The sequence below is a fragment of the Glycine max genome, chromosome 16 (assembly GCF_000004515.6).
Source record: "Glycine max cultivar Williams 82 chromosome 16, Glycine_max_v4.0, whole genome shotgun sequence".
Taxonomy (NCBI): Eukaryota; Viridiplantae; Streptophyta; class Magnoliopsida; order Fabales; family Fabaceae; genus Glycine; species Glycine max.
Genome location: NC_038252.2, coordinates 497,627 through 568,849, shown reverse-complemented (window position 1 = coordinate 568,849; position 71,223 = coordinate 497,627). Strand labels below are relative to the sequence as shown.

General features: G+C 33.4%; 7 protein-coding genes across 15 annotated transcripts in view; 5 read left to right on the top strand and 2 right to left on the bottom strand.

Moving 5' to 3' along the window:
* The window catches only part of LOC102667430 (metallophosphoesterase 1), a 3,219-nt gene extending 2,147 nt beyond the window's left edge, over positions 1-1,072 (bottom strand). Inside the window, exons 1-2 of the mRNA XM_041010816.1 lie at positions 971-1,072; positions 395-927 (exon numbers count right to left, since the gene is read on the bottom strand). Coding sequence (XP_040866750.1) covers positions 395-927; positions 971-1,072 — 635 coding nt within the window. The remainder of the gene's footprint in view (positions 1-394; positions 928-970) is intronic.
* Positions 1,073-11,202: 10,130 nt separating this feature from the next.
* LOC100794516 (uncharacterized) lies at positions 11,203-19,402 on the top strand. Its single transcript, XM_006598760.4, has 8 exons — positions 11,203-11,374; positions 12,349-13,856; positions 15,284-15,472; positions 15,792-15,887; positions 15,978-16,140; positions 16,250-16,379; positions 16,454-18,220; positions 18,329-19,402. Exons 2-8 carry the CDS (start codon positions 12,467-12,469, stop codon positions 18,755-18,757), a joined length of 4,164 nt encoding a protein of 1,387 aa, XP_006598823.1. The 5' UTR covers positions 11,203-11,374; positions 12,349-12,466; the 3' UTR covers positions 18,758-19,402.
* A 4,652-nt stretch (positions 19,403-24,054) lies between these two features.
* On the top strand, positions 24,055-25,939 carry LOC100305734 (uncharacterized). Of its 2 annotated transcripts, none has more exons than NM_001249036.2 (2): positions 24,055-24,352; positions 25,095-25,939. In NM_001249036.2, exon 2 carries the CDS (start codon positions 25,130-25,132, stop codon positions 25,472-25,474), a length of 345 nt encoding a protein of 114 aa, NP_001235965.2. In that variant the 5' UTR covers positions 24,055-24,352; positions 25,095-25,129; the 3' UTR covers positions 25,475-25,939. The 2 variants fall into 2 exon arrangements, with proteins under 2 accessions (NP_001235965.2, XP_006598697.1); XM_006598634.4 differs by lacking the exon at positions 24,055-24,352 and adding an exon at positions 24,424-24,960 and having other exon boundaries at positions 25,095-25,785.
* Positions 25,940-28,558: 2,619 nt separating this feature from the next.
* On the bottom strand, positions 28,559-35,247 carry LOC100305672 (developmentally-regulated G-protein 2). Its single transcript, XM_003547617.5, has 12 exons — positions 35,099-35,247; positions 34,929-35,010; positions 34,662-34,729; positions 33,355-33,431; positions 32,937-33,117; positions 32,036-32,092; positions 31,293-31,367; positions 31,028-31,147; positions 29,721-29,891; positions 29,506-29,619; positions 29,192-29,362; positions 28,559-29,035 (listed from the first exon to the last, which is right to left on the bottom strand). The coding sequence occupies exons 2-12, from the start codon at positions 34,996-34,998 to the stop codon at positions 28,940-28,942; spliced, it is 1,200 nt and encodes a 399-aa protein (XP_003547665.1). The 5' UTR covers positions 34,999-35,010; positions 35,099-35,247; the 3' UTR covers positions 28,559-28,939.
* Positions 35,248-37,336: 2,089 nt separating this feature from the next.
* Positions 37,337-45,495, top strand: LOC100782501 (uncharacterized). 5 transcript variants are annotated; one of them, XM_006598759.4, is made up of 9 exons: positions 37,337-37,627; positions 37,958-38,120; positions 38,920-39,094; positions 39,669-39,703; positions 41,402-42,352; positions 43,276-43,407; positions 44,293-44,583; positions 44,718-44,774; positions 45,131-45,495. In XM_006598759.4, exons 2-9 carry the CDS (start codon positions 37,992-37,994, stop codon positions 45,290-45,292), a joined length of 1,932 nt encoding a protein of 643 aa, XP_006598822.1. In that variant the 5' UTR covers positions 37,337-37,627; positions 37,958-37,991; the 3' UTR covers positions 45,293-45,495. The 5 variants fall into 5 exon arrangements, with proteins under 5 accessions (XP_006598822.1, XP_006598821.1, XP_003547658.1 ...); XM_006598758.4 differs by having other exon boundaries at positions 41,390-42,352; XM_003547610.3 differs by having other exon boundaries at positions 39,660-39,703.
* A 2,646-nt stretch (positions 45,496-48,141) lies between these two features.
* On the top strand, positions 48,142-52,910 carry LOC100778934 (disease resistance protein RPV1). Of its 3 annotated transcripts, XM_006598755.4 has the most exons (6): positions 48,198-48,285; positions 48,459-48,503; positions 48,912-49,505; positions 49,898-50,990; positions 51,091-51,405; positions 51,683-52,910. In XM_006598755.4, exons 3-6 carry the CDS (start codon positions 48,940-48,942, stop codon positions 52,871-52,873), a joined length of 3,165 nt encoding a protein of 1,054 aa, XP_006598818.1. In that variant the 5' UTR covers positions 48,198-48,285; positions 48,459-48,503; positions 48,912-48,939; the 3' UTR covers positions 52,874-52,910. The 3 variants fall into 3 exon arrangements, with proteins under 3 accessions (XP_040866624.1, XP_040866625.1, XP_006598818.1); XM_041010690.1 differs by having other exon boundaries at positions 48,142-48,503; XM_041010691.1 differs by having other exon boundaries at positions 48,170-49,505.
* Positions 52,911-65,217: 12,307 nt separating this feature from the next.
* On the top strand, positions 65,218-66,495 carry LOC100806562 (uncharacterized). 2 transcript variants are annotated; one of them, XM_003548312.5, is made up of 2 exons: positions 65,218-65,281; positions 65,676-66,495. In XM_003548312.5, the coding sequence occupies exon 2, from the start codon at positions 65,699-65,701 to the stop codon at positions 66,308-66,310; it is 612 nt and encodes a 203-aa protein (XP_003548360.1). In that variant the 5' UTR covers positions 65,218-65,281; positions 65,676-65,698; the 3' UTR covers positions 66,311-66,495. The 2 variants fall into 2 exon arrangements, with proteins under 2 accessions (XP_003548360.1, XP_014624030.1); XM_014768544.3 differs by having other exon boundaries at positions 65,241-65,281; positions 65,669-66,495.
* The last annotated feature ends 4,728 nt before the right edge of the window (positions 66,496-71,223 follow it).

The window sequence follows — 71,223 nt, the reverse complement described above, 5'->3', positions numbered from 1 at the left end:
CAATATAGTATATATAAGTGGAGAGCAATCATTATTCCCATGAACTAACTTTTGAGATTAAGTTAAACTTAAATCCAAATTTTAATATACTATCAAGGTCTATCTATCCTAATAGTTGTTGATTTGTTGATGGTCCTACCCATGATTCTTAAGTGAGAACAATTTATAAATGACCGTTTATTATTTTTAATTTTGATTCCATAATTATTATTAAATGACACATCTTTTTTCTAATATACAGCATTATTTTATGACCCAATACATCAAACAATTTATTAAGAGACACCATGAATAAAAATCATTCATATATAAATCCGATTTTTTGAGTCTGAAAGTTATTTAAGCCAAAAAAAAATGTATAAGATGCAATTCATACGAAGGATGTGCCATTAACCTGCTTTCTGGCACGACATTTAACTCATCCATGAAAGAGTTGGAAGATCTCTTAAAATGACCAACCCCAGCGTAGTGTTCATCCCTCGTTTGGTCCAAAGGCAAATGCAGGAGAACCACAGGCCCCAATCCATACAACACATCCTCGTCAGAACCATTCATTCTCGTTCCCACGCTCTCCCTCTCAATCACCTTCTCCACCTCAAACCGCAAGCAACCACCATTCCCACAGAGCAAAGCCACCGCATTCGGCCTCACAAAACTAACATTCCCAATCTCAAGCGCGGCGAAGCCAGCAGAGTCCAACCCGGGCAACTTGTTCGCAATCCAACCAACTCTGTTACCCTCGATGTCCCCACACTCTCCGACATCCCTGTCGCCGACAAAGGGGCCCAACACTTTGTAAAACCTACGCAGAACCGACACCCACTTGCTCCTCGTTAGCTCCGAGCCTCCCGCGGAGACGTCGCCCAGCACCAGAAGCAAATCGGGGCTCAGAACCTCGAACGATTTCTGAATAATGATTCTAAGAAGCTAACATTGTGGATAGATAATAATAATGATAATAGTATAATACCCGAAAGAATTTGGACATGTAGTATTCTCTGAAATAGTGGTTGGCGAAACCGGATTGGGAGAGAAGGAGGTCGGTGACCATGATGACGTTGAGATGCGCCATGGCTTTCTTTGGCTATTTACTTGCGTTGCGCGGATTCCATCATCTGCTTCCCAGGCTCTCACTTTCTGCCGAGTACTACCATTCTTACGTCACCTGCTGTTCAAGGATAAATCATGCAAATTCGTACCATTTTACTTACTACCCACAAAATTTAATATATTAATTAACAAATACAAAAAAATAATTAATACTATTATATTCAATGGTATTTCTTCTTGTCTCAAATAGAATAACAAGAAAAAATATTATTTTCATAATTTTATAAAAAAAAACTCAACTAATTTTATTTATTTAATGTTGTTATCTCTAAAATATTGTTTATTTAACTAAGGTTATTATTTCAATGGTTACTTTTTATTTCTAGTGTAACATATTTTTTATTATCAATTTTTTGATGGCTTATATATTACATCACACGGTGATATTTTATTAAACTTTTTGTTGGTCAAAATCATTTATCGATCAGAATTTTCAAGTTAACATGAGATTTTTCAGTGTATTTTGTCCTCATAAGCATTTTTTGAAAAACTTCTTCAAATGGTACTCATCTCATCATTATTATAACTTAAACACGTTTAACTATAAAATTCTGATGTGATAGGCTACTCAAAAGTAAATGTATTTTGTTAGTATAGTTAGTACTAATTAATTCATTTAAGTCACCATCAACTATACATAGTCTCATACTTACATGGTCTTTGAATTTTTATCATTCCAATGTGATTTAATTGGGGTGTTACACCTAGTACCAAATTCCAATTAAGGGTAAGTTGGAGAAAAACTTAGTTTTTAATTGAGTCTAGTACAATTAAATGTTGCTAACTTTCTTAGTTATCATAAATCCGATTTGTTTTTCTTTTATTTGAGACGGAAGGACATATTATCTAGTACAAACAACAATTAGCACAAGTCATAGCAACTTATGTCCCTTAACCAAGTTGTTCAATCTTCAAAACCTAGTTGACACTTGAGTATGAAATGGATATTGTTGGGGGATATCCACCTTATGTGCACTTCTTCAATGAAAAATTGTTACTACTTTTGATAATGACAACTTTACATCACTGTCATGATAAAAAAAATTAATAATAAAATATACTCTTGAAGAAGAATGAGAAACTTTAAGTGTAAGTAAATCTCAAAATAAAAATTAATCTCATAATTGACTCAAATAATTAAATCTAATAAGAGGATACTTGAAGGTCTCACCACAAGATCAAATTAACAACCAGATACGTCAATTATTGTTAACCTGTTGCCTTCTTGGTACCTATATTCCACTTAATGGATAAAAAAAAATATATTATTTGTGTCAAGAGGAAAGGAGAATCTTTTAATTCTTTCATTTATGTAAAATGGGTAAAACAAAAAGTAATTACTCATTTTTTATGTTTTTCTAAATAATTTGGTTAAATAAATTATTGTTATTTTAAAATAAATAAGTTTAAATCATTTTGTTATATTCTTTAATTAATTAAATTAATATAAAAGTAGGATGACATTTTAACACAAACATCTAATGGGATGGCATAATATAATGATTAAATCTTAATAAATGGCTACGTAAAGGTTTACAATGATAGTATATATAAATAAAATTCAAAATATTAAAATAAAAATCAATTTTATTTAAATTTGAATATAATATAGCTATAACAATAATATTTTTAAAATAATAGAATTTAATGATAATAGCATACTCGTATTAATAATTAATACAGTTTAATTTAAAACTATTAATAATTCTAGTAATCATACTAATTTAATTTAAAATTAAAAATAATAGCATATTTATTATAAAAAATAATTAAAATTTAAAAAAAAACTAATTTTGCTCTTATAAGTTACGTGTAAACATTATATAAAAAGTGAACTAATTAAAAGTATTTGAAAAATAAGAGTTTTACCCTTAAAAAAAATACTCGAATTTATTGTAAATTAAATGGGAGATAATTTTTTAAAAATTGCGTATTTGTTCTACAAACAGCAAGTGCAAAAGCATAAATTGCAAACGTTCGGCTTACAAAAGTTTTATTCCCTTTTATTAGGCTCAACTTTCCACAGCCTTGTTCTTTTCACGTTTTTTTTCTTTCTTCTTTGTGCTTTAATTTCGTGAAGCGACCTACTAAGGGTGTCTTGGAATTTCAGTGAACTCTAAAAATACATTTGAGAGTAAAAAAAAAATTTTAGAATCATACCTGGTTACCCTTTAAAAGTATATTTGAAAATATACTTTTACTTGAAAAATTAATTTGAAAGAAATAGGATAAATGAATAGTTTTACCTTTGTATTTTACTAGCTGTCAATTTAGTCTTTTACGAAAATAATCAATTTAGTCCATAATTATGTAAATATACCAACAATTTAATTTTACCGTTAAGTGATTTTTGTTTTCATTAATGTTTTTAGTGATGTGGAATGTGAAGGACGACGTGACAAATCTAATTGGTGAAAGTGATCTCCACGCATTTGGCTAGGTATTTGTGGACCAAATTGATAGTTTTATCTTAGGTAGAGTAGTATCATGTGTCCTCTACACTAGTTTCCTTCGTCAATTCCCTCTACAACCCTCTTTGTTGACGTCCCACCATGGGTCAACATCGAAGATGATTTCTGACAATAACAAATAATGTTGTTGCCTATGCCTACAATCACATTGCATGTAAACTCCATGAAGAATATGTGTGTTTCAATTTCCCCAATCTCAAGGACCCACAGGGCTACGGTTTAGGAGCCACAAGGTGGTGGTGGCTTGCTATGGTGGGAGAAGGAGAAGAAAGAATAAATAAAAAAACATGTTGTTTGATTTTCCATATCGGACATTTATCATTGCGGTGCCGATGGTGATGTTGGTGGCGACAATCCGGAATCACCTTTAAGTTTTTCTCATAGCCTGAGATGGCAAAGAGAAAGAGAGGGAAATATGAAAAAATGAAGATGTTTTCACTCACATTTAATTAAAAAATTTATGTGCTTATGTGAAAAGTCTCTTACACACGAATTTGACACATTAGCAAAAGCGTGTCACATATACATTCAATGTTAATGAAAATAAAGATTATTTGATGGTAGGACTAAATTGTTGAAACATTTACACAATTATAAACTATATTAATCATATTTATAATATAATGACTAAATTGACTCTAAATGTAAACTATATGGATAAAATTAGTCATTTACCCAAAGAAACAAGACTTAAGATATTTTTGTAAACTCAATTTACAAACTTAAGTTTAAAAAATTCAATTCAAACATGTATTAATGCTTTGGTAATTTGGTCACGTGAGTATGAATCAACGATAAAGAGGTTTAAAAACTTTCCCGAAGCAATAAATTAATTTCTTTTTATAATGAAAACACTTATTTTGTTACATTTCTAATGAGATCGTTTCCTGGATTGCTATTAAGTTTACCTTAGCCTACAAAAGTAAATATATTAAGTCAACGTTATGAAGCCCACAGCCTAAATATTACATACCACTTATATGTAAAAAAATACTACATACCACTTCTACTTAGGAATTTTCAATTCAAACAGGTCAGGTGTCAACTGAACAATTTAACTAATTTTTATTACACAGAAAATTTTACTATAAAATCACAATTTAACTATTTATTGAGAGACACAAAAATGTCTCTTTTTCCAATAGTAGTATAGTTGTTTTTGTTAGTTGTTTTTGTTGGTTGTTGTTGTTATTATGAATAGGTTGAACTTTACTTTTTTCCTAAGAAAAAGTTTAACTTTATTTTATTCAATCAGTTTATTTAAATTTTATTTGTTGAAATAAATACTTATTTTAATAAAAAATAATAATTTTTTTAATGTGTTTGTTTAAACTATTTTTTACTCCAAATAAGTCATTTTTTTTGTTTATTTTAAGAAAAAATATTATCTACTTATAAAAAAACATTTATTTTTTTGATTTTTTTTAAGTTTAACAAACTCACCTGTTATCCCTGTATAAAAAAGCACCAAGTCACAAAATTGTGATTTGTCAATACAAAAACTATAGAAAAAAAAAGGCAATTAATGTAAACATTGACATTGAATATTCTTAAATTGTTTTCAATATATCTTAAAATAAATATCATAACGATGTCAGCCATCAAACTCGTGCTTTTTTTTTTTTTTGTTTATGTCCATGCCATCAACTCGTGCTTTTTTTTTTTTTTTAATGCCCATGTCATCAACTCGTGCTTGAATCTACCAAACTTGCTAGTTGCTATATATGGTTCACTCTCGTACTACCATCTTCACTTGTTTGCTCCCATTTTCTCAGTTTTCACCTATTCAGTTTGCAAAGTTTTTTAAAAAAAAAATCAAAGTAAAAGAATTGTATAACATTGCTTCTAATCATGTTTTTCATTGGTCATGTCGCTAGTCTTACATTGTTTCTAAATCGTGTTTTAACATTGGGTAATGTCAGCTCATACTTCATACTATTAGTATTAGCACAACAATTCACATGGTATGTTTAGTCATTAAATAATCAACATGCATGTGTTCAACGAAGACAATTATTACTGAATTATACTATTGAGGTGAACTTTCACGTACCTTGCCACTAGGATGAGGTGTTACCCAACTTTTTTAATTTGTCATTAATTGTATAAAATCATTGACAAGTTTCTATAAAACATTAATTATCAACCTATTCCATATATATTAACATTATTTTTTAATTTAGATCGAATAAAAAAAATCAATTATAGATATTAAACAAATAAATATTTAAAATTATAGAAATATCAATAATTAACTTGATCAGAATTTATTTAAAATTAAAAATAAATAAACTCATTTTTTTTAATAGAGAGAACAATTGTACGTAAGAGATGGATGAGAGAAAAGTAATCTCATATATATCATTATTAGACAATTAAGATTCTGTAGAAAATAACATATTTAGTGAGTAAACATCTAAAAAAATGGCCGGTTTTTATTAAATCTCACTATCGTGACTAATTAAGAGTATTAAACATACCATTTATTGATATATTAAAATTAGTACATATATATATATATATATATATATATATATATATATATATATATAAGTCACATGTATAACTATTTATTGGGAACAATCTATATACAACCAAACTAACAAGGATGACCCGATAAATTTTTGGAAATGAATCATTCCTTCCGTTTCATAAGCTTTGGAGAAAATAGATAAAATACATATGAATATGATACACATTTTATGGGAATTAACATTTATTTTCTCAAAACCTTAATAATTAAAGAAAAGAAAAAAAAGAGAAAAACAAATGAAGAGGACCCAAACCCATAAATTTTTAGGCCTGAATTAAGTAAACTTTGATCTTAGACTTTTTAAAACTAATAACTATGTTTTGAAAAAAAAAACATAACAATATTTATAGGCTAGATTTGGTAGAAATAGATATATTAAGAGATAACACATTTAATAAAATTAGAGGCTTCACATCAAGATATGTTTAATTATGAGTATGTTTGAGAAGATATTTTAATTAGTTTTTAACTTTCTTTGTTAATTGAAAAACTCATTTGGATGTTTGATATTTTTTTTTTAATAGTTTCTAGTATTTTTTGAAATGTTACTTGAAGTAATATTTTTTTAAACATTAGTTTTAACTTCTAATTTTTTATATTTTTTTATATTTTTATTTTTGATATATTTATTTATTTTCCTTGTTATATTTATTTTTGATATATTTCCTTGTTAAAAATTATTAGGTGGAAAACTTAAAAATATTTGCCATTGTGTAGCCAACTTGAAATGTATTCTTTCAACATCCATGAATCCCTAGTCATATTATGATAATAAGTCTATAATAGTCTTTTAACAAATGAACCAAACCTTTTCTTACTCAACTACTACTATTCTTATTTGGTTTTTGTAGCTTGTTAATTTATTTCCAAATTTTATATCGTTGTTGTTCAATAATTTAAAATGTTTCATTTTTTTTTCGGTCAGAGATCATAGGTGTCCTCTAACCTATTAGGTTAGAGACTAATCTGACTTACTGTGCATAATTGTCATTGATCCAAAGAATTTTTGCATAAGGTGAAAATTAAACAAGAGTTCTCTTACTAAATAAATCATTTTCACTTATGTGAATTCAATGAGACCTTATACCACTATCAACCCTTTGGGTTATTGAAAATGTTCCTTTAATTGTGGGTAGGCAGTTTCATCAACATAATATAAGATAAACATAAGCTTAATTACATTCATGAATCATTTGCTATAACTAATGTGAATATTTGGTCTTTTAATATTCTTGTTAAAAATCACTTGTATTTTTAATTAATGCAAATAAATATTTTAGTTTTATATTTATTACAATAATTTCCTTTATTACTAGGTCATCATATTATTGGTATGAAATAATCAATTTTATCGATGACTAATATTTATTGGAGAATGTAATTAATTACTTTTAGTCATATCTTTCCTTTCAATCATATTTTTCTATCCAGAAATTCAAACTCAAGATTTTGTTTTAGAAATTTAAGATCAATTCTACTTGAATTGACATGTTAATACAATAAGTTCCTTTAGAAGTTATTTTTACTTGAAATATTAAAATTTGTAATTTGTTTCTTAAATTTTTTATAATCAATACAAACAAAAACATTTTTTTTAAAACCGACATAGTTTTTTATTTTTATTTTTTACTTAAAGCTTACCAATCAAAATATTATATTTAAAAGTAATTTATAATAACACTCCCTGGTTTTTCATATTACACATGTTACCCTTCCTATCTTTTATCCCTAGGCCAACCGTTTGAGAACATTAAATTGATACCCTTTATACATTATAATAGTCTCTTTTATTGTTTTAAAAAATATTACATCATATATCTCCATTGTTGTTGTAAACGTTAAAAACTTAGGGAAATTATGTGCAATCACAACAAATCTCAGATAGTATTAGTTTAATTAAATTAGAACATATAATTTAAAAAGTGTGATTCTCACAGTTTTTATTCTCTTGATTATACGTTCTTAATTCTTTCTTTTTTCCCCTCTCTATTGGATATCTATTTCACCTACTACCTTCAAACTAGCTAAATTTGTTCCTTTAATCTCCTCAAACTATCATTATTTTATTTTCACTTATATATTTTATTTTCTTAATTGTGTATCACTTTCAATCTAATATCTTTTACCTGTTATTCTAATTTAAATTTCAATAGTTATTTTATAAGGAATCGTCAATAGTTAATTATATTTTACAACTTTATTTCTTTTTCTATGTATACAAAAACATATATATTCAAAATAAAGGTGAAGATAATTGTATATATATAGTTCTACTATGTTGGTTAGATTAAAAAAACAGTATAGAAAAACAAGACAAACAAGACGTATATTGAAAATATAAAGTGTTTTATGTCATAGAGTCTAACATAATTGATTGAATAAAAGTATGTAAGTTGTTATAAATTTTTTAATATCATTTTCAATTTCCATGTATAAAAATGTATATAAAGTATTTTATATTATCATCCAATAACAAATTATTATATATGATAAATTTATTGATTTTGATAATAACTACATTAAAAGTTATACTAAACATGATTTCTAATTAATTATCATTGTAAAAACTTACATTGACAGTGCATATCCACTAAATTCATAAATATATTGGTGAAACAAAAAAAATATAGATTTTTTTTTATTATTAATAATGTTAGCAATTAGTGTGTTATGTTAGTAAAAAAATTTGAGCCAATGGCATCTTTATCACTCCAATCCTTATACCCTCATCCCAACCATCAAATGACTCCCAAATATATAGAACTTATATGTGAAATGCATATTTATGTGTCTTAAAAAATATTTGTTCAGTTTTGCAAACATTGTAAAAAATTAATTTTATCCGGTCGATCAATATTGGTTTTTTTTTTTTTATTGATTTTCATTTTTTTAAAGTTTGCATTTTTTAATGGAATAGATATGGACCCCTAATTGTAGCTCAAGAAAAAAAATAACAATTAAATAGTTTTTATTAATTTATTTGGTATAAAAAGTATGTAAAATTTAGTTGCCTAAAAAAAAAAATCTTTAAAATGAAGAAATAGAAAGAAAAATCCACGAAAGATACTTGTTTTTTTAATGTTACTATTCTAACTTTTATTTTTGGATTGAATATTGTTGTTGTTATTGATCCGTAGTAGGTGTTACTCATTTCATTTTTTTTTAGAGGAAATAAAGTAATTTTATTTGATCAATGATAACCTCGAGAATACGAGAAGGAATAAAATCATAATCATGAGAGGAAACATATAATCTCGATGCCCTTATTATAGAGTGAGCCACAAAATTTACTTGTCTCTTAGCTAAACTATTGGAGTTTGTGAAAGTAAATTCTTATCATGTTTTATAATAGAGCTAAAATTAGAGCACCATTTCTCTTGCTATGTAAGAATTAGTCACCATTTTATGATCAGTCTTTTTTTTTTCTTTCCCGCAAGCCTCAAATTTGAGATATTATTAAAGAATAAATATTTATTTTACATAAGAAAATTTTTAATAAACATTTTTAAATATGTAAATTATATTTTAATTAAAATTTAAAATAAATAAATATATTTTGAATATATAAAATATATTTTAGATTTATGATAAAAAAATCATATTATGAATGCTATTTTTAATTTTTGAGATTTTTAAAAAATATTAAAATTAAAGTTAATTGAAAATATTAAAAATGATAAATTAAAATAGATAAGAGATTAAGAAAAATTCCAAAAAATACTCACGTAAAAGAAAACCAACTAAAAATGCTATCATTAAATAATGATAGCTAATTCTCGTTCAAGATCATTATTCTAATTTTTTTATTTATAGATAGAGGAAAATTTATGATAAATAATTTATATTATGATTTTTTTGTTACATAAAGGGAAAGAAAACCAAAAAGAAAAAAAAACATGAAGGTTTTATCGAGAAATCCTAAAAAGAATGATACTACTAAAGTAAGAAACCACTTTATATAAGTAGCATAAATTATTGAGAATTTAATTTTCATCCACTGCTGTAAAGACTTTTACATTTGTTTTATCTGAATAGTGAGACATAAACTTAAATATAATTATTATAAAAGTAAAAAATTACTATATATAACAACATGTAATTAAATATTACTATAAAAAGTATTTATATCATTAGTGCATGAAGGTTTCATCTATTAATTAAATTTTATTTAATTGAAGCATTAATGCAAAAAAAAAATATATTTTTGTATTTCAAATAGTCAGGATACTTAATGTAATAATGTTGGTAAAAAATTAATAATGATCATTCATTAGTAAAAATATTAATTAATATTCTAAAAAAATAAAAATGTTAGCAATCTTCTTGAACATAATTTGTGCCATTATACATTGTGATTTTGAATCTTATTAATATTGAGAAAGGAAAGTCTATAAAAGGGAAATCTTAATAAAACATCTATCTTTTTTTTTAAGAGAAGAAAACAACTTTTTTTTGAAAAGGATAAAACCTTTAATTTTTTAAGATATTAAAACATTTAAATTGAAATACTACATTATAAATTAAAATGGGAATGTTTAAATGAATTTCCCCTTTTATAACTTCCTTTTTTAAAAACACATAACAAAAAAGAGATACGAATGGATCAGTACTACGCGAAGAGACATACGAAGGAGTTCAACGGAAGAGTACATCCCTTTTCGAGAGAGAAATTACGATTCATATTTATTAATTATTATCAATAAATTAATTAAAAAACCAACGGATCACAATTCCTCACGCGCTCCATTTCGCGTGGAGTCCACTCGCCGCCGTCCAGAGCCGTGGTGGCACATTTTGAAATCCGCTTAGGTATATCTACTACGCACACTCTAGCACTCTAGTCTCTCAGCATGCGAAATTGAGAAATTACGAAATTACCCCTTGGGTATATTCATTGCTGAATTATCGGAATCACAAAACTGTCCCTGGCGGCACCAAGTTTACGACTTTACCCCAGGCATTAAATAAATATACAAAGTGTCGAAATTACCCTTGGACGGAAATCATTTAACGGTGGCCGGTGAAAACTCCGGCCGGCAAGATGGGATCCATGTTTTCCTATAAAAACCCGTCACCACACCCTCTCTTTCCCTCATCAAATTGAACTCTCATTGTATCTCTCTCTCTCTCTACACTTTCTCTCTCTAACTTGCACCTAATAGAGCGACCCCTCTTCTCTTTCTCTGTCTACCTCGGTCTCTATTTTCCTCTTTCTCTCTCTAAATCGCCCCACCCCCCCTTCTTTGCGGAGTGAGAAGAGGTAAATTCTCTCTCTCCAGGACTAATTAATTTAATTTTCGATTTTATTTTAATTTTTAATTAAAAATTAAAGAATTTGGGTGGTGAGTTTATTGTTGATAATAATTTTCAGTGGTGATGGAAATCTGGGAAGGGTAGAGAGAATCATCAGTGAATTAATGATTGTGATTGTGATAGTGAATGAGGAAATCAGGGTTGAAGTTGACTGTTTAATATTTGTGTGCATTATTTGGTTTGTGATTGGGAGAATGGAGGACAAGTGGTTTGATCTCCTGAACGTGTGAGGATAAGATCTTGCTGAAGAAGGGAAGGGGTGTGTGTCGGAATTTGGAATCTTGGTGGATGGGGTGTTGGTAAAGGTTTTGGTTATTGAAACCCTAAAAATTTGATGGTTAGGTCACTAGGTTGGTTCCAGTGTTCTGATTTGGGGTTTGGGAGGATGAATTAGTGGGTTTTTTGATCTGGGGTGATGGGAGTTCGGGACACTTTTTTGTGCTTGTGGTGTGCTGTGTCTCATTGGCCTCCTTGTCATCTGATTGTTGAAAGGATGAGTTATTTTGCCTGGTGGATTGGTGTGGATGAACATTGGATGGTTGCTTGAATATTGGCTTCGGGAGTTCTCAGTGTTAGTTTTGGTTTCAATTTGTGTTTTTGTGCTTAGTTTTGATTAGGGATTTCTGATTCTCTTTTTGTTTTGTGTTTGGATTTCTTTTTGCTTGTTTAATTTTGATCAGCAATTATACATGCAGTGAATGCTTCTAAGCGAGTTGTCAGTAAATATTGGTAAATTGTGGATTTTCTTCTGTCTGTTTGTAATTGTGTGTTTGGGTTTGGTTTAGTTGAGAGATTCAATTTATTGTCATTGTCTAGGGTTATATTGCATCCAGAATTGCATGTGTTATGACTCATTCTGTAAATTAATATGTTTCTCTGTATTGCCTGACACTATAATTCATACCTCAAACCTACTTGCAGGTCCACTGTCTTTCCCCGTTGTGGGCATGTCATGGATATTGTCTCTTGAAAAGAATAGAAGCAACGTTTCTGCACAACTATTTAATCAGAATTTAGTTTGTATACTTATGCATATGAGATGGGTTCTCGAGGAAGGCCATTATTTGATCTCAACGAGCCACCTGCCGAGGATAATGATGAGAGGGAAGGTATTGTCTGCTTCCAGCCCCAAAAGACACATCCATCAACAAATCCACACACGTCTGACTTATTTGCAACATCATCTGCTGCCCAAGGAATAATAAATAATCATGCTTTTTCACATGCCTCATCTGTCTCTGGATTTCAACCTTTTGTTCGGCCTAAATCCACTGGTGTCCCTGAATTGGATGCTGAATCCAAGACAGCAGGAGATCAGGATGCAAAAGTTTCCTCTAAAGATGAAGTGAGAGTTATGGATTCACGGATATTAAGTTCGGCAAATGCTCAATCTACAGAGAGGGAAGAGGGGGAATGGTCTGATGAGGAGGGCGGCTTTGCTAATGCAAATGGAGGTAATAATGCTATTGCAAATGGAGGTAATAATGCTATTGCAAATGGAGGTAATAATTTGCCACAACGAAGTCAAGCTTCAGAAGAGCCAGCAACTTCTGGAATGGTGGATGGGGGTGTTGCAGTGGCTTCTGACAGTAAGTCTAGAAATATTAAGAGTTCTGATAGTATAAATGATGAAAAGAGTAGCCATGCTTCTATAGGTCTAGAATCAAACTCTAGTGAACAGAAAAGCAATAGTATTCCAAATTTAGAAAGCAATATAAAAAGTGAAGCTTCTATTGATGCACAGGAGGAACCCCCTTTAATCCCCAAGCCAAAAGAAGTGAAAGGTATTGAAGCAAGTCATGCACTTAGGTGTGCTAATAATCCTGGGAAGAGGAGGATTGACCAACGTAAAGAAGAAATGTTGGGAAAGAAACGTAATAGACAGACTATGTTTCTTAACTTGGAAGATGTGAAGCAAGCAGGTCCTATTAAAACCTCAACCCCTAGAAGGCAGACCTTCTCATCACCTGTCATAAGTCGTACCATAAAGGAAGTCCGCACTGTTCCTGCACAAGTTGAGCGTGTTGGAATAGCTAAGGATCAGAAGCTCACCGACACATCTTCTGCTGAAGGTGGCAATCATGCTGAAGCACAAGAGCCTAAATCTGATTGTAATGGTGATACTTCTGGACCACTAGTTAGATCTAGGAGGTTAAACAGTGAGACAGAACCTCCTACAGAGGGCAATTTACCACCCATTCCAAGACAGGGTTCATGGAAACAACTGTCAGATTCAAGGCAGCAGAAGAATGTATTCCATTCTAATAGGAAGTCGGGACTGAGTGGTCAAAGCTCCAATGATGTCAAATTGGTAAACAAGAAACATCTTTCTATCAAGAAGCAGACACCTATCAGCAGCCAGTCCCAGGACACTTCTGTTGAACGCCTTATACGGGAGGTGACCAGTGAAAAGTTTTGGCATCACCCAGGTATCAAGTAATTGTATTATTACCATTAGTGCAGATGTATAATGTTATTGATAAGCTTTATGGTCTCTTTGCATTTTGAATTTTTTTATTCTTTGCACTTGAAGTTGTTCTGATTTCTCATCTTGTTGCTCCCTTCCTCCAGTTATCACACTGTGAGAGTCATAACACTGGAGAGACATGAAAAGGTGATGACAGTTGTGTTTTTGGAATGGAATTTAATATTGATGTGATAGTTTCCCCTGGTTTACATGAATTCTTTATGTAATCCAGTCACCATCATATGCCTCTTTTGTGTTATGGTTCTCAAGTTGGTTTGTTTCTTGAGAAAGATCAAAAGATAACAGGTGGAAGGGTAACCTGGAGCTTTACTTCATTTCAGTATAATAACTATTATCTACCCTCTTTCTCCATGTTCTCTGTGCTAATTGCTGATTTTATTCAATATAATATGTGGGATTGTTTGTTTTGTTTTCTGAGATTTGGATTTTATGAATGCTTTACTTCAATTCAGTATAATAACTATTATCTTCCCTCTTTCTCCATGTTCTCTATGCTAATTGCTGATTTTATTCAATATAATAATATGTGGGATTGTTGGTTTTGTTTTCTGAGATTTGGATTTTATGAATGGTTTTGAATGCAAAATAATATTCATGTCTTCTCTACAAGGATATTAAAAATTATTTGACTGTTACTTTTCAAAACTTAGTTCAAAACTGTTAGTGTTATCCTACAAAGTACAAATTTACAGCACAATTACTCTAGAGAAGCACTCCAATATGTTCTTCATTAGAAAATGCTATCCTTTCATTCAAATGCTGGTTTATTAATTGGAAGGTCATTTCATGGATATTAGAGTCTTTAGCTATTGGCTTTATGTAAGGCGTTACTACTTAACAATTTGATTGTAGTTTAAATAATCTGGCATTTTGTATCCACCTTCTGTTTTCTCTATATAATAAAATTTCCGAAATTTTTTTATCATGTGAATTATTATGATCACAAGGGGTGGTGGGGTTTAAGCACCAAAGAACATACAAATGCAAAAACCTTGTCTAAGAGCTTGAATTCTGTGAATATCATTTGGTAGAGTTGATGACAAAATACATAATTATGAACAGAGGTTAAGTTGCTGTTGATGTGATTACATGGTGAAAACTGAAAATAATCCATTTGGAAAAATCTAATATGTATTAGTCATTGTGTCATATAGCTGGTTCCTAATATTATTTGGTTAAGGCTTTAAGTTGTAGTATGTGCCAGCAGATGTAAGCTTAAATGCATTTGCTTCTAGTAAAAATGAGTTGATGATTACATCTTTGGTCATTTGTCCCTTGAAATACTGTGTTTGTAGGGTAATATCCTTTAGTTTCTTTTGGAAGTTAATTTATTCTTATTGGTAACTAATTGAGGATCCTGTGATTCAGAGGAGACTGAGCTACAGTGTGTTCCTGGACGATTTGAATCAGTAGAAGAGTATGCTAGAGTATTTGAGCCTTTGCTGTTTGAAGAATGCCGTGCTCAACTTTACAGTACCTGGGAAGAATCAACGGAAACAGTTTCAAGGGATACTCATATTATGGTGCGAGTGAAGGCAAATGAGTCAAGAGAAAGAGGTATTCTTGTACCTCTCAGTGCTTGTTTTGTGTTAGATATATATTTTATTTCTTTTGCTCAACAATTTGACTGTGCTGTGGACTGCCACTTATTGCATTAACTTAAATACTCCATCTGTATGACGGAAACTTTGTCTCCCAAGTTCATGGAATTTATTTTTCTCTTGTGCTTGTAATTTTGTTTGTATTCAGCCTTACTTTGACTTTGTTTTGTAGCTTTGTCCCTTCAACTTCAACCAACATATAATCCCTTACTTAGGTATTTATGCATTTTGTTTTTGTCAATTTGTGGGTTTAATTTATCTGAATCTCGTTTTAGGTTGGTATGATGTGAAGGTTCTTCCAGTACATGAGTTCAAGTGGTCATTTAAGGAGGGTGATGTTGCAATCCTTTCATCCCCTAGGCCTGGATCAGGTTTGTTGTCAAATATGTGGTACATGATCAGTTGTTCTAGTAATTTTTTTTGGTAGTTCAATTGGGTTGATATTTTCATTATGCAAGCAGTTAGATCCAAGCAGAATAGTTCTTCTTTAGCTCAGGATGATGGGGAATCAGAAGTCACTGGGCGTGTGGTTGGTACTGTTAGGCGTCACATACCTATTGATACCCGTGATCCTCCTGGTGCAATTTTACATTACTATGTTGGAGACTCTTATGACCCCAGCAGGCAAGTTTTTGTTCAAATTTTCCCATTAAAGGGCTCTTTTGATGATTGTGTTGATATGTACTTTTTTGGTTCCAATGTTAAACTCGGATAAGATTGTTCTTTCCTGTAGGGTTGATGATGATCATATCATAAGAAAACTTCAAGCTGGAAGCATCTGGTATCTCACAGTGCTTGGTTCTCTTGCTACCACACAGAGGGAGTATATTGCCCTACATGCATTTCGTCGCTTAAATTTGCAGGTATATTCTGAAACTTATTCTAGTATCAGGTAGTTCTGTGGGATTTCAATTCTGACTAATTCCTTACTTTACAGATGCAAACTGCAATCCTTCAACCTAGTCCTGAACACTTCCCTAAATATGAGCAACAGACCCCAGCCATGCCTGAATGCTTCACACAGAACTTTGTTGAGTATCTGCGTAGGACCTTCAATGAACCCCAGTTGGCAGCAATCCAATGGGCAGCAATGCATACAGCAGCAGGTACTAGTAGTGGAACGACAAAGAGGCAAGAACCTTGGCCATTTACCCTTGTTCAAGGACCTCCAGGAACAGGAAAAACACATACAGTATGGGGAATGTTGAATGTCATTCACCTTGTGCAGTATCAGCACTACTACACCTCTTTACTTAAGCATGTAGCCCCTGAGAGCTACAAGCAAGTCAATGAGATCAATTCAGATAATGCCCCAACTGGATCTATTGATGAAGTTCTTCAAAACATGGACCAGAATCTCTTGCGAACTTTACCTAAATTGGTCCCAAAACCTAGAATGTTAGTTTGTGCTCCTTCTAATGCTGCCACCGATGAGCTTCTTGCCCGTGTTCTTGATCGTGGATTTATTGATGGAGAGATGAAAGTATATCGACCTGATGTGGCTCGAGTTGGGGTTGATTCTCAGACACGTGCTGCCCAAGCAGTTTCAGTTGAGCGTAGAACTGAACAGCTTCTTGTCAAGAGTCGGGAAGAAATTATGGGATGGATGCACCAGTTAAAGAATCGTGAAGCGCAATTGGTTCAGCAGTTGCATGGTCTTCATAGAGAACTAAATGCTACTGCTGCTGCTGTTCGTTCCCAAGGATCTGTTGGTGTTGATCCTGACCTTCTCATGGCCAGAGATCAGAACAGAGATGCTTTGCTACAGAACCTTGCTGCTGTGGTTGAAAACAGGGATAAGGTTTTGGTTGAGATGTCTCGCCTTGCCCTTTTGGAAAGTAGGTTCCGTCCTGGTAGCGGTTTTAATTTGGAAGAGGCCCGTGCTAGTTTGGAGGCCAGTTTTGCAAATGAAGCAGAGATAGTTTTCACTACAGTTTCTAGTAGTGGTCGCAAGTTGTTTTCTCGTCTTTCCCATGGTTTTGATATGGTGGTCATTGATGAGGCAGCCCAAGCCAGTGAGGTGGCAATTCTGCCCCCACTCTCTCTTGGTGCAGCACGATGTGTTCTTGTTGGAGATCCTCAGCAGCTTCCTGCTACAGTTATAAGCAAGGCTGCTGGAACATTGATGTACAGTAGGAGTCTTTTTGAAAGGTTCCAACAAGCAGGATGCCCGACAATGTTGTTGTCTGTGCAGTATAGAATGCACCCCCAGATTCGGGATTTCCCTTCTAGGTACTTCTATCAGGGACGCCTTACTGATAGTGAAAGTGTGGCTAAATTGCCTGATGAGCCATACTACAAGGACCCTTTACTTAGACCATATATATTCTATGACATCAGACATGGGCGCGAGTCTCACAGAGGTGGATCAGTGTCTTATCAAAACATACATGAAGCACAATTTTGTCTCCGACTGTATGAGCATGTTCAGAAAACAGTGAAGTCTTTGGGTTTAGGAAAGATTACTGTTGGCATAATTACTCCTTATAAGCTGCAGTTGAAATGCCTCCAGCGTGAGTTTGACGAAGTCTTAAATTCAGAAGAAGGGAAGGATCTATATATCAACACAGTAGATGCCTTCCAAGGTCAAGAACGGGATGTCATTATAATGTCTTGTGTGCGTGCATCCAGTCATGGTGTTGGCTTTGTTGCAGATATACGTCGAATGAATGTTGCCCTTACGCGTGCGCGAAGGGCCCTTTGGGTATGACTATCTTTCTTTTGCATTTTTTTTAGTAATTACTTTCTGTGTGTTTATTAAATGGTCAAAGCCATTTTTTGGTTGATATTCATAGTCTGTTATCATTGACAGGTCATGGGAAATGCAAATGCTCTGCTGCAATCTGAAGATTGGGCTGCGTTGATTAATGATGCAAAATCTCGGAATTGCTACATGGACATGGACTCTCTTCCTAAGGACTTTCTGGTATCTAAGGCACCTGTTTACACATCATTGCCTGGTAAGCCTTCCTCAAATATGAGGGGCATGAGATCAGGTGGACCAAGATATAGATCAATGGACATGCATATGGAGTCAAGGTTAGGACCACCATCAGAAGATGATGAGAATATGGGTGCTCCAGTTAGCTCCAGAAATGGGAACCATCGTCAATTGCGGTATTCAATGGAGAATTCTTTAGATGATGTTGAGCATGGGGGTGACAAATCAAGAGATGCCTGGCAGTATGGAATACAAAAGAAGCATAACTCATCTGGAACCATGGGAAAGAGAGACGTATAACCATTCGTTATCTGCAGACCCTTCTGCATAACAGGGAGATTCATGGACTGTTTGATTTCTTCATTCTTGTGATCTCCCACTGTTGAAAGCGCTTCGGCCAGATATTGGGGCTTTCAGCGAAGCTGTATGAGCCCCATGAGATTCTCAGCCTTGGAAGAGGGGGAGAGGAGCATGCAATGTTGGATAAGCCAAACCTACTTTCTTATCTTGCACATATGCTTGTGTTGGTTCTTACAAACTTGGGACACATAGCTGGATGGATGTGTTGGGGGAAGACTGCAGAGATTTGCAAGCCCTATTTTTATATGGAGTGAATGGATTGGAGACAACATGCTGGAAAGCGGGGGGAATACTCAATTTTGTATCTCAGAATGAAAGGAAAACTACATGATAATGATTTAGGGATCTAAGGAAGGCAGTTTGCTGTCAACTACTGACCTTGTACATACAATGGGTTCACAACATTATTTTAGCAAATTGTTTGTTTCATCATTTCATGACAAGCTGATGAAGTGTTTCACTTCCAAAGGAGAAGAAAGGAAAATATAGGGGTTACCCATTTTCTTAAGTTACTTCCAATACACCGAAAATGTGCTTGTATGAAAATTTCTATCATTTATTTATTAATTTATTTATTTTGTTGAAGTTTTTTGTCTGAGTAAAATTTTAAGATACATACAGCCATACCAACATCAACATGTATACTGTTTTTATGCTGAGAGGGTGGCTCAAGTTTTAGCCTTCAACAGCTGATAATGCCTTAATTTTCCGTATATGTTCTTGTCAAACAATGGTCTGTTTTACCTTACAAACTGAGCTTACGCACTTCAATGCAAAAGAAGCTTCTTAACCTACTACGTTCTCAAAGCAGTATTTTTCTTGCTTCCCATGAAACAATAATATAGTTTCCAAATCAAAGGAACATTTGATGCATTCGAAAGGGGTCTAAGCCGCCCTAGAAAGAAAAATAGCTAATAATAGATTGAGGAATGAGGACTAGAAACGAGAAGGACATCGGCAAGCATCATCTGTGACAACTTATTATTTGACTCATAAGTCATAACTAACATTAGCCATAAACATTTGATGCAATTTAGAATTCCTGGTTGATATTGCATAAATGATAAATCATCTCTACCACGGGTTCACTATTTGTAGGGCAGATCCAGGTTGACTTGACTGGATTTGTTTTTGGTTACAGTTACAGACTTGACTGGATTTGGCAAGAAATGCTATTAACATACTTGTACTACTATGAGAGGTGCATTGTTGGCTAATTGTTTCTGAAGAGAAACATTGGCAAACAATTCATCATGTCAAAATATATTATCATTTTAAAAGCATTATTATTATTATTATTATTATAAGTTAAACAAATAAATCTTATAATCTAGAAACCATTAAAATGAAGGTAGCAATCACATTAGTATTTAGTATTTGCTGTCCTACCTAAAGAGTATATGTATGTGTATACAATAAAGTTAGATGATCAAATACCAATGTACTAGTTGAAATACAAAATGGTGGTACAATATACAAGACAAGGGCACGTGTTTGGAATGACTTTATCAGGCGGCATTATCTTATTATTATTCGTTAAATATTAAATATTATTAGGTGGTGTGGTGGAAGTGGCACATGGCTAAGCGCGTGCACCATCTTGAACTCTAATGTCACAAACCGAGATGTCATACTTTTCAACTTGAACGTTAGATTTTGAGATGTCAAATATAATAATAATAATAATAATAATAATTAATAACTTCTCTTTATCTATTTTTTTTAGTAGTGAGTAGGTTTGCTACATAATATGCAGACAATACAGTACACTAGCGTTGGTTGGTATGGTAGACTATAAAACCAAATATTAATTTAATCAACTTCTACATAATACACGCTCAATGATTTCTTTAGGGCCTTTGAGATTTCTTTTTTCATTTTTTATTCTTAATTATTTTATCAGTATTTACGGTAATCAAATCATATTTTATACAACGTTTTTATTTTCTAAATTTTCATACTCTGTTACTTACGAAACTTACGATTTGATACATGATTTTATGTTTTGAATAATTTTTGCTAAATTCATCAAATTAGTATGTTATTTTTGGTAATATATATAGGAAATCTACACAAAATAGAACATTTTTCAATATTTCTCTTTTCACTTAAATCAATTAATTCTATGAATTTGTAAAATTTTGTGAATGACGAGATCATTATTAATACTTTAGTTAACTAGTCAACGTTATTGTACATTTGATTACAACATAATATGACAATAATCTTAATTGAAAATATAAATTAGCAAGTAAATTACCATGATTGAGAATCTTAGACAATTTAGCTTATATGATATTGTTTCAAACTTTCCCCCACTGAAATAGTTATATGTTCATTTCTTTTTTATAAGATCTTCCAAATTACCATTTTTTTATTCCATTACCTCACGTGGTGCCATATCTAAATCTGAAGTCCAACTGAGAAAATTATGCTATGAAGCCACTTCCCAATTTCATGGCAGTCCAAGATTTGGAATCAGAATCCTCATTTGGGGTGTCGACTACTTCCAATCTATGCTCCCATTTTTTTTGGCATCAAGTGGATCAGTTATTCTGTTCTATGGTTTGCATCCAATGAAAACGCCTCACTTTTCTCACCAATATTGCCACCTCAAGGACTAACAAATAACACAAGATTAAAAGGCTGAAGCTTCTATAACTAGCTCAACCTGTGTTAATTGAAATATTTCTACAAACATTGAATTTTTACTAAGTTCACATGTTTTGAAAATACTTGATAGGTCAAACGAATTTTCTATTCTTAACCAAAAGAAGAAGAAAAAATCCAATTGTCCATTACAACACAAAGTTGTCAAAATGTCAATTATACCCAACTAGAATTTTTAAAGTAGGAGTCACTAGTGAATAGTGACTAGTGTAGGGTCCGTAAAAAAAAGTGAGTAGCATTTTTAAGTAGGAATCACTAGTGAATAGTTTAAGAAAACACTTTCATTTTTTTTAAATAAGCTTTTTTAAATCCCTAATTAATGTGGACACTCAACATGTTGTATGAGCTTGAAATTTGAGAAGAGATACATGTGATCACAATTTGACGAGGCCTAACACTATAACTCAATAGAAATTTACTTTTATAAAATAATACCATTGATATTGATTGAATGAAAAAGATATAATGAGAGTGTTTAGATGCTTCATAGATAGAGATTATTGTAATTAATAAATATTTGTAGCAAACTAACTACTTGTGTGTTTGATTTATCGTTAGGAGATTCCCAAACGATCATTGAATCAAAAGCTCCAAATTTTATTTTTTTTCCCCCACAAAATATGTATAAAAATGTGTACTCGTTCAGCCTAATATTAAACTAAACACACCCTTGATACCTTAACTTTCAAACCACGAGGAAAAGGAAAATGACAACATGTAGTATCATTATAATGTTGTCCACCTTATAAAAAAACACTTATCTTATTACTTAATATATTATATAGTATTTGTTTTAGACTCTGTTAAATATACCTAAGCTCACATAAATAAAGCATAAACGTTGACCTAATTTCATCAAGCCTAAGTATTTGATATAGCCTAAAGCATGGCTCGAGAATTTTCCTCCATGAACACAAGACTTCCAGGTGCGAAGCATGAGATAATGAACACAATTTGTTAATAATAAGCAATGCAAGTTAGAAGATTGGTCTCAGCGACACCTCACGCATCATCACACAAGAGACTCTACTTCACATCAATAAGAGCCTTATAAGTAAACATAACAAGACTAAGATTAACAACTCTACACACTTTATTTATTCCTACTGACATTGACTTAAACGTGTAGTTATCCTACTAGAGTTTGCTTGCAAGAGATCATATGATTTTCTCGAATTTGCTTTGAATATTCTTCGCCTTGAATTGATGCTAAAGAGTATTAAAAAGAAAAAAAAATAGTGTCGTTAATGGATACGACTCAAATTTTAAATAATATATCATCTTAAACTTCACTTTTTTTTAAAACAAAATATGAACACGAGTCAACAACGTCAAAGACAATCATTAGTGGATATTCTTAAATTATTTATTAATAAATAAAAATATATTTTTAAATAAAAGTAAAAAACTGTATTGTGTTAAAAAAAAAAAAAGTATTTCATATTTTTTCTGCTTTTAGTACAAAAATATAATGATTTTTTAAAGTAAAATTTATAAATATAATGATTAAATATTAATTTATGAGTTAATGTTTACCTTAAAATTAAAAAAACACGCATTATGAAAAATACCTTAAATATAGATATTTAAAGGTAGATCATGTAGAAAGTGCACCTGAACTGGGCCTTATTTAATAACCTAAATATCAGGGAAGCTAAAAGCCCAATGGGTGCTAAATCCTTATCCTACACATAGGATGCAATCTAACCGCCAGCGTTGTGCCATTTAGTTTCTCCGACGAAATTCCTACTAAGTGAGTATTATTTTTTTTAAAAAATACTCAATTTAGTCATTAATGTGATAAATCTGTATTAAAGTCCCAGTTGTGTGAGCAAAAATTTATTATATATAGTAAATTTATTAATTTTTGAAATAATTACTTTAAAACTTCCATAACATGATTTCTAATTCATTAGAGACGTGGAAGATTTTACTCTTGCTGTACATGCCAATTAAACTCAATATTCAAATGAATGTTGTTTAATAATTTTAGAAATTAAAGAAAAATTCTGATATTATTTTTTTAAGGAAGTAATATTCTGATAATTTAAAAAACTAATTTAATCGATTCTCATAATTTTAAAGACTAATACTACAAATACATTGGTTTAGTTCTAATAAATTCCATAAATTTCTAGGTTAACTGCATTAAATATTGAGATTTGAGAATGAAAAGTTTGTTTTCTGTAATAATTTTATTCAACTCAAGTGGAATTTTCTCATGATAGTATAGCTGTAAAAAAAATTAAAATTAAAAATCCCATAAGGCAAAACAAGATGTCAATTATATGTCTTAGAGTCTATCTTAATTGATTAAACACATGATTTATTGTAAATCTTGAAATTATTTTTTATTCTCATGGATAAAAAAAGACAGTAATTACATGTAAACAAGAACAGCAAGGTCAATGGAGATTTAACTTTAGTAGTTGAATTGATTACATGAGTTATTATAAACTCTCACCACTTCCATACCTACAAATAAAAAAATTAAAAAAAAAAAAGAAGAAGAACAAGGCATCTATGTTACATTACACATGTGTGGTGTTGGCATTGGGGTTCAGTGTGGGGCAACTTGCAAGACCAAACTTGTGTATGTCCTGCGCTGTTTGGTTTGTGCCCGCAACACACACACGCCGTGGTGTAAACGAGGTTTTAACGCTATCATATCATCTGTCCTCTTTCTTCTCTCTGGATTTTTCTCCATCATTTCAGGGCTTTCTTTCTTCTCTTTTGCCTCCCATATTCCATTCTCCTCAAAATATCTCTACATTTTCCTCTCTACCCCAACAAAATTCCAAAAATTTCCCCTCCTATCTCCTTTTCACGTCACTTACCACAACTGGGATGCTCCACTTTCTTAAGGTAAGATCACATTCCTGGGGTCTTCAAAAGTTTGCATCTTTTCGTTTCTGGGTCTGTCTCTTTCATCCTTCAATTGTGGTTAGTTTAATTTTAATTGCAGAATTGAATCAAACTTTTTTTTTTTTTTTTATGTGGGTTTGTGTTATTTTATTGGAAGGGAAGACTTATTGTGGTATTGCCTTGGCTTTTGGGATTCCCACTACTGTGGTTGTTAGGTGCTTGTTTTGTGTTGTGTTGTGTGTGTCGCTGTGTCCTGCTATGTACCATCTTGATTTCATTGGTAACAGTAAAAGGAAAAGGTTCTTTCTTGTGGAAATTAGAAAAGGGTCCTTTGCTTTAGGACAGTGAGGTGAGAGAGAAAAGTATGTGCTGATGATGTCTTTTGATTGGTCTCTGGAATCTTATGCAAACCCATCCTTTCCTTTTGCTTGCTTGCTTGGGAGATAGAGGAAAGAATAGGTAAAAGTATGTGTGTTGTTGATCATTGTGTTTTCCCAAAATTCCTGTTCCAACTGAGTCAACTTTTTCAATTGCTTTTCTCATCTGCAACAATCAGCTCGATTAAGCATCCTATTCCCTACTTGATTGTCTCTTTATATTTAAATTTTGTAAGAATTCTCACACTTTTGTCTCTTTCTTCTACTTCTTCTTCTTCTTCTTCTTCTTCTCCTTCTTCATATTGATCATGGTTTTTCAAGTGTTGGCTTTTCATTCACTTGCTATTGTTTGTTATTTTTTACAGGATTATTTGTTAACTGAGTCCTAAGTGTAATTGAGATGGACGGTGATATATTTGGAGAATTAGGCAATTCAACTCAAGTAGATAGCAGGCTTCTACAGGTATTTCAAAAGAGCTTATTGCAAGCTCAAGATATTTTGAATCAGAATCGGTTGCTGATCAATGAGATAAACCAAAACCATGAGTCCAAGATGCCTGATAATCTGAGTAGAAATGTGGGTTTGATTAGAGAGCTCAATAGCAATATCAGAAGGGTGGTTGATCTCTATGCTGATCTCTCTAATTCCTTTACCAAGTCCAGAGAAGCTTCTTCTGAAGGTGACTCCTCTGGGACTCTGAAGTCTGATGGAAAAGTCAACCAGAAGAGAATTAGATCCAGCTGATTTATTGAATTTGAGCTTTCGGGCACGCAATCAAGAAGTTTATTCTGAATCTGGAAGGAATTTGTTTGGTGAGACTGTGTAACTTCCTCCAAAGTTATTTTTGTGCCAAGTCTTCCATATTGGTGTTTATGTTTAGAGGGCCAGAGATTTAGTTAATCATCTGATCTATAAAAGTAGCTTCAATTTGAGGACTATACAATTGTGATTTTGTGTAACTATGTTTAAATTCATGAAATGGAGCATGTTCACGGACCATTTAGTCAAGTTTTCAAGCTTGACCTTCTTAGATCCAATTGATGTTTGGTGGTTAAGTTCTAGATAGTTATTCATTTGTTCTGCTTGTTTGATCATTTGATTGGTTGTTGTTAGTTGCTTCCCCTTTGGTTCTGTATTTGGATATTTGATGCCTGAGATCCAATAACTAATTTACTGCTTAATAAATGTCATCATATATTGCTGAACTTTTATTATAACTTCAAAATGATTTGCTTATTTGTTTTCCTCAGCTTCATGTCTATGAGGGGGAAGCAGGAACATGTTTCAATAATAATATTAATGAATAACAACTTTTTAAGATATTGTTCTTCATTATTTGTTTTGAGATGTTTGGTGGTGTGCAAAGAAAGCGACCATAGATTATTTACTCGATCCTGGTCACCAAACACGATTAGGACTAGTCTTTGTTCATAATCACATGAAATATTATTGGAGTTCTTTGATATGAATGAACACTTTTATTAGCTTTTGGGTGGGATAATAATATAATTGACATAATGGTTACAAAGAGAATACTAAAATAAGGAAAGGTGGCATTCTGCCGAACTATGAAAAAATAGCAATAATTGACTTCAAAGTCTTTATTTGGAGGCTCAGATGCTGAGCCATCCACACACATTTTTTTAAGATAAAGAGAGGGAGTTAAAGAAAGAAAAATAAAGAACTTTAGTGTAATTCAAACAAGAGTTTAATTATCTTTATTTTGACTTGTGTAGGTTTTGGTATTTATAGTCTTTTCTGGTGTCAGTCTGTGTTCTTTGTGGTTTAAGTATCAGTTTTTTTTTTATATATTATTATTATTATTATTATTGACTAAAATACCAACAATAGTTATAGGACCCGTGATTAAAGGAGGGCTTAGGTAATGTTTGATTCCCTTATCACTATTTTAAAACTGTTTTTGGAACAAATTTACATTATTCAGTAATCAATTTCTCATTCAAAATCCATTAATCTTTGAAAATGTTCCCAAATTTGAAAAAACAAAAATAATTAAAAGATTTTTTTTTTTAAATGTCTGGTTCAAGTATTTAGAGGACAAACTTTTTAAAAAATATGAGGAATCAAATGACACTAGTGTAATTTATATAAACTATTACAGTATTCAATAATTTTATCTCAATCTATTGAACTTTACTTTCTTGTAAATCATATCTAAAATAGTGTAATAGTTGGGGGTGTCATTTGATTCCACCCTAATATAACAAACACCTTTAAATGTAATAGAACAAACAAAGTAACAAACAAAAAAGTAAACAAATGAGGCCTAATGTTCATGATTAGGGAGTATTACGACATCAGTGTCCATGTTTAGTGATTATTACAAGCATCAATGGCTAATGGAGCTTCAATATGACAATTATAAATAATAGTGAGTGATGCAAACATTCACGGCCAAGGACATCATCAATGCCCATGATTAGTAGCTAATATAAACATTGAGGCTTGTGCGTAGTTAATTATTAATAATATCGTTAACCAATATGTTAAAATTTGAGCGGCTGACATAAAACTGAGAAGTTATTAAAAGAAAAAAATATTATTAATCAGTGGTGTTGGAACATTGTTAAAAAATCAAGAAGTTACAAAAGAAAAAAATATTTATTGTAAAAATTATAAGAGATCATAAAAAAAGTTATGAATAAAATTTTACAAATTCTAATAAAAAAATTATTTTATTTTTTTAACCAATGTCCTAAGTACCGGTTACTATTTGTTAAAAAACAAAAAATTCAGGAGCCGCCTCTCGTTGAAAGGAGAAATAATTGAAATGTACTCCCATTATCTTTTTTCCTTCAGTTTGTCCACTTTAATAAAAGAAACCAAGCGGATTAAAAAACAATACTTAATAAATATAACATTTGTATTAAAATTATGAGATATAATACATATATAAAAATTCATACCATAATTTATATATCACTTTTGTGTTTATCTCTCTTCATTATATCATTTATCACATCAATTTTTCTTTTTTTCTTTTTCTATCTTAAATTGTACAACTTGTATAATTTTTTTATAAATAATTTATATCAACTTATTTTTAACCTTCTAATATAACCTCTATTATTTTTTCTTTATTATTTATAATAGTTATGTAAAATATAAATTTTTATACTTCCACTATGGAAAATATTTAAAAGTTAAAAAAACATAATTAAAAAGATAAAAAATAAATCTTGTCTTGAAGTTTTAAAAAAGGTAAAATCATAATTAGGTTTTAATTACGCCTAATCTTTGAAAATAAGACTTCTAGTGTATATATATATATACACACACACACAACGACTTTTTAACACGACCGAACATTACCTTAATCTTTTAACCAAAATATATGAAAGCAATTCATGTAGTTGGAACTAGAAATTGTTGTCGGAACACTTGATTGATTTCGATTAAGTAGTAATATACTAAAAAACAAAAAAAATTTATCCCAAGAAAAAAAGTTATTGCTCTTATTGCCCGTGTGATTGTCCTATAATCTACTGTGAGGTCTTGGGACAAAGGATGTCAAATTGCAGTGGCACACACAATGCCATATATATCTTGTTTTATGGAAATTATTTGGTATAAGCAGCTTAGTGATAATGAATTTAACTAGTCGATAAGCATGATTCATGTTTTTTTGCTGGTTGAATTCATTATCACCAAGCTGCTTCAAAATTTGCTTGGTTCCAAAATGTAAAATCTACGTTGCACTAGGATTGAGGTCTCTTGGACAGGGATATCAAATACATGTATCTTTCCCAACTAACCAATTTCTAAATGTTGCACTAAATCCCTAAAGATATCTTAATTCATCATAAGTTTATCAATTGAGATCTTTTGGCTCAACTTTATTCAAGTTTTGCTAAGGGAGTAAATCCATTTTTCACCCTGAATTGGTCAAAATACACAAAATTTCAAGATGCAGTGCCCGTTTCCTTTACTTTCTGCTTCTCTTCAAGTCATAGATGCACACTTCATAATTGATAAAAACTATTATTTAAAAGAGGGGGAGGGGGTGTTACAACACTTGGGTGACAAAAAAATATAGGTGCCCCACTTAGTGCTCAGGAAGAACTTTCAATCCTATGTTGCATGAGCAATCAAGATAAGAACCTTTGCCTTTGGATGTATCATCACCTCCAGTCATTTTTTCCCATCCACCAGGCAAAAATCAATGATATCACAGGCAGTGTCATATAATTATGTCTTCAGTGGTGCCTTCTTCTCTCTGTCAGATATCCTAGCAGGAGCATTGGAATGTGATTTAAATCGTCCCCTTCCTCCCTCTTCCTTTTCCTGAAGAATACACACACATACACACATATATATCACATTCAATCTCTAAAGATCAGAGATACAAAGGTGTTCAGCAAGCAGCAAGTACAGAACGGAAAGTTTGATGTATTAATCAGTCAGAGAACAGAAAACAAGATGAAGGGTTGCTTTCCTGACCTTTTTCTTAACAATCTGAACCACATCTTCGTCACGAAGATTATGACTAAGACCACAATGTTGTGGGTAGTGCCTTGCACTAATACCCCAGACCAGAACATACTTCACATCCTTCACCAAACTTCTGTGTATATGGTTGCAGAAGTCTTCTACAGTACAGCCACCTCTATCCTACAACAATTTTTGCCAGAGAAAGTGATATCTCTATATGATGGATTAGAAGATTAAAAACAAAAGGATCCAAAGATTTTCAAAATAGTTAAATAGAATAAGGGACACTAGTTCATAGTGAGCATAATGTTAATGCAACATACAGCAGAAAGAACCACAGGATCGCCAAAATCGGGCTGCTGGCCTTGTGGTTTTGTGTAAACTCTAACCAGACCCATTTCATCCCACATCCTTGCAAGCAGTCTGTCTAAGTTCAGCTGTTTACAAACATGCAAAAAAAGGGTGAGAAAGGAAAAACAGAATTGCTAAAACCTAATAGTATCTCTTTCTTCTTCAGACAGTGAAAATGTTAACCTACCTTCAAATTGCAGCTAATGACAACAGAATTTGGTTGGCGGGCTAATCTGTCCACATCATCAATACCAATAACATCTATCTTGTTGTAGACATATACACACTTCATGTATTTCCGGTTTCCTTCAATGACATCTATGAGATCATCCACTGTGGCATCCTCACGGAAAAGGATCTGCAAGTAAAATTGTCAGCTAACTCCTTTGACATAGGTTGGTAACAGATATTCAATTATACTATAGTAAATGTAGTAATGGAAATTACAAAGTTAATCAAGATGATGCGGTTCCGTTACAGATAAAAGCCAGTTATATAATGACTAGCCTAGACAGTCCAAGCTCTGCTTTTCATAATCACAGTTTTCATTAACATGAAACTTCATTTCTACTTGGAAAGACAGTAACTTAAAGGAACAAGTGATATCAAGGATTAAAATTTGCAAATATCGATTCACTCAGTTAAATAGTTTCACTTGTGTAAAAACAGGACCAAGGTTACCAGAGAAGCCTCAGATAAAGTAAGTCACAAAATATAAACAAATTGCAGAAGAAAATGAAGTCACAAATAAGGAGTTCATTAATATTTTCAGGCAGCAAATGCAAAGTAGCTTTTTGTTTATACCATGTATGCTAAGAGTTTTTCATTCTTCAAACATCATTAAGAATGGAAATGCTGCATATTTCCTCTTTTATTCATGGACAAATATGTTCTCTTTCCAGAAAGAGAACAATGACTGATTGAATGATTGACTATAGCAAATAAAAAAACTTAGGAATATTAAACTAACTGTTAGAACTATAAAATCATTCTCTGCTCTTTGCCTGAAGTTTTAGCTTTTAGAAGTGTTAGTCTTTGACCTTGTATTAAAGCCTCTATGATGCAGCAATTAGGACTTAGGAGTATGATCTTTGTTGCTCCTGTTCTTTATAGTTTTTAATAGAACTATATTTCAACACAAGTGAGCCAGCGGATTCGTGCATACCCTGTGCCCAAAAGGCTACGTGAAACAGCAAATTAGAGATATAAATTCATTCACAGACCACTAGCAAACAGTTTAAGGTTTTGAGAGTTGGCCTTTCACAGTTGTAGTCTGTACAACCATACTACCATAGTATATGGTAAACAAAGCACGCTGACATCACCAATCATCCAAGCGTCACAATTTACTACACTTGCTCTGCCCCTTTTAAACAAACTATGGCAGTAACCCAACAGTAAAAATGCAAATTTAACATTTATTTGTGAACTACAACTGTATGATTATAATATTCTACAATTGCAATTGACATTACTTTACAGTTTGATATATACCTCTGCATTGTGAATTTTGTACTCGTGCAGAATCTGATAACAAAGCTTCTCATCCACATGAGTCAAAGGCAAAGTGCTGTTGAATGAAATGCCCCCTGTCTTTTTCTTTTTAAAATATATCTGCCAAGAAATATAAAGCTCCATATTAATGAGAAAATAATGACAGAAATATATAAGTCCAACTCAGACCATTATGCTATACATAAAATATATGCTTCATGTAATATACTAAAAAATAATGGGGCAGTGGGGGGCACAATCTTACCTGAGGTGGTCTCTTGTTTAACCGCAAACCCACAGCTTCCAGCTCTTTGGTCAATATTTGCCTATGACCCTCACTCTGACACGTTGAAAAAAAGGTCATGGCAAGAAAATTGAGAGTTTGCAATTCACATTCATATAAATACTTTTATAATTTATCTAAACAGTGTAACTCTGAAGCAATTTCAAATGTAACATTGATTGAGAAAATGGATCACAGAATAGTGAGCAGACACACAAGAGTTGTGATATGCTAGCATTATTCTTTGCATGGAAGGAGACCTGTTAAAGAAATGAAAAGAAAAGAAGAATAGGAAAATATGCAGAACTCACATTTATTTATTATTAAAAGTAAGAAACATTATTCATTAATATAATTAATATCTTGTGTAATAGGAATATAGGATAAAAGAATTATGCAAGTGAATTTATATGTAGAAAGAAAAAATTAAAAGTACCAGTGCCAGTGCCAGTGAGCAAAATTGCAAAATGAAAAGGCAACTACTTTAGTTCTTGGGCCTGTTTGGAGGGTGCCTTTAATAATAATATTTAACGAGTCAACACAATCTTGGCTACTTGTTATCCCTAGTTAGAATAGTAATTTACTGCAGTGACCAACATATCATTTCATCAACTAGCAATACTAACAACATAAAGAGTGAAAGACTAACATATCATTTATCAACTAGCAATAGTAACAACATAAAGAGTGAAAAACAGCTTTAGAAAATGTAAAATTGCACTTACTTTGGAAGCATCAAGAACCATCAATACTATGTCAGAAGATTTAGCAACAGCAATAACCTGAGAAAACACTCAAAACAAAAATCCTGCATTGTTAATGATAAGGAAGCCATGCTTTCCAAACAATTACTGAAAAGAACAAAGCATCATTTAGAATTTGAGCTTAGGGCCTGACTCAACCCAAAAAACCGGCTTATAAAGTGAGGACTACTCAAACCTTATAAGCGTTATTTAGGCCATATCTATAGTTGATGTGGGATATCAACCACCTAAGGACAAACATCCCGGTGGCTGGCATTATATGACACTTCACTCAACCTTTCTAGTCAGCCCCTCCTAGTAGTCCTATTTGAGACACTGGCAACCAATTCTGAAAGGCCACAATAAAGGTGAGCAAGAGAGCCCGCAACTAAGGTGGCTTTCCAACACACCCAAGGCATAGGCTTGGAGCGTGGCAATGCAGGTGGGCCAACAATGGATTTAGGATAGGTTTTGATATCCTCTTAAAATTTGGGATTTGTGTCTAATTCAACCCCACAAAACTGCCTTGTAAGGTGAGGACCACCTAAACCTTGTAAGCGCTATTTAGGCCATATCTCCAATGTGGGATCTCAACCATCTAAGAGCTAACATCTCATGGCTGCACTCTATGAAGCTTCACTCAGACTTTTTAGTAAGCTCCTACAAAGGTATCCTTTCTCTGAGACACTGTCAACCAATTCTAATTGGCCACAATTAAGGTGAGCTAGAGGTAACTGTAATCACATTCTGCTCAGTAAACACTAGACACCTCTGTTTTCAGTATTAGTAAATATAACAGCACTATTTTCAAATTGATTATCAATTAAAAGAAAAAATAAAGCACTATCCTTGGGATGATAGAAATAAGCAATTTTAGTTTTACCTGTCTTCCACGTCCCTTGCCTTCAGAAGCACCTTCAATAATTCCAGGAAGATCAAGTAACTGAATTTTAGTATCATTATAGTGTATAATCCCAGGAATACAGGTCAAAGTTGTAAACTCATAAGATGCAGCTTCAGAATGTGTGCCCGTTAACATTGTCAAAAGAGTAGACTTCCCCACACTGAAACAATGAAAAGGGAAAATATGGAAAGGGTTAATAGTTTAACTATATCCCAAATAAAATATAGGCAGACACCAAAAACAAGTACACACATACACAACATATTTACAATCATTCAAGGAAATATAGCCCAATGCAACAGTAATCAATTTAGATAATTTAGATAATGTAACAACTAGTAAATTAAATACATCAGTTATCAAAATTAATGGGAAAGAGTCATTTTTTAAGACAGACCTTGGAAATCCAATCAGTGCAACACGTCCATGACCAAATTTTGTAACTTCAAATCCTTCTCCACCTCCACTAGAACCCTATTACAGAAATTGATAACAAGTTAGTATACCACACTCTATAAAAATAAAAAATGTGTACAGAAGAATAGCAAGCTGTGGCAGACAAAAAATCGAGAAACCTGGGTATGTTAAAATAAATTAAGAATCTGTAAAAGATTCACTAACTAACCAGATTTCAAGTACAATAGTTATAAGAATTTGTCAGGACAAAGAGGATTACAAAACAAGAATAAGAAGTTCTCCTAAAGCAAAAAAAAGGAAAAACATAAAAAAAACAAACTGAAGGAAACAAAAAAAGAAACAGATCAATTGAGTAAATTGATAAGAAAAAATCCACTGAAAATTGTTGTGCTAAGCTACCATGTAGATAGAAGTCAAGAAGGCAGTTGTACTACTAAAAAATTAAGGGGAAGGAGTTTTAGATAAAAGAATCCAGCATCACACTCCATCTATAAACAGTAAACACCATATTCCGTAACCCAACAAAAACAGAACATTGCTATGAGATTTTATTCTTGTTCTTCCTACAGATGCCTTCAAAATGAATAAATAGAAATTGATACAAGAATTCCAGAATTCAGACAAATCCATCACTTCTTAATTCAAAAGAATTCCAAGACCAGGGAAACCAAGACCATAGACAGAGGAAAGCCACCAATTGCCTCAGGCTTGGCATTTGTCATTGCTCTCTTCTAAGCATGTATGCTAATGAAGAGGTGACAGGAGCATAAATTCTTCAGTAGCTCAAACAACAATACAACTAAAACAAAAAAAAGTTTGGGGTCTGAGTATCAGTCTGGCAAAGGACAAAATACCGTCAATGCAAAAAGTTAGACAAGGCATATTCTCCTTTCCTAATCTACAAATATTAAAACAGAACTCACACTCTACAGAAAAGTAAAACATCTACTGGACTACTACTAAAATGTATGAAATCATTCTCGTAGTCTTGAATTGTGAACTGAATCATGTGAAGAGCCAAAACATCTTGGGTGCAGTGGTTGATGCAACCCACATTAGGCTGTGATTGTGGACCAAAACCAAGCCTTAACTGCAACTACAATTAAAAGCCTTTTGTTTGCACATGCAATCTGGTTTCTCATTCTTTGCAAAAGGATAAGTGCCATTCAATAATCAGTTAAGAGAATACAAACATATAACAAAAGCTTGCATCAATCATCACAAGAGATCGAGAAATAGCAAACTTAGAATAACAATATGATATAAACAGTATAAATAGCAGCATACTTTTGGAGGCTCCAATAATTGTGTCCTCAGTTTTGCTATTTTTGCCTTGAGCTGCCCGAGATGATACTCTGCACAGTACCCATATTCAAATTCAAATGCATTAAATTATCAAAGACATAGAAGATAAACCCGAAACCAAAATTAGACCATAAGGCCAAATAATTATTTAAAAAAAAGTGAGAAAAAATAAACATGCAACGAAAAAAATCACTTTTTGAGGGAATTCCATGGTTAATAGAATGAAAACAGATGGCAGTGAATGAGTACCTGTGGCTTTGTTTTTCTGGGTCCGAGCCATCTCGGCTTCAATTTCTTTGATCTTTTCAATGATACCCATTTTGATTTTCCGCTGTAACCAGCAAAAGGGTAATCAGCTAAGCTAAAGCAGAAGAATCAAAGAAGAGACAGAAAAAACAAGCTACGATCTTAGCTCTCACCGGAAAACACACACAACAACAAACACGGTGTCAAAAACGCAGAGGGACAGAGAGAGACAGAAAGAGAGAAGAGTAGTAGGTTTGAGAAGAGAATATTGGAGTATTATTAATTCAGGCCCAGATTTAACTGTTCCGCTTATTGCTATTCGCACTACCTTTTTTTTTAAATGGTAGTGAAAATATGAAACTGCCCCCCATCCCATCCCTTCCCTTCCCCATCTGCCCAACCCCTTCTTCTCACCCCCACCCTCTCTCTCACTCATTCTCTCATTTTCTTCCTTCCATCCAATTCCCTTCTCTCCCACTCCCTCTCATTTTCTCATTCTTTTCCAAGTCCCTCCTCCCTTCATTTCTTATTCTCAGGTATGTTTTTTTATACACAATAGAAGTGTGATTTTATTATGTTTAGGATTTAGAAACACACTACAATCGTATTTTTTATTGTATTTCTAAACCCAAAATACAATAAAATTGTATTTTCATTGTGATTTTTTTATCTCAAAAATCAACTCAATGGAAATACAGTTCCCTTGTATTATTCATCAATTTTTCAAGAAAGTTATCTAATTTGTTGTTTAGTTTAATTGTTTAATTAATATTCCTACTTTTTTTTTCCAAATGGCTTGCACGAAACATACCACTTTTGTCTTAGATGTTGAGTTTTAGAGGCGACATGTCATTGCATTGTCACATGAAGAGGCTGCCCGGCAAGAGTCATAGGCACAAGCACAACCACCATATATATTGCCTACTGACCATACATCAAACCCCAATTTGGAGGAGACCCTATGAATTTGAGTTTGCTTCGGTCTATAAGAACCTAGTAGCTGGCCATGTATGGGTCAACATAAATTTCATCAATTAAAACATAATTAAATAGAGTTATGATCTTCGTTAGAGTTTGTAGTCACCAAAAAAGAATTGATCCATGCATAGAAAAATGATTTCTTCAAACTAAGTCACAAGGTAGATTAATTAATTTTGCTTTGTTACGGACTATAAATTATTGTTAATAAAACATTTAGAATAATACTAATGTTATTGTTATTTTAAATAATCTTGATTATAAATGATTAATTTATTAATAAGTTTTGTAACAACATAATATAAAATATTTCAATAATTATAAATGCATAACTTTTAATAATTTTTACACACACTTCTTTCTCCATTCTAACCTCTGCCCAAAAGTAAAATTAATAAAACCATGAGTCTTAAAAAAATAATTTCATTTATTAGTATTTTTTAAAAAGTTAACAGCCACTTCATAAATAATATTAGTCTCTGTATAATGCTAGCTAGAGTTTGATGAAATCCTAAGTGGTTAACATTTACTCTTCTTAAATATAGTGCTCTAATATTGTATTCTCTCAAGAAATTATTAGAATGTTACATATACTACCACCAACAGAAGATTGTTACATTATCAGAAAATCATTATAAATAACTTTTTAAGTCCTAAGTCTCCTGTAAAAAAAATAGTCCTAATCCTGACAAATCTAAAAAAATCCCTAGATTTGACACGTGTAAAAAAAAGAGTCAGTGATGTAGTTTTTACTCGCCTAAACCTTGATTATATAGATGGATATTGGGGTAGATTGCATGTAATAAATGCATGTTGACCTTTTAAAATTATGCATTAAATATATTCAAAAAGTTATATTCATTAAATATAACAAATGCACAATGACTTTTAAATTTTACTAAATTAACTACAGTGAATTCATACTTTACATATATGTTTCGCCGTCCAAAAAACTGGCTAGAATGAATTCCAAAGCGTCTTAATTGAGAAGTTGCAAAATTATTGTTGTGACCAAATTGAGTTTGAAGATATACAACGGTATTTCAAACATGTACTTAACAATAAGTACATATCAAGTCACTCATGATGACAGAAATCATTGTTAATTTTCTTAAAAAGTTTTTTTTTACTGCCTAAATTTCATAACAGCTAATATAAATAAAAACGTTTTTTAAATTCAATGCATGAAAAAACAATGGTTATAATTAAACAATAAAATAAACCCTTTTTGCATCCTAAAAACCAAATCAAATAAACTTTACCAAGATGTGTTTTTTGAAAGCTGTGTAGAGACAGACGTACAGACAGAGAGAGTCCAAAGCAAAATAAAAATCCGGATTCCACGCAAAAATTTCAATTCACTTCACAAAAAAATTTCGAATCCGAAGCTCAAGTCACGCACTAAACTCACTTACTAAACACTAAACTCACTCACCACAGCATAATAAAAAAGCAGACCTAAACACACACCACTCTCCATTTCACTCCCAACACCCACACACAAAAAAAATTTAATTGCAAAATTAAATTTAATTAAATTCCCATTAAAAATAAAAAAAAAACAAAGAAACAAACTTTCGTTCAATTTCATTTTTCTTTTACGTATCCAAGAAGTTTCTCATAAACGATTCCTCAGAGAGTTGAAAACATTTTTCAACTCGTTTACTGAGTGGGGGGTTCTGCTGCTTCAGCTGCTACTGGGTCCAATCGTTCTCTACTCTATGGTGAGTCCAATTTTCAATTTTTATCATGTGGGTTGTTTTTAATTTACTTTTTCATTGACCCCAATTGTGCATTTATTTGTTTGAGCTAGATGTTGTGGCATTTGTGAATTGGGGTTTCAGTTTTGTAGTGTGCGCGTTTGTGTGTGTGTTTAGTTGATGGTTTAGGCTTCTGGGGCATGATTTCTTTGTCTGAAAGTTTTGATTTTTGAAGGCTTAAGGTGTTGATGGTATCAATTTCAGTTTATGTTGACTGGGTTTGAGTTAATTTTGTTGAAATAGTTCATTTTTTTTGTTTGCCAAGTTATTGCTTTGTGCTTTATGGTTTTGCAGTTTGTGTACTTGAGGTGCATGTGGTTGATACTCCATGGAAACTGTGGTTGGAATTGAGGACAATGACGATGGAAGGTTTGAAGACAGTGGGGTTGATAGAAGCAGTTCGGCTTTGTCTTCACCGAAGCAAATTTCCAACCCAATTGTATACAAGCTTGTTCGGGTAGATATTTAATTGTTCATTGGATTTTCTGTTCCTCATTGGAATTTGGATGGATATGCATGTTTTTAAGGCTTTTTAGTTTGATACTTTGATGGCAACAAATCAAGATGAAATGAGTGACCTTAGTGCTTTTTTTTTTTCCAGCATACCGGTACCATTTTAAGAGTTGTAATGCTAATTTTTTAGCCTTATAATTTACCTGTTTATTAGACGAAAACCCTAACCATTGTCCATGAAGTGTTCTAATGTTTCATTTTTCTTTGATTCATTTGAAGAAAAAAATGTTCATGGCAACCCTTATCTAATAATTAATAATCCCGAATAAATAATTCTAATATGCACAAATATCAGCATGATTGCTTGTTATTCTAGCTGCATCACTTTTTTCTTTGCCTATTAAAATTATTTATTATAGCATTCATAATACCTTGATACCCTTTTTTTCCAGAAATGGCCAGCGATCTCAGCTACGAATTAACAAAATTCCTGGCGGTTTCCCATCTTCCTTTTGTAGTATAGTTGTTCTATAAATTACTTTCTTTGATCACTATGTTTTTCTCTTTAAGTAAATTAACTCACTTTCCCTAATCTTATGTAATGGCTGAAATGAAAATGTAGAAATTTGAAAAAGGAATGTGATTGTGTTAAGATTTAGTTTAATTAAATCCAAGAAAAGGGGAAGTTTATTTGAAAGTAAATATATTTTTTTTATTTGGTTCTACATTTTCTTTTGTGACTTATACTTCTGTTTAGGCTATATTCATAATTCTATGAGTTGTCTGTCTGATATGATCTTTAGGTTGAAGGTGATGGGAAGTTAGTGCCTGCAACGGATGATGAAGTAATGGAGGTGGGGGATTTTCTTGAGTATGAAAATAGTGAAATGCATGTTGTCACAAACACTGGACAAAGTTTGGAATGCATATCAATTGAAAGATCATCTTCTGGGAAGCTTCGATTGGAGTGTTTGGAAGGTGCACGCTCAATCTTTTAGTGTTACTATTGCTTCTCAGCGTGTTGAATGGCATGTCAAAGCATTTGTAGTAGGGGTTACATCAGACTATATCCTGGAATTTCTTGGCTGTGGCTGTTTTACAGCAGCTTTATCTCTGCCAAGACCAGGGATTTGAGTGTTGTCCATGTCTTCTTTTAGTTGTTCTCAGCACTAAAATTTGTGTGTATCTTTAGTTTTTTGTAAGTTATGTATGGCATCCATTTTTACAATGATTATTTTGTGGTCAATGATTTCTGTGTAAAGCTGTTGAAGGGTTCAGGCTTTGTATCTCTGAGACATTACTTTTTGTCATTAAATGCATTCTTGTTATTATTTCCTGAAATGATTTGCTTGATTGTAACTTTAAAGGGTATAATGCCTATTATCTAATTTAAAATGTTGACGAACTCATGATGCTCTCGTTAGTTATATGTTCATAAATTTTATGTTTAGGCAAATGCCGTGTTAGTTAACTCATTCCCTTCCCTTTCAAGATCTTTTTTCGTATTTTCTTTCAACTAATTCTGTGGGTGTTTCACAATTAGGAACTGCAGAGGCAGATTTGGGGAAACTAAATGCAAAATTACAGGTAATCGGATCTCTTTTGTTCTCTCATTCTTTTCCTCTCTGTAATGATTTCAGCATTAGAAAAAGAAAATTAAACTCTCAAACTATACTTTGATCTATTGCGATTCTGTTTGAACAGTTGGAAAAAGTTGATGTGTTCAACTTAATATTTTCCTTTGTCAGAGCATACTTGATAAAGAATTTATCTGTTTCATATCCCTTGTTACATTATGAAATGTAGAGCAAGTGATGATCTTATTAATTACATAATTGAGTTTTAAACATTTATGTAGTCATCTCAGCTAGTTTTTTCCTGTTATAATTACATTTTCCCTTTCTGTAGATTAGATGTGGGTCTGAGATTATTCTCAGGAGATCCTATTGTATATTTTGTAGTTAAGGCATATGTATTCTGATTCAGAAAAGATTAGTTCCTAGATTCACTTTCCTATGTATGAATCATGCACTGCCAATGAGTGCTTTCTCCTGTTGTAATTTTCCTCATTATTGACTAATAAAATTTCTTCCTTTATCTGACAAGAAAAGAAAATGACAAGTTTACCTTGTATGCATAATGTAGTAAGAAATAGCTTAAATAAATTTCTTCATATTAACAACTGACTTAGGTTTATTCAATTAAGAATTGTAGCATTGAATAATTGATGATACTTTAGTTTGGCAGAACTATAGCAAATATTTATGCTTGGATTTACATATGTATATTGCAACTTTTGCAACATTTTAATCTTGAACACAAGAAGAAAGTTAAAATAGGTGTCATAGAGCATTGTTTTTTTTTCCTGATCATGAGTGTGAATATATGTTCTTGTTTGGATTTAACTTTCTGTATGAGTCTTTTACCTTGGGTTTTTTTATCCTTTATGATACTGTATGTGGTTTTTATTTGGAAAGTGATTAATTACCCCATATATTCTTGATAACAAGCTGTGGTCTTTTTCCTAGAGCTTTCAAAACGGGTCAGCCGGGCCCACCTCAACTCACCCTATAAATGGGCCAACCCAACCCGGTTCACTTAATATTGAGTCTTGAAATTATTGGCCCAGCCCGGTCCACCATGGGTTGGCCCACCAGCCCACCTTAAATTAAAAAAAAACATTTTTTAAATTCAATAGAAAATCAATTTTTTAGAAAAATATTAGTTAAAATAAATCCTCCACTATCCACACACCACACCTACAACAAGACATATTATCACAAGTTAGAACTATAATAACAACAATTTAGAAAAATGACAACCATTTCATGTTTACACAATAGTCTAGAATAAAATAGTCTTGAACAAGACACTAAGTAAACAAGATTGAAGTCTAGAACTTTGAGGTCCTAAAACAATATTACAAAATACTAAAAGTCTAGAACTTTGTAGTCTTAAAACAATATTACAAAATACCAGGTTATTTTTTAGGTGGGCCAACCCAGCCCACCATGGGTTCAACCCGGATGGGCCAAGTCCAGATTCTCAACCAACTGTAACTTTTGTAGATTCTTTTTGACCTGGCTGGGCCCGGCCCAAACCTGTGATGGGCCGGGTTGGTCCGTGGGTTTTGGCCTGTTTTAACAGCTCTACTTTTTCCCCCTTGGATCATCGCCACATAGTTTTGGGGGCTTTGCCTTCATGTGTGAATATCCTGGTATTTTTAGTATATTGTTTCCTAGGGTCCTCCTTGACCTCTAAAATTTCTTGTAGTACATTGAGCAGATTTTGCAAAAGGTCAAAGAAGAGGAGAAACATCGCATATCATGTGGATCACCTGTTCATTCTCATGAAAATATAGATAGCCAGTGTTCAGCTGATAAATTTCCTGTCATGGATGGGAAGGTTCAATCTGAAACTCCCTGCCAGGAAATTCCTTCTATAGCATCAAGTTTTAATTATACTCATAGTAATCAATCTGGGAGTATTGATCAGTGTTCCAGACCTTCAGAAGGAGTAATAGAGAGCGGATCATCTGCTTCTGCTGTCTATTCCAATTTAAAGTCTGATATTTCAATGTCAGATGGAGAAATATGCTTGGACAAGCTATCAATCAGAGAACTGCATGAACTGTTTAAGGTAACGTTTGGTCGGGAAACTACTGTGAAAGACAAACAGTGGCTGAAAAGGAGGATTGCCATGAGTTTAACCAACTCATGTGATGTTTCAGCTACAACTTTCATTATTAAAGATAACAAAATAGTTAGAAAATTTGAAGAAGACAGTTCTGGAAATATGAATGCTGGATCTTTAATCTCTTCGGAAAATATGACTGAAGAAGATGTCAACTTTAAGGATTCATCTGCTGTAGATGCTTGTGGAATTGATGATAACCAAGTTGTTTCTGAAACAAGATCAGAAAATGGATTGGAATATGAGAATTATCAGACAGGACAAAGAGCTGCAAAAAGAATTCGGAGACCTACGAAGAGATATATTGAAGAGCTCTCTGAAAATGAATCTAGAGAGCACAATCCGAGGTTGTCAATTTCTAATAAAACCGTGGGATTTGGACATGTTTCTCCAACTTCGAATGTCAGGCCTGCTAGAAATGCTTTTTCAGAGGCGAGAACATATAGCACCAGGTTAGACTCTCTTGGAGGTTCTAATGTCCAAATTCCTTGTGTGTCTCGGGTTCGGAGAAGTCGTCCAAGAAAAGATATCGCGTCTCTTATGGTATGGATACTGCTTATTGCTTACATATATTAGTGCAACACTTCGTTTTAAATGTTAACTTTACCACCTCTGTAAAATGATTCCTTTTGTTGACTTTTACTTTTTCTTTCTACTGTCCTTATTGTTGCTTGATGCAAGATATTGAAATTATTGGAATTTAAGTAGAGAAGGATAAAAGAAAGATCACGCTGAATAATAGAATATAATATTGATTTGATGTATGATATGTAATGTGTTTAGGCTTTATATAAAGCAGTATCCCTTATTTTGGTTTGACTCAACTTTTTAGTGGGTTTCTCTTCTTAAAAAGAGAAGTCAGGAAAAACACAATTTTAGAAAAACTTGTAAAAATAAGTGGCACTTTTTCCTACAAAACCAAAACTAAAAAAATACAGCTTCTATTAAGGCTAATTGGAGGAACTTCATAAAAGCTGGGTCACTATACTATACTAGCTATAGATTCCTCATAATCAAATTAGGAAAGAACTCACGTAATATGGAAACCATTCCGATGAGATTGTTGAAGATGTTCTTAACTATTCTAAGATTCAACAATAATATTATGAGATATTTTTTAGATATTTTAATACCAAACAATCTTGTTCTTTTGTAAGATAAAGAAAGTAACTCAGTTTGCAAGTTAAATGTATGTTTTTGTTTGAGTTAGATACATAATACATAGTTTTCTTCATTTTTTTAATGTCAAAGCAAATGCTTCTTATCAATGTTGTCTTCAGGCATTGCTTTGTATGATAGCATCTGGGAAATGTCCCTTTGGTGCTTCATGTCTTTCCAGTGGTGCCTTTCTACTCCTGCTGTGTCTTTCCAGAAGTTTCTTGATAGTTCTTGATATCATTTTGTTATTCATTTTAGAAAGTGCTTTTATTTTCTTAAAATCAGAAAGCATTATGTTTTTGTTTCAGAAATTCCATCCAACTGGAATGGGTGAGGCTGAAAAACTGAGTAATAAGCTCCTTGAGCATAGTTCTGATGCTGGTAGTGACTTTTCAGACAAAGTTTTGAAGTCAAGAATGCCTGCAAAGTTTCATCAACCAGTAAGACCAACTTAGCCTCTGCTAATGATAGAAAGTGTAGTTTTTTTATTTGTTGGAACACACACACAACAAGAAATTCATTAAGACAAGATGAATTTTATTAGTAAGAAGGAGAGAGTAAAATTATTGGACCTTAAGTGGGTCAGCAAGTGTTGCTGTAGTGTTTGATAACTCTTAACCTGTCATGGGAGTTGGGAAATTATATTATAGCACTTTGAGAAATCGCTAATGTGTTGATTGTCAACTTTCAATTTTATATTTTTAAAGTGTTTTTTGGCTTCTCACCTTTAATGCTTATTTTGCTTATGTATATTTGATTTCTTGAATGCTTGAACTCAACATGATGGCAATTGAAATTTGTATTTTGCAGTGGGTCAATAGATGATTCTAATTAATTGTTTCTAATCTGAATATATTTTATGTAAGGTGTTGGGAAGGTACTGTTTAAGTAGCCCGATGAATCCCAGTTATGGCTCTTGCCCTGACTGTGATCACACTTTCCAGTTTAGAGATTGGTTCATTTTGTTCAATTACTTATAGCTGACACTAATTTGAGTAAACACAATTTATTTGTAACCTTTCTAAGGAATTGTTATTCTTTTAATTGCTATAGAGTATGGATAATGGCTCTCTACTTTTTTCTTATTTTTTTGAAGATAGTTTATTTTCATGTTTAGTATGTGGGATAGTAAGTGACATGACATGACATGTAATTGAAGCATTAGCTTAATGAACTAGGTAATTTCTTCAAGTTTTCACGTGTAGGACCTTGAAAATGAGATAGCTAACTACTTTCATATGACATTGCTTTGTTATTTTTTTTTAATTTATAACATGACTTTTTTTTTTGTTCTTTCTGTTTGTGGGTGGGTGTGTTCGAAATAGTCCTCTTCTGAACCTGTGAAAGAGCAGTGTCCAGTAATATGCCCGATTGAGCTACGGCAGGAATTGAGGCCAAAAAGGGCAGATCCATCTGGCCATACTTCAGATGACAATAATATAGTTACTGTTCCCACTGCAAAAGGAGGGATGAGGAGGAAGCATCATCGTGCATGGACTCTTGTTGAGGTGATTAAATTGGTGGAAGGTGTGTCACGGTGTGGAGCAGGGAGGTGGTCTGAAATCAAACGGCTCTCCTTTGCATCATACTCATATCGTACCTCTGTTGATCTTAAGGTAATCATTTTTGAACTCTGGTAATAAGCCAAGTCATGTGTACTTCTGATCTTGTTAAAGATGGTAGAGTATATGGCAAGGCTAGATTTTGGTCTTCGTGTGTGCACACATTGAACACACATTTTGCTTTGCAGGACAAGTGGAGGAATTTGCTCAAAGCTAGCTTTGCACTGGCACCTGCAGATGAGGGGGTAAGAATTTATGATGCCAATCTTAATTTGATCTTGTAGAGGTGGCCGGGTTAAAGTTAGGTTTCTTCAACCTCATGTCTTGTGCCAATGCATGCATGCTTGACCCTTGAGATGCCATTGATGTTTATCCTTTAAAGAAGTTACTTTAGTATCATACAAATGCCATCTCTGTGTAATGCTCTTCAGTTTGCATGCTTTTGTGGGTTGCAAATTCACGCAGTTCCTGTTTACTGAATCCATTTGTCCTTGAGTTTATAAAAGTGGGAATTATTACTGTTCTAAAATGAGAAATTTTATAAGTTATAAATTCAGTTTCCATTATTATACTGACTTGTATTTTATTTTGGTATATATAGATAAATTCGCGGAAGCATGGTACGGCTCCCATTCCCGAGAAAATTTTGCTTCGTGTAAGAGAGCTTGCTGAGATGAATTCTCAAGTGCCTCCAAATTATAGCTCAAGCCAGTTAGCTTCTGGTGGAGGGAGTGTGCATGGAGATAGATCAGGGTACTTGTAAATAAATACTAAATTCCTTGTCCGGCAACAAAAATAATAATAATAAAAAAAAACTAATTTCTGAACTTTGTTAGACCAATCCTTTCTTGGATGCATAGAGAGTAAGTAGATGCAATCTTGTAGACAGTTGAGAAATTGATTAGATGTTTATGCACTGAAAACGTTGAATGAATAGAATCGTGTTACTGTTTTGATGGTTGTAAATTTTGGTCTTAGTAATATACCTAATTTAAGTTACAATCATGCTCGTTTAATACTAAACTTGGCGTTGTTTTCTGTTTTAATGCTTTTAGATGAATTTTGCAACTATTTGAAAAATAATATGGAAAAAGGTGCAACAATTTACTAATGTTACTTAAATAAAATCTAATAAAAGAAATTAGATTGCAAGTCCATAATTGACACACAAAATTTTACTTGAATCAACTATATCTTGAACTCTTCTTTTTCACTTTAAGCTTGAGCTTGTAGGTGTTAGCAAGATCTCACTTGTTTCCTTAACTCTTGTTCTAGTTGTCGGGCATCATAAGTCATAACCCAATTAGGTTCTTCCTCTCTCAAGCTGTTGATTTCCCCCCCTTAAAGAATTGTCTTAATCTCTATCAATTATTCTTTGTAAAATATAATTACTTAAAAATTTGTAAAATATAATTTAAAAAATTAATCAATATCATTATTTCTTTTTATAGAAAAGGATACCCCATGCATTGCATGAGTGTAACAACTAGTGATATAAAAGAAAATTGACTATTCAAAAACAAATTGGTTGCATTTTTGATCAAGTCGTCTCCAACTTTACGCGTTTTCTGTCATCTTTTGTAGTGATTTAATTTTATTATATTCTACTAGTATTTTAGTTTGTATAATATACATAATAGATATTTAGATTATATAGTTAAATTTATAATAAATAAATGGTTTTAATATATAACTTACATTATAATAAATAAAAAATTATATAATTAAATTTATAATAAATAAATATTTTATTTATTTTCTTTAATCAACAACAATTATGAAAATGCCCCGGCATTTCTTGTCTAGTATAAATCTAATTAAACATCAATAATTAAGAATATCAGGTCATCACTTCACTTGAAATTTCTTTCTAGAAGGACTTGTATTGTCATACATTGCATTTTTCTATCCGTTTGGCTGACACAGGCTGAGGATGATTTTAGCTTATTGCAGATATTTAGGAGTGATTTAAGGAGCAGTGACTGCGCTTTCAGTTGTCTGAGGTTGGACTTTGAACTACATAACTATGTTTTTTTAATTCTTTTACTTGTACTGGGTTGTTGTTTTTCTTGTACTTATTCTTGATAACAACTTATTGCTTATTAAAAAAGAAGGGTTTCATTTTTTTCCTCTCTATTTTCATTTCCAGATATCTTGTAGCTGATTACTTATTTTAATATTGTAAAGGTGTATCCGGATCGGTTTGAATTTTGTTTTTTTCCTTCTCCAAAGGTCCAAACAGTTAGCAATTAATATTCTTCGTGGGTCCACCAAATTGGACTTTTGGTTCCTCTTAGTGTGTGTCTGGAATTTAGATTGAGGGTGGTAAAATTAATTTTAGAAAATTAATTATTGTAAAATTGATTTTAGTAGAACTTACAAATAAAAGTTACTCCTATTTATTTCAATTCTATTAAGACACGATTTTTTTTTATCATAATTAATTTTATTGTGATTATGAAATAATAATAAAAAATATGTAAATTTGATCAAAATCAAGGTTGATCCATTTTATAGTCTATCATGATTTTGAAGGCTACTCGAAACCCAATTAATGCAAGAGATGCCTTGTCCCACCCTGGTCAATTGACTCCATTATTTTTCTCCATATTTTTTTTACTTGATAAGTAGGAAAAAAATAGAAAAAACAAAATACAGATAAACGATGATACGTTTTTTTAATTTGGTTAAAGAGAAAAAAATGACTTCTAAAAATATTAGATTTTAAATATTTTTCTCATTCTCCACCCTCTTTCTGTCATTTCAAACAACACAAAGTCAGTGAATCCAACTATCTTTCACTTATGAGTTAAGTACTAATTTTTTGAGATATTGATGTTTATTTAAGAGGTTAATTTTTTTTCATACGTTAAAGCAAACCCTAGATAGCCTGGAAAAAATTATTTGTCAACTATTTTTTTCTCATTTGTTCCCCTATCTAATTGTTATAATTAATTGAATAAATTGCTAATTTGATTCTTTAAAAGTATTATTTTCTCTTTTAAGAAATCCTTAAAGCAATTCAAATTTAGGTAATTGTTATTTTTGGTCCTTAAATTTAAATTTATTTTTGTCTTTTAATTTTGAAAAATATTTTTTTTAAATTGTCACAAATTATGGATCCAAATTAACTGCCAAAAATGAGTTAGAAAAGACTAAAAAGAACAATTTAAAATTAAGAGATAAAAAAAATTAAATTGAAGGAAAAAAAAAAAAACAACAATGACCCCATTTTGAGGGAAAAAATATTTAACACTAAAGGTATAAGTAATTTCTTAAATATTAAATATCTATTAATTCAGTTCCTAATTTGATATATTTTTATTAATATTCAGAAACTTTTTTTAAAAGATTTTTCTATATATATGAAGGATTACTTAGTATGATTTTTGAATATTTGGAAAATTATTTATAGTATAATTTTGACTTTAAAAATCATTTAGAAGAAGGATGATACTACCAATAGATTACTTAGTATAGTAATTTGAGATATGTTGTGAGACTTAGTAAAAGTAAATTAAAAATCCAAATTGGGTTTTATCATTGGAGTGAAAATGAGTGGATGTTCTTAAATTGTAAATGGCAACAAAGGGTCCAATAGTATTTTATCATGATCGAGGCACAGCAGTTTTCAATAAATAATAATGGGCAGGAACTTGAGCTGTTGAGCACCTCATCATTTTTATTATTTCTTTCACTTGTCCGCTTTAAGACAAGTCTTTTTTAAACTTGTGCGCTGGGAAGAGTTGACTTGAGGTAGAATCCTAGTTAAGATCATCTCTCTCTTTTCCTTTCATTCTTTCCCCCTTTCCTCTCCTTTTGTGGTTGGTTATCTTCAAATTAAATTAATCATTCACTTTTGCTAGTTCTGAATGTCCCGATATATATTGTCATATAATGTGTATTTTGCCTGAGAATAACTGCTGCAGGTATTAAGTCCAGTAAGGAGCAGTGGCTGCATTCAGTTGCTTGAGGTTGGAGTTACATGACTATCTTTTTCATTCTTTAGATAAATACCAGCTCTAGTCCTATACAAGAAAAAATTGAGAAAAAAAAATTATACATTATCACTGTAAAATAATTTTACACTGTTATCCGATGATTTGTTATTAAAGTATCTTAAAAGTCTTATCAATAATGATTTGTTATTGAATGATAGTGTTAAAACTATTAGTGCATCACCATTAAACTCTAAGAAATAAATACTTAATTTAAGAGCAAGTTTTATTTCTGTTTCTATCACCTAAATCTGCGACTAAATTAGTGTGTATATATTTTTCCTATTCAAAATGGAAGCCTGTTTGATCTTTCCATTTCTTTATCCTCTATATTCATTTCTAGATATCTTGTGTCTGATTTTTTATTTTATTTATATTGTAAAGGTGTAGAGCCAAGAAAGATCCAGAGTATATGGCTTTCCAAGTTTCTCATAAAATCAAATATGTTGCATTTCTTTGTCTCTTGCTTGCAAGGATAGACAATAATTCATCGTATCTAGTGACATCTTTTACTTTTCTCAACGACACTCCTCAAATAAAGTACGATGTCTTTGTTAGCTTTAGAGGAGCAGACATTCGCCAAGGTTTCCTTAGCCATTTGATTGAGGCATTTTCTCGAAAGCATATTGCTGCCTTTGTAGATCACAACATTCTCAAAGGAGATGAACTGTCTGAAACACTTCTTGGAGCCATTAATGGATCATTGATTTCATTGATTATATTTTCACAAAATTATGCTTCTTCACGTTGGTGTCTGTTAGAACTTGTGAAAATTGTTGAGTGCAGAAAAAGGGATGGACAAATTGTAGTGCCTGTTTTCTATAAAGTAGATCCTTCAGATGTACGACATCAAAAGGGGACTTATGGAGATGCCTTTGCTAAACATGAAGGAAAATTTAGTTTGACTACTATACAAACTTGGAGATCTGCTTTGAATGAATCTGCTAACCTATCAGGATTCCATTCATCAACTTTTGGGTAAGTTTTCTGCCCCCAATAAATGTTCAATATTATCTGGCTATATATATGCATACTAGATATTAGACTTCGAGATATAGTTTGCTTGAATTAGTTTAGTAGCCTGTATAAAGCCTTGAATAAATTCTATTCAACTATTCTCATTATCAGTAAATTCTATTTTCTTCCTCTATATTTAATAGGAGAAATGCACACTTAAGTGTTTTGTTGCATATATAGTTAGTTTTATTTTCTCATTATCCCTGTGTAATGGTTGTCTTACCGTTATCACATATGTTACCCAATTAAAAACTATTCAAAATGATCAGTACATCGGCTTCTTTTATATTTCTCTCTCTAATTATAGTGTGTCCTTTATATTTATACATCTTTACTTCTTTTTTGTTGCATAGGGATGAAGCTGAGCTTGTCAAAGAGATAGTTAAATGTGTGTGGATGAGGTTGAATCATGCGCACCAAGTTAACTCCAAAGGGCTTGTTGGAGTTGGTAAACGAATTGTACATGTAGAATCATTGCTGCAATTAGAAGCCGCGGATGTTCGTATTATTGGAATCTGGGGCATAGGTGGTATTGGTAAGACAACCATTGCACAAGAAGTTTATAATAAACTCTGTTTTGAATATGAAGGTTGCTGTTTTTTGGCTAACATAAGGGAAGAGTCAGGAAGACATGGAATAATCTCATTAAAGAAAAATCTTTTTTCAACATTATTAGGAGAGGAATATTTGAAAATTGACACACCTAATGGATTGCCTCAATATGTTGAGAGAAGGCTTCATCGTATGAAGGTTCTTATCATTCTTGATGATGTCAATGACTCAGAGCAACTAGAAACTTTAGCTAGAACAGATTGGTTTGGACCGGGTAGTAGAATAATCGTGACAACTAGAGATAGACAGGTGCTTGCTAATGAGTTTGCTAATATATACGAGGTTGAGCCATTAAACTTTGATGAATCTTTATGGCTTTTCAATTTGAACGTCTTTAAGCAAAAACATCCTGAAATAGAGTACTATGAGCTATCAAAGAAAGTTGTCGATTATGCCAAAGGCATTCCGTTTGTTCTTAAACTTTTGGGTCACCGTCTTCATGGAAAAGAGAAAGAGATATGGGAAAGCCAATTAGAAGGACAAAATGTGCAAACCAAAAAGGTTCATGATATTATTAAATTGAGTTATAATGATCTTGATCAGGATGAAAAGAAGATACTTATGGATATTGCATGTTTTTTCTATGGGCTGCGTCTAGAAGTTAAGAGGATAAAACTTTTATTGAAAGATCATGATTATTCAGTGGCTTCGGGATTAGAAAGATTGAAGGATAAAGCTCTTATCAGTATTTCTAAAGAAAATATGGTATCAATGCATGACATTATAAAAGAAACTGCTTGGCAGATTGCTCCCCAGGAATCTATTGAAGACCCTAGAAGCCAAATTCGACTATTTGATCCTGATGATGTCTATCAAGTACTAAAATACAACAAGGTAAAACATAGAATAACAAATAGAAGAATTGACTTTTTTTTTTTTTTGGTTTTAGGAAAAGTAGCTTATAGTGATGTTTATAAATTTTCTTTGCTTGCAGGGTAACGAGGCTATCAGAAGCATAGTCGTCAACTTGTTGAGAATGAAGCAATTGCGATTAAACCCTCAAGTATTTACTAAGATGAACAAGCTCCATTTTCTAAATTTTTATAGTGTATGGTCCAGCAGTACTTTCCTCCAGGATCCATGGGGCTTGTATCTTTCTCAAGGGCTTGAATCTTTGCCAAATGAACTAAGATATCTTAGGTGGACGCATTACCCCTTGGAATCTTTGCCTTCAAAGTTTTCTGCAGAAAATCTTGTTGAGTTGCACTTGCCATATAGCCGTGTGAAAAAACTTTGGCTAAAAGTACCGGTAAATATTATATCTCTTATATAGGATCTTTTTAATCTCTATAATTTGAAAAAAATAAAAATAAAACCTATTTTAGTCTTTCTGTCTAAATGTCATTAGAGACTTGACTTCCCTTACATGGTTGGAGTTTTAGCATAGAACGTTTATAGAGAGGCACTAAGATAAGATTTTTCCAAATTAAAGGACCAGAGACAAACCTACCTCAAAAATCTAAAAGGACATATTTATGCCTAATCGAAAATTAACATTAGCTCATGCGATGTTTTAATTGCCGCAGGATCTTGTGAATTTAAAGGTCCTTAAACTGCATTCATCAGCACATGTAAAGGAGCTGCCAGACTTATCAACGGCCACAAATCTTGAAATAATAGGTCTCCGATTCTGTGTAGGGTTGACTAGAGTGCATCCATCAGTTTTCTCTCTCAAAAAGCTTGAGAAATTGGATTTAGGTGGATGCACTTCCCTTACAAGCCTTCGAAGCAATATCCATATGCAATCCCTTCGCTATCTCTCCCTTCATGGCTGCTTAGAACTAAAGGATTTCTCTGTGATCTCAAAGAATCTGGTAAAGTTGAATTTAGAACTAACTAGTATCAAACAATTGCCTTTATCTATTGGATCTCAAAGCATGCTTAAGATGCTACGTCTAGCATACACTTATATCGAGACCTTGCCAACAAGCATCAAGCATCTTACAAGGCTGCGACATCTAGATCTTCGATATTGCGCGGGGCTTCGGACTCTACCAGAGCTTCCCCCATCACTTGAAACACTAGATGTCCGCGAATGCGTGTCATTGGAGACTGTAATGTTCCCTTCTATTCCTCAACAAAGGAAGGAAAATAAGAAAAAAGTTTGCTTCTGGAACTGCTTGCAATTGGATGAATATTCTCTCATGGCCATTGAGATGAATGCGCAAATTAACATGGTGAAATTTGCACACCAACATTTATCTACATTTCGTGATGCTCAAGGTACATACGTGTATCCGGGAAGTGATGTTCCGCAATGGTTGGACCATAAGACAAGACATGGTTATGATGATGATTATGTAACTATTGCTCCACATTCCTCTCACTTGGGCTTCATTTTTGGCTTTATTGTTCCAGAAGTCCCCTATGGGGGTTCCAATTTGAAACTCAAAATCACCACTGGGGCTGAAGGTGAAGAAGGTAACAGTATCATTGTGTACTTGGAAAGACCACATCATGGTATTAAATCGAATCATGTGTATCTAATGTACGACCAAGCATGTTCTCACTTTCTGAATAGTCGTGCCAAACATCATCCAATGTTGAAAATTAAGGTTACAGTCGCATCACAAACGCTCACATCACAATACGTACCGTTGCAAATTAGAGGGTTTGGGGTCAGCACAATCAACAGTTTTCCTCAAATAGAAGAATTGGTTTATAGTAGTTCAAAGGAAAATTCTGACGTCTACCCTGTTTCCGTGTGGAATGGGTGAGAGGGAAGAAAGAATAAAGATGAATTGGTTTATAGTAATATTTCCCTCATGAGTCAGATAATCTTATCTCTTAAACATGCAATAATGAATTTGATTTTTGATTTGTGTGTAAGAAAAAATATTTATTGGGAAAGATAAATCTCTCAAATGAATCTTACTACTTCCAAAGATTACTCATTAACTTTGAATCGAAAAATATCATACTTCACTAAAAGAAAAAGGTATTCTAGTGATGAAAATTCTGTTCTATAACACGCGAGATATTTATTAAGAATAAAAAATATATTTAAATCTAATATGTAATATTTAATGTTTATGATTCATTTTAATTGTATATCTGTCATTTTTCACCTAAGTTTTTTTTTTCACAGAACTTTTTTTAAGCTAAAACTAGCCTGATATAGCCAGAAATGCAATAACTCAGTACAGGTAAAATAATAAAAAAAAGATAATGATGTAACTCCAACCTCAAACAATTGAATGAAGTCAATGCTCCTTAAATCACTCCTAACATAAAGAACTGGACTCAATATCTGCAACAAGCTCAAATCTAAGCCATGTGGAGAGAAAAAATCATCATATGATAATACCGGGTCCTTTTAATTTGAAACGTTTAATTGGCTGGACACCGTGACAGAAACCAGATAATTAAATTAACCTCCATGGTTTAGCATGCTTAATTGGTCAGAAATCAGAAGCGCTTCTGATAGTTTTCTTGTACTTTGATTTAATTGGTCATTTGGGTCCAGTATACACACAAATATTTGATCTACTTCGTCTACCAGTTTAAGGCGGGAATTGTCGTCTCCTAGAGGAAATACATTCTTTGTGAAACAAGAATATATGCTTGGATGCAAACCTGTTAATACTCCAATGGATCTAAACAAGAAGACAATGTGGCATGGGTTGCTATTAAAGAAAAGTGCTAATCGAGAAATACAGATTTACACTGAAACAAGTTGGCTTGGAGTGTCCATTAGTGGAAATGCAAAACTGCAAAAGAAAAAACGGAAGGGTTTTTCTCCCGAAATAGATATCTTTGAGTTCGAGTTTACTGTTGCTGGTAAGAGGTAAGAGTGGGAGATGATGTTTATCCCGAAGACTGATTTCCATCCTTATTACAAGAAGTAGAAGCACGGTGTTGATGCACCATTTTTTACAATGCACATCGGCTCATGAAGTTATAGTGTAGGTCATATTAATGAGCATTTTTTTGTCTAATCTTTCTTTTGTTATGCTGTTAATAACTGTAGGGAAAGGATAATTATCAAGGCATATTTTGAAGAAATGGTTAATAAATGCGATAAGCTTATTCTTTGGCTGGACTGTGATCGTGCTTAAAATATTTAATATTTTTAGCTCATGAATTCATTGACAACATACTATATATGCAAGTCCTTTAATCATGAACCTTTCCTTCTAAACATTCGTTAGACGCCACCAATTTATACAGAAGCCCTCTCAAAGCACAAAGATTCCTGGGCCGAAGCCGCCACAAGAACTTAACAATACAAAGATACTTTTATGAATTGTCATCAAAGAACTTAACAATAAAAAGATATATTTGATCTCTAAAGATTGCGACTCTATACTTTACTTCCTCACTTTATGTCATTGACAAATTATTGACAATGAAGTGGATATGATAATCAAACACCGAACATAGAGAAATTGAGATCCATGAAATGAACTAAAACCTAAAAATTTAGAAATAAGATCTTCAAATAATCTACTCAACACATACCTTTTGACGAAGCATTATCAGTCTAAGAAAAACGAAACCCTACCGATTAGCTACCATAAACTCTATTAAGCAAGCGAAACCATTAATGAAGCCAATGCTAATTAACTTTTATTGCTGTCAATTAATATGTCCATTTCGATTGTTGTCTCAAACTCTCAATCAGGCATGTTACATTGAGATGATTTTATTGAATAAATGGGAGCTTCATGGTTACTTTTATTTTCAAGACTGTTCAAAATTCAACTTTGTGTACTCAGTATATAGTCATTGATAACGGTTGAATTGCATATAGTGCATAAATAGTTTTGAGTTCTAACACTTCATAGTTATTGATTCATATGGGTATAAAGCATCAAATCAATCTGTCTCGTACCTAGCATTTTGAATTGTAATTTTCTCCAAATCCATCCCCATGTGTTCAATAAAGTCAAATTCCTTAATTAGGAAGAGAAATTGGCCATTGAAGTCATATTTGATTTGATGAGAAGTACTGTTTAGTTAAAAAAAAATGCACAAATTGGTGTATATTCAAATGGGTGGGTGACTACTATTTTTTTGGTCAAATTGAGGTAGGTGACTATTTCTTTGATTCGTTAATAAATTAAACAAGACAAACTAAGGAATAATCAAGTAAAAAACAATCACCTCATTCACATATTTAGTTTAATCCCATATACTATGAACCACCCAAAAATGTCCATATACTATGAACCACCAAAAAATGTCGTATTGATATATACCCCAGACATATCTTTAATAAAGATATCTTCTTAGTCATAATTTTCTATACATGTGCTTTCTTTTGTTCCTCTAAATGGTAAATTGGTAATCACACCAAATATGAATGTTTCTATAGTGCCCTGGGGAGTAGAAATTATACACACATCGTTGAAAATGTGATAACAAGGGTGAGAGCACAGCAGAAGCAATGACAGACACAGGGGAGAACACACTAAGCAAGAAGGCAACAACAACAGGGGTGCAATTAGAAAGCAGGACCAAAAGAGCAATTACAAGGCCTACATACCTTAAAGATTTCGTATGATAAGCTGGGGCAACAAATCGGATAGAATGATGCTGGTAGTATAGCAGGGGGACAAGCACAACAAATTCCTGATATTCTTTGTACACAAAAGGACAAATTTTGTTAAGTGAGAAAATCAGTATAAATAATACTATGTAATAATTCAGCATCATCAATTAAATATCAGTTTTTCTCTCTACTTATCTTTTTCCTTGGAGGTCCCTGGTTCCTCGAAAACCAATGCTCACAATTCTTTTATCATTTTGGTGCTCTCGTTGCACCCTCCTATGGCTGACACTTCACATCCTTCCAACAATTCTGATGACCTCAAGGAAGCCATCCTCTGTCTCACCCACCACCAACAGTCCCTCGACGAAACTATGCAAACAATGACCCTCCGTATTGATGACCTCCTCAGCCGTCTTCCCCCCTTCCTTCCACCTCATCAACCTTTTGCTTCCCTACCACCACCAACACCCCCACAACCTGCATCAAACCACAGAATCAAATTAGAGGTGCCTCGTTTTGATGGATCTGACCCTCTAGGTTGGATTTTTAAAATTAATCAGTTCTTTGAGTACCACGGTACTCCTAAACCTGAGCATTTGACGGTGGCCTCATTTTACATGGATGGCAGGGCGTTGGCCTGGTTTCAATGGATGACCGGCAACGGTCAATTCACGTTGTGGCCGGTCTTCCTCCAGGCACTTCAGACCCGTTTTGCCCACACCCAGTACGAGGACCCTACCGAAGCGCTGTTGAAGTTGACACAGAGAGGGACAGTTGCACAATACCTTTTTGAGTTCGAGGACCTCGCCAATAGGATTATTGGCCTCCCTGCGCCGTTTCTCCTCAGCTGCTTCATATCGGGGCTGACGCCAGAAATTCGTCACGAAGTCCAAGCCCACCAGCCTTTAACCTTGGTTCAAGCTGCGGGCCTAGCTCGACTTCAAGAGGAGAAGATCCTCGATACTCGATCGACACCACGGAGTCGAGCACCACCTCAGCCGCTATCACCTTTTCCTCCACCTCCTCGCGCGCCTCCACCACCTCCACACACCTCTCTTCCTCCACCTCCTGGTCGCCCAATGCCACCCACCGTCAAACGCTTGCCGCAAGAGGAGATAGCCTCGCGCAGGGAGCGCGGGCTTTGGTTCAACTGTGACGATAAGTTCCATAGAGGGCATCGCTGCGCCTCTAGGGCTTTTCTTCTCATCACTAAGGACGACAACCCCTCTCTGCCTCATATAGAAGCATATGACCCGCTCCCTGAACCGCTCGACCCAATGGACCCGTACCCGACCCAAATCAGTTTTAATTGCTTAGCGGGCCATGTGGCTCCAGAGACGCTAAGGTTCTTGGGCCTTGTTGGCGGTCAGGCGGTGGTGCTCCTGGTGGACGAAGGAAGCACCTATAACTTCATCCAACAACACCTGGTAACCCGCCTTGGTCTTTCTCCTTGCCCCACTACTCCGTTGAGGGTGATGGTTGGAAACGGACAACAGCTGGAGTGCACGTGCGTCTATGAAGCAATTTTAGTGGAAATTCAGGAGACCAAATTCATTGTTGACTTGCATGTCTTACCGATATCAGGCGCCAACGCTGTCCTTGGCGTGCAGTGGCTCAAGGCGCTTGGCCCTGTCCTCACGGACTACAATTCCTTAACTATGAAGTTCTTTCATGATGGCCGCTTTGTGGAGCTGAAGGGCGATACATAGTCTACTCTGAGTTCCATATCGGTGCCACAGCTTCGTTGGTGTATGCGAACACAGAGGGACAACATGTACTTCCACATCACGGTGCTCACGGATGATCCACCATCTACCCACGACCTTCCTCAACCAATTCAAGCCTTACTCCACAAATTCAGCCTATTATTCCAAAACCCCACACCACCTTCCTCCGTCGAGGGACACCGACCACCACATTCATCTTCTACCCAACACTGCCCCGGTGAATGTGAAGCCTTATCGTTATCCTCATTATCAGAAGCGAGAAATTAAGACTCAGGTGGAATCCATGCTCCAAAAAGGCCTCATACAGCCTAGCTGATAACTTCTAAATAATAGTGAATTAATAGTGGAAAATCGGTCTAAAATTAACTTAGAATTAATTATTTAGCAGTTATTTATGCTTTAATTTGGAAAGATTTAATTAATTTTGAATTTTGATTGCAGATGTGGAAAAGGAGGTACAACAAGCAAAAAGGAGCAGAAATAAAGGAAAAAAAGAAGAAGAAAATAAGAAAAAGGCCCAAGCCCAAGTTTGCACCTATAAATAAGAGGGTCAGCCTAGGAAAAAGAACACACTTCCTAGGAGCTCAGTTTTCAGACCTCTGGCACTCAGTTCTCTCCTTTTCCTTTTCTTATATTCCTATTTCTTTCTTTCACCCCTCCTCTCATTGTAAAGCCCTCATGACCATGAGTGGCTAATCCCCTAGCTAGGACCTGGCAGGCCTAAAAAGCCAATGATGTATGGAGCATTGCAAGAGTTATCAATAAAAAGAGGAATTCCCTCCAGGTTCTTTATTTATTTACCGTTCTTTCTTTTTACATCCTGTATCTCTGAACTTGCTTTCTGTTAGGGTTTAGTCCACTCGGGAGAGGGTAAAACCTAATTAGGGGTAAGGAATGAATACTTGAATCTGTTTTAAGGGATAGGCCACTCGGAAGAGGGTAACGCTTAAGAGAACACTAAAAGGAGGAAATTATCGGGTTATCTTTTAGAGGGTTTTTTCTTCCAGTATCTTTTATCTGCTTTTCTTTCTTGCTTATTCTGCATCTCGGACTTTGTTTCCTGTTAGTCTTTAGGCCACTCGGGAGAGGGTAAAGCCTAATTAGGGATAAGGAATGAATGCGTGAATCGGTTTTAAGGGTTAGGCCACTCGGGAGAGGGTAACGCTTAATAGAACAATAAAAGAAAGAAATCATTGGGTCAGCATGACTTAATGCCTCAATGCCCATGCTTTAGCAAACATCTAGAATGTAATCCTAATGCATCTTAGTTATTGAGTCTTCGCAAAGGGCATTTGGAAGATAGGTAATTAAGGTAGGCTTGTCATCATGAGGCATCAGGGACAAGTAAATGGATAGATGTGGGGCAGAATTAGTTCACTGGTATTGATAACAGACAAATCCAGAATCCATATATCTGGGCTAATTAGACTTGTCAGGTTTTAGCGATTTTAATATATAGGTTTTATTTCCTATTTTCATTGTTGGTTTTCCTTAGAAGTAGTTATTCCTTATTTTACTGTTGGGTTTTAGGAGTAAGTATTTAGATTTAGTAGATTTAGATTTTATTTATTTGAATTTCGTAGAAGTAGTTATCTTTATCGCAATTTAATATTTTATCTTCTAATCTTATCTTTAAATCTTTTATCTTATCTTATCTATTATCTTTATCTTTTATTTTAAATTTCAAATTTCTTTTATCTTATCTATTATCTTTATCTTTTATTTTAAATTTTAAATTTCTTATCCCTTGCTAGATTTAGATTATATTTACTAAATTTACAATTTACAAACTAAAAAGTACTTCACATAAGTGCAACAAAATCCCTGTGGTACGACACTCGGCTTACCGAGAAATTATTACTACGAGCGATTTGGTACACTTGCCAAAGAGCTAACACTAGCCATAGCCCGTTCTCATTCCCAGTACTATTAGTCAAAAAGCACGATGGATCATGAAGGTTTTGCGTTAACTATAGGGCCTTCAATGCCCTCACCGTCCGCGACAGGTTTCCCATCCAAACTATAGACGAGCTCTTGGATGAGCTCGGTGGAGCCCGTTAATTCTCGAAGCTGGACTTGCTCCAAGGCTACCACCAAATCAGAATGCATTCTGACGACATTCCGAAGACGGCCTTTCGAACTCATCATGGCCACTATGAGTTTGGAGTAATGCCTTTTAGACTCGCAGCGCCCCTTCCTCATTTCAAGCTACGATAAACACCCTATTCAGGCCCTACCTTCGTCGTTTTATCATCGTCTTCTTCGATGATATTTTGATCTATAGTGGCACCTTCGAAGAACACCTCTTTCGCCTTGAAACAACCTTTCAGGTATTACTTGACAACCATTTTGTCTTAAAGCTAACCAAGTTCTTCTTTGCCCAACCTCAGGTGGAATACCTTGGGCATGTGGTGTCGCATCAAGGGGTGCAGTCAGTGGATGCCAAGGTGGTCGTGATCCAGCATTGGCCTGTTCCAAAATCCACGAAGGCCGTGCGTAGCTTCTTGGGCCTCGCGGGGTTCTACCGCCACTTTATCAAGGGATATGCCACTATTGTAGCACCCTTGGTCAAGCTCACTACCCTTGACCATTTTCAGTGGACCACGGAGGCGCAAACAACATTTGAACAGTTGAAGCAAGCCTTGTCTGATGCTCCAGTCCTTGCCCTACCAAACTTCGAGCTGCCTTTCACGGTGGAAACGAAAGATTCAGGGGTGGGCATGGGTGCAGTTCTGTCGAAGAGGGGACATCCAATTACTTTTTTTAGCAAGCCGTTGAGCCTGAGACTGTTGCAGGCGTCCACTTATGTGCACGAACTCTTCGTGATTACCTCTGCCGTTAAGAAATGACGCCAACACTTATTGGGTCATCGTTTCACCATTGTTATCGACCACCGGAGTCTCAAGGAACTCCTCACGCAGGTCGTTCAGACCCCAGAGCAACACAAGTACCTGGCACGTTTAATGGGGTACGATTATCAGATTCATTATCGTGCCAGCAACTGCAATCTAGCAGCAGATGCTCTATCCAGGCTCCCAAAACAGGACACCTCGACATTGTTGACGCTCTCAGTCCCTTGCCTCACCTTCATTGACAAGCTCTGTCGTCAGCTCGAAGATTGCCAATATTACTTACAATACCGGCAGGCCATCAACAGTTCGCCGGAATTACACCCAAACTCCGAGATTGTCCATAACTTAATCATTCACAAAGGACACATTTGGTTAACTCGCGGCCTACCAATGATCCCCACCCTGTTAACTGAATACCACTCCACCCCGACGGGAGGACACATGGGAGTTGCAAAAACGATAGTTCGGGTGTCAGAAAATTTCTTTTGGCCTGGTCTCCGTGACGATGTGACCCAATTTGTTGCTCAATGCCTTGAATGTTAGCAAACCAAATACGAAACCAAAAGAATGGCGGACCTGTTATGTCCTCTCCCTGTACCTCACTGTCCTTGGGAGGATCTTTCGATTGACTTCATCACCGGTCTCCCTCCTTACCATGGCAACTCAGTTATTTTGGTAGTGGTAGATCGATTCTCTAAGGGCATCCATATGGGCATGCTACCTCCCTCCCACACTGCACATACAGTAGCTTCCTTATTCATGGACATCGTAGGGAAGATTCATGGTCTTCCACACAGCTTAGTTTCTGACAGGGACACCCTGTTCATCAGCAAGTTCTGGCAAGAACTGTTTTATCTTAGCGGCACCTAATTGCGCATGAGTTCAGCATACCATCCACAAACTGATGGTCAAACGGAGGTGCTAAATAGGGTCATCGAGCAATACCTTCGTGTCTTCGTGCACAAGAAACCACGAACGTGGGGTAAGCTCCTCATTTGGGTTGAGTGGTCTCATAACACAACTTGGAATGTCGGCACGGGATCCACCCCTTTTGAAATCACCTTCGGCCGTAAACTGTTCAATGTTCCTGAGTACATTGCAGGCTCTTCTAAGATTGACGCGGTTGACGACATGCTGACTAACAGAGAGGAAGTGTTTCAATCTATTCGTAAGAGGCTCCTGAAGGCTCAGACCAAGATGAAGCATTTCGCTGATGTTAAACGGCGTGAAGTGAGCTACGAAGTGGGCGATTAGGTCCTTCTCAAACAGAGACCCCACAGGCAATCTTCAGCGCGAGGATCATAGGAACTGCGAGGCAAGCTTACCAAGCGATTTTATGGACCCTTCCGTATAATGGAGCGTGTTGGTCCTGTTGCCTATCGCCTTCAACTTCCCGATAAGGCCCGCATCCACCCTGTTTTCCACTGCTCAGTGTTAAAACCATTTCGAGGATCTCCAGACTCCCAGGAAGTAGCTCCATTGCCCAATGAATTCACCCAGAATCAACCAATTATTTCTCCTCTGGCCATTCTGAGCTATCACAAGTCTTTTTCATCAGCGGGCTCCTGGGAAGTTCTTGTTCAGTGGCATAGGTTGTCCCCTGATGATACCACATGGGAAGATTGGGACCAGTTGCAAAAGGATTATCACCTTGAGGACAAGGTGATTCTGCAAGGGCCAAGGAGTGATAGCAAGGGTGAGAACACAACAGAAGCAATGACAGACACATGGGAGAACACACTAAGCAAGAAGGCAACAACAACAGGGGTGCAATTAGAAAGCAGGACCAAAAGAGTAATTACAAGACCCACATACCTTAAAGATTTCGTATGATGCAGTAGGGGCAACAAATTAGATAGAATGATGTTGGTAGTATAGCAAGGGGACAAGCACAACAAATTCTTGATATTCTTTGTACACAAAAGGACAAATTCTGTTAGTGAGAAAATCAGTATAAATAATACTATGTAATAATTCAACATCATCAATGAAATATCAACTTTTCTCTCTATTTATCTTTTTTCTTGGAGGTCCCTGGTTCCTTGAAAATCAGTGCTCACAATTCTTCTATCAAAATGCATGCTCACGTGTTAGGACAACACACCCACATTCATCTCACCTCTTCATGATTTCATTTGAATCAATTCCCTTTTTTTTCCTTCCATTAATTAGGGATTCTCATAATCAACCTTGATGAACTTATCTATTCCAAGATCATTAATTCTTTCTTTTAGACCGAAAGATAATTAGAGCTAGTAGCTAGCTAGGTACATCGTAGATTTATTAGCTAGTTGAAATAGCAGCCGTTGCTGACAAATGGCAATGGCATTTTCCTTCAAATGTGGGCTCACGTGTTAGGACAACACACCCACATTCATCTCACCTCTTCATAATTTCTATGCTAGCTATATATTGCACCCCAGTGTTACAGCACATGCAAATTCTAGCGTTGAACTTACCCCTTTTATAGTTGCCCCTGAATATAATTAGTCAGATTAATCATTTTGTGGTTATGATTTCCTTACTAACTTTCCCCATTCACATTTCACATATTTATTTTCTAGTAATTAATTTATTATACAAAGCAAAAGCAATTATTTAGACTATCTATAAACAAAACATGTTATTCTAAAGTCACTTTTCAATTAACCCATTCAGACATGAAACTGATTTTATTGCAAATTCCAACCTGGCCCTTATTTCTCTTATGACCAATTTGGCAAATATATATATATATATATATATATATATATATATATATATATATATATATATATATATATATATATATATTTGCTTTCCCTGGCTTCCGCGCCAGCATATCATCTTGAGCTATCACATACTAAAGCAAGCCAAGGTACGCAAGTGTTTATCGTCCTAATGAATTATGTGTTTTGTGTGCATTTACAATTGCTATGATTTTTTAATATGTAATTAAGAAAAAGAAATTTTTACTAAACTTGAGTATAAGAGGTACTTAATTCTATACATATACATTAACTCATGGTTTTTGCACCCATGTGAATACAAGATGGAGTGCTATCAAACATACTTTGTTAGCACATTTTTCACCTTTGATTGAAATTTATTATAAATTAAGAAGAATAATTCACTAAATGAGAAGTTAGATTGATTATAATTTATGATTTTAAATGAATTTTAGAGTGCATTCAAAAATGGATATTGCTAACATATTATATATACAAGATATAGGATTCAAATTCTACTGTGAGAAGAAAAAAGAAGAAACCTGCTTCTCTCTCTCTACCTTATAACTAACGGTTCACGTTAACTTGACCACCATGAACCACCTAAGTTACTTCTCCACCCTAGACATCGTCATGTCACAATGGAAAACAAAAATTTCTCATTCGTTTCTCTCAAACAATTGAGCCATGTTGTGTTGTGTTTTTGAAGAATTTCAAAAGGTTAATGCTCACATTGTTTGGTTTAGCTTAATTAATTAATTACCTTCAAATATTTATATATCTATAAGTTTTAACAAATTTCAAACAAGCAACGTAATATAAATGGACTCATATGTGGGAAATCGAGCATAATAAGCCTGATGTAGTGAAAATCGTTCTATTCTCCCAGCATGTGGAATAATTAATGGGCCTCATGGATTTTTTTTTAATTATTTTCATAAATTAAATTTTAATTTTGATTTGAACCTCATCCGAAACCATTTAATTTTAATACTACTCTTCTTTATCTTGGTCTTATTTTCGCCTTTCAAAAAAAAATCTTGGTCTTATAAAAGATTCTTTATGATCCCGAAGGAGGATATATTCTTCCAACACAAAGAAAAAGCAAATCCACTATTAAATAATTGTGGCTTTTATTTTGTGTGCGGGTCCTAAGCTTTATTTAGGCGGCTATATATGCTTCTCGTCGAAGAAATTGACCAAGCTAGAATTTCCTCTTTTGCTAATATTGTGTTCAATCAAGAAAATTCTGTAAAATTTCTGGCTTTGCAAAGCTCAATATAGCACATATAATCTGCACAATAAATTGACCACATTACGAGAGAGGAAACACTAGTGGGGAAAGTGGTGATAATCTTAAATAATTTATTTCATATTGAAAAAAAAAACTTCATTTTTCAGAAGTTTGATTAGAATTAAGCTTCCCCTTCCCATTAATTTCAAACCCCATCATAAATCATATATAAACATTATAATAAAGATATCTCATGATGTTTATCTTTTTTTTTGACATTTTTATCTGTAATTTTTATTAAGTAATTGCCACATAGTTATATAGTATGTTTGAAAAAACCTTCCAACCCATGTGAATGTACGTTCAACACAAAAAACACCAAGAAATCTTTCTTTAAACGTACGTTGAAACTGTCCCAAAAAAAAAAAAAAAGGTACGTTGAACCTCCACTAGTATTTCTAAACATTGGCTTAACTATTCACTGTCGTATTATATTTTACCTCCTTTTTTTTCTCTCTCTCTCTCCTTCTTTACTTTTATTTTATTATATATACAATATATACACTAAAATATAAATATTTCGTTTTGGTGTACATTTTTTTTAATATTTTTATCTCTTTTTTATTATGTAACTAGCACAGCATTAACTGTTCACTCATGTTTTATTTAATCTCCTTGATTTTCCTCTCTTCTTTTCATTTTATTTATAAAAAGACATTACGTGCGTGCATGCCTCTCCTTTCCCCTAGTATCATATATAAATAAATTATATTATATTGTTTTATTAATTAATTATACAATTGTTTAGGCAATTAATTTAAGCAATTGCTTAGGCAATCTAAACAAAACATATTATTGTAAATTCACTTTTCAATAAACATATTCCAACATGAAACTGATTTTACCATCATCAATGATTAAATTGCTATTTTGACAACTAATTAATCCAAAACACATCTGAATTTTTAGAAAATTCCCACTTTTCCCTTATTTCTTAGCTTTTTGAACGATTTTGCAACTATATATATTTGCCTTTCCTGTCATCAGAAAAACACATTTCGGCATGCAGTTGGTTTTCTCACCTATCATATATACCATAGCAAGGGAAAGGTACATTTACATATTTACTTGTTATATAATATAATGAAAAAAAGAAAGAAAAATATCAGATAATTAGATTTAATAATTTACTCTTGATTATGGAAGCATTATTTTTATTTAGCATTTACTTGAGTCTTAATGACTTCTAGTCAAGTTATATCTAAGTTTAATATGGTTCTCAATGTCTAATCTCTTCTTTAGGTATCATTATTAAAAATATATGTAGTTGTACTGATTCTATTTTCTAGCCGTACTTGTAACTTGATGTAATTTGGTTGAACGACATAAGAAAATGAAATTTAATAAGCCATGTATGCATGCAATTACTGATCTAAGATGGAAGTATATATATATATATATATATATATATATATATATTTGTTAATTCGGTTGAAGCATATAGGTAGGAGAGATCGATCAGTTACTATGAACGTTGAAAGCGAGAGGAAAGATGAACAAGAGGTGAAAGGGTGGAGAAAAGCTTTAAAAAGTGTAGGGAATTGGCTGGCACATAAGGATAAGGATGAATGGTTGAAGGACATGAGGGGAATGCTGAGTTTGGTGTCTACGGTGATCGCAACAATGACCTTTCAAAGTGCTTTAAATCCACCAGGTGGAGTTAGACCCGGAAACGAGAGTGGAGTTGTTCAATGCCCAGTAAACAAAGCAGATAATAATCCATGTCCCGGAGAATCTATCCTAGCTGTTGTTTACCCTGATGAATATGAAAAATTCCTCATTTGGAACACAACATGTTTCATTTCATCTTTAGCAGTGTGTGTCTTGCTTGTAGGTGGGTTCCCTCTCAAACACAGATTCTTCACCTGGCTTTTGTCAATAGGGATGTGCATCACCATCTCCAGCCTCACTCTTACCTACATGTATGGTGCGGGAATGGTCACCCCGGATACCCTTTGGAAATCAACCGCATCATCCTTGTTTGAAAAAGTTATTTATATTTGGATTTCACTGCTAGGACTCGTCGCATTTGTCCTTTGCCTACGCCTAATTGTTTGGATTGTCTTTGCCTGCATGTAATTAAACCATGAAATCCAATATCCCATGCCATACTTTTAGTACTCAAGAGGTGTGATTTCAATAGGAAACGAGAATGTAACTCATGCTATTCTCTCTATTCTTGTATCATTTTGGTGTAAGCATGTGTGGTAGGCGTGTATAATCTTTGTGATTCTCAAGTCTTTATATATTATGGGATATATTTCTATAATAATCTCCTGTGTTTCGCATTTGCATCAACTTTATCCATTCGGAGTATACTAGCTTAGAAATAGCAAAAGCTATGAAAAGTAAATAATAATAGGCCGAGGATATGGTCATACATATGGCCTAAAATAAATTGGGCTGACTTTTTATTTAACCTAAAATTCAACGGTTCAGCCCGCCCTTGTCTATGGGAGTATGGCTAAGATGGAGCATAGAATAATGACCCCACTCCCTAGTGCAATAATGAAGTATAGATGGGTAACATTTTATGAAATGAATAAATGAGCTTGCTTACAAGTAACAGTTTATGCAGTAAAAGAAAAACTAGTAATAGTTTATGATTCACAACACCACCCAATAACGTCATGTTGCTGACTTTGTCGTGAAAGAGATGGGGTAACGTCATTTTTGTAACTTTTGCTTGTGAGTGAGTGTGTATAATAACGTCATGTTTGATTACTTCTTAAATATGTTTGAGATTAAAATTTTATCTAGAAATTCAATTTTGAAGAAGTAATAGATAAGTGTTTAAATTTTTTAAAAAATAACTTGAAAATAATTTCTTTTATTTAATTTTTTTAAGAAGAAGATAGGATTTATTTCTTAAAAAAACAAAAAATAACTTATTTGAAATACAATTAGTTATTATTGTTTTTGAAAAACACTTATTCAAAAAAATAAACAAATTAACCTATATTTGAGATACTTTTGTAAACTCAATTTCCAAACTTAATTAAATTTGATTCAAACTAAAGTTTTAAATTTTAATCTAAACATACACTTATTTATTTCTCAAGATTATAAATTCACCCACATACTTGATAATATTATAAAACGCAAATGCTTTAAGGGTTTTTTTTTTTTTGAAAGGCAAATAAATACCATGAGCAAATGCTTTAAGGTATTACTTTTCGCAAGATTTTAAGGTATTTTATCTCCTTTTGTCTAATTTATTTTCTATTTATTAAAAAAAATAAAAGCAGTAGTAAACGAAAATCAAAACAAAGTAGGGTAACCGAGCTAAAAAAAACCACTAGCAAAAAAGGAATTTGTTCTAGGCAAATTAAATGATTATCAAGTGTTTCTGGCCCAAATTCTCACTCTTGTGCAAATAAATAAAATAAAACAAAAACCCAATAGCTAATAGTTAATACAGTTTCAAATCACTAGTGATTTTTCTTGGGTAAAAAGGTCATTACTTCAGTAAAATGGCCAACAATTAATTTCGGCTCTACCAGTAGTTCCTCTGCACCTTCATCAGATCAAATAAATGAATCGAGATGCCTATAAATTCAGGGGAATTTGTCAAGCAATTATACATATACTTGGAGAGTTGGAGGAGCAAAAAGGAGAAAGTTGAGCAACAGAAATATCTGTGGGAAAGGTATAATTTGGTAAAACCAACCACCGAAACTCGATCAACTATATGTTGTTGCTCTTCTTTTTATTCTGATACATGTAATATAATTTGTCAGTCATGTATTCTGAACCTCTAAGAACGCTTATCTCGAACATTGGTTGCTTAATGAATTGTTTATTGTTATATTTTTTTTTATTTAAGATAATTTACATATCATATTAGTTGCTTAAAATTAAGCTCTAGTTATTTGTGAGCAACAAAATATTTTCTTATCATTTAAGGATCATTTAATAGTTACTTAAAACTAGGGTTGGACAAACTGATTTGGGTTCATATAGACCTTATTTTTTAGAGTCCTTCCGGCTTTTTAGCCTGATATATTTAATCCATGGGTTTTACCCACGGACCTTGCAGGTCCCACGGGCTTTTTATAATTTAATATAAAAATATAGAATACTAATAAATAAGAGATAAAAATTGAGTTCGAGTTTACTGTTGCCGGTAAGAGGTAAGAGTGGGAGATGATGTTTATCCCGAAGACTGATTTCCATCCTTATTACAAGAAGTAGAAGCACGGTGTTGATGCACCATTTTTTACAATGCACATCGGCTCATGAAGTTATAGTGTAGGTCATATTAATGAGCATTTTTTTGTCTAATCTTTCTTTTGTTATGCTGTTAATAACTGTAGGGAAAGGATAATTATCAAGGCATATTTTGAAGAAATGGTTAATAAATGCGATAAGCTTATTCTTTGGCTGGACTGTGATCGTGCTTAAAATATTTAATATTTTTAGCTCATGAATTCATTGACAACATACTATATATGCAAGTCCTTTAATCATGAACCTTTCCTTCTAAACATTCGTTAGACGCCACCAATTTATACAGAAGCCCTTTCAAAGCACAAAGATTCCTGGGCCGAAGCCGCCACAAGAAACAAGATCCTTCATCAGCAGAAAAAGGAGGATCAAATGTTTTCTTACTTGAGACAACAAAACTAGTCTATGCTCATCCTTCACAAAATGCTAGCTAGTTCTATTCACTTCGCCCAAAGAACTATAAAACCGTTTGCCTTATTCATTCCAAAAAAAAGTATATCACTTTAAAAGTTGTCTTTTTATATGCTCCAGCCTCCAGCATTGTTGAGACCGAAATGGTTGTTGTTGTGCTCATAGTTATCGCCAACCATATCATGACACGGCTACACCAATGTAACAACAAAATACCCATTTCACCATTTCTGTTAATTCTTCTAAAAAGTCCATCCCACAAAAGAGGAAATGGAACTCTACCCTGGGCTTCTCATAGCTGGAACACTGGTAATTTCTTTCACATTTTTCACTCTCACCAAGCTCGGATGGTGCATTACCAATCACACGTGATCTCTTCCCCCAACAGGCTTATCTTTTGATGACAAGTTCTCTCCTTGCAGGAGTTTAGAGTCTCATTCGATTACCTTCCACTACAAGGCTGCAGAAGGCACAAACCAGACTGAATGTGTTATCTGCTTGACAAGTTTTGAAGAAGAGGACAGTGTATGGAAGCTTCACACTTGCAGGCACATCTTCCACACCTCTTGCATTTATAAGTGGCTTGCCTCTCATTTTGGATGCCCACTGTGCCGCACTCAGATTGACAAAGTGAATTCACCAAATAGTAGAGTGGCTTTGGAATCAAATGATCATGGTCATTGTTAACTCGTGAATCTGAATTTCCTTGATCGTTACAACCTTTCAAAACCAAAACTTCTCTCCTTTTCCTCACATATATCATCTGTGAATGATAAGATTTAAAACTTCCGACAATGAACTCATTTATGTTCTGGTATTTATTTCTTTCTAGGATCATTTTGTTATCCCCTTTAAAAATTGTTTGGGGGTGAAGTGGTAAACTATTCATGGGCTAGTTTTGCATTATTTGAATATTTATGCAAAACTAACCCTTGAGGTATTTAGCATTAGTGTATATACATTTGAATAGTTCTATGTAACGAAAAGGATTTCATATGAATTATATTATTAATGCAAAATTGAACTTTTGATAAGTTGCAATGAACAATCGTATAAGGAAATTTGACAACACACTTTAACTTAAAATCTCAAATCTTAGATTTATGGATCTTCTCCTCATTTATATGATGCTCAACTTTTTTCACTTTTACTCGATTTGAGACTTTACTTCCCACTTGTACTCTAAATTCTTCCTTACATGTTGATTCAGCTTGAGCAACCCTGTTAATTTTTGCTGCTGGTGCGCTGACAGAGGTTGTAGCAGGTGCATTCAGAAGCTGCATATTGAACAAAAGAAATATGTATCATCATTGTCATTATTATTATTATTTACTTCTTCACCTAGGGGAACAATAAATTTGTTCATATATAATTAGCTCTTTTCTCTTAACAAGAATGATAAGTTACCTCTGAGTTGACGTCAATTCCAATCTCATCAAGAACCTATTCACAAGCTCTTCCGTCTCTTCATCATATTCCAAAGCATCATCAATGGCATCTCCCATTAACTCAGACACGACTTCCATCTTCTCATTCTGCCTTTCAAACTCAAGCATTATCCTCTGTCCTTTTCACGGAAACATGATTCCCTTAGCAAAAGGGAGTGCAAAAAAAAAAAAAAAAAATACTCAGCCAAAATATTATTCCGTTATGTATTTTATGTTATTTTATGAATGAAACGTGTTTTTATTGTGTCATTTTTTTATATTCCTTTTTACACAATAAATTCGTATTTTTGTTATTTAATTTCCCCCCTACAAAACAAGATAATTATGATTCGGTTGAATTATTAAACAATGGAATCTTATTTTCTTTATTTTTTTATTTTTTATTTTCTATCAAACAGAAATATAATTCTGTTGTCCAAATCCCCTCTCTCCTCCCCTTCCTCTTCCCCTACAGACAACACAAGTGACGCGCGGATCTAACATAAGGAATAATTAGTCTTTTCGGTAGTGAATCAATGTTTAAATCTTAATTGATAGAGATATTTGTATTCAATATTTGATTGTCTCAAAAAAAGATTGTTTATGAATGAAAATACACGGGAAACAAAAAAACTTCTCTTATTAATGTCACCAAACCGAAGACATTGTGCTTGATCATTTACATAACGTTGGAACCCCTCATTCTAGAATGGAAATGAGTCAAGTTGAATTAAATTTGATTTAGTTAGAATTGATTTGATTAAAGTTGATTTAACTCAACTTGACTCAAATTTGACATGAATTTTTTCAATCTAATTCAAGTTTGTGAATAAATCTATTCAATTGATTAACTCAATTCAATTTAAAATTATTATTATTATTGTAGTACATATTTTTATCTCTTTGAAACAAATAAAATTGATATGA

Excerpts from the sequence above, each read along its gene's own strand:
- LOC100794516 (XM_006598760.4), top strand. The coding sequence starts at position 12,467 with ATGGGTTCTCGAGGAAGGCCATTATTTGATCTCAACGAGCCACCTGCC. Across the intron at positions 15,888-15,977 it reads ATCCCCTAGGCCTGGATCAG|TTAGATCCAAGCAGAATAGT; the intron begins GTTTGTTGTCAA and ends TTATGCAAGCAG. Across the intron at positions 18,221-18,328 it reads GTGCGCGAAGGGCCCTTTGG|GTCATGGGAAATGCAAATGC; the intron begins GTATGACTATCT and ends TATCATTGACAG.
- LOC100305734 (NM_001249036.2), top strand. The coding sequence starts at position 25,130 with ATGGACGGTGATATATTTGGAGAATTAGGCAATTCAACTCAAGTAGAT.
- LOC100305672 (XM_003547617.5), bottom strand. The coding sequence starts at position 34,998 with ATGGGTATCATTGAAAAGATCAAAGAAATTGAAGCCGAGATGGCTCGG. Across the intron at positions 33,432-34,661 it reads AATTATTGGAGCCTCCAAAA|GGTTCTAGTGGAGGTGGAGA; the intron begins GTATGCTGCTAT and ends TTTCTGTAATAG. Across the intron at positions 32,093-32,936 it reads GCAAGGGACGTGGAAGACAG|GTTATTGCTGTTGCTAAATC; the intron begins GTAAAACTAAAA and ends GTGTTTTCTCAG.
- LOC100782501 (XM_006598757.2), top strand. The coding sequence starts at position 37,992 with ATGGAAACTGTGGTTGGAATTGAGGACAATGACGATGGAAGGTTTGAA. Across the intron at positions 43,408-44,292 it reads CTGCAAAGTTTCATCAACCA|TCCTCTTCTGAACCTGTGAA; the intron begins GTAAGACCAACT and ends TGTTCGAAATAG. Across the intron at positions 44,584-44,717 it reads GTACCTCTGTTGATCTTAAG|GACAAGTGGAGGAATTTGCT; the intron begins GTAATCATTTTT and ends TTTGCTTTGCAG.
- LOC100778934 (XM_041010690.1), top strand. The coding sequence starts at position 48,940 with ATGGCTTTCCAAGTTTCTCATAAAATCAAATATGTTGCATTTCTTTGT. Across the intron at positions 49,506-49,897 it reads TTCCATTCATCAACTTTTGG|GGATGAAGCTGAGCTTGTCA; the intron begins GTAAGTTTTCTG and ends TTTGTTGCATAG. Across the intron at positions 50,991-51,090 it reads AAGTACTAAAATACAACAAG|GGTAACGAGGCTATCAGAAG; the intron begins GTAAAACATAGA and ends CTTTGCTTGCAG.
- LOC100806562 (XM_003548312.5), top strand. The coding sequence starts at position 65,699 with ATGAACGTTGAAAGCGAGAGGAAAGATGAACAAGAGGTGAAAGGGTGG.